This window comes from Oryx dammah, unplaced genomic scaffold (assembly GCF_014754425.2).
Source record: "Oryx dammah isolate SB20612 unplaced genomic scaffold, SCBI_Odam_1.1 HiC_scaffold_3, whole genome shotgun sequence".
Taxonomy (NCBI): Eukaryota; Metazoa; Chordata; class Mammalia; order Artiodactyla; family Bovidae; genus Oryx; species Oryx dammah.
Window position 1 is genome coordinate 34070823 of NW_024070187.1, and position 72089 is coordinate 34142911.

Below are 72089 nucleotides of genomic sequence, written 5' to 3' on the forward strand. Positions count from 1 at the left end.
TAACAAGCCTTCTAGGTGATTCTAGTAGACACTGCATTGTAACAACAGATTGGAAAAAAGGTTGCTGCTGCTGCTGCTGCTAAGTTGCTTCAGTCGTGTCCAACTCTGTGCAACCCCAGAGACGGCAGCCCACCAGGCTCCCCCGTCCCTGGGATTCTCCAGGCAAGAACACTGGAGTGGGTTGCCATCTCCTTCTCCAATGCATCAAAGTGAAAAGTGAAAGTGAAGTCGCTCAGTCATCTCCGACCCTCAGCGACCCCATGGACTGCAGCCTTCCAGGCTCCTCCATCCATGGGATTTTCCAGGCAAGAGAAAAAATGTTAGGTCAGACCTAAGTGGATTTGCAGATTTGGTAATGGAAAGTTGACATTTTCCTTTCATTATACTTCTTGACTCTCAGGCATCTTCCACCTTAAGGATTTTCTCTTTCTCAGCCTTCCGCACCAAAAAGGTAAGGATTTTCAGTTGATTCTTGTTTGAGAACAAACATTGAGAAGAGTATGAGAGCCAGTCGTCATGGTCACTGGTAAAGCATTCAATAACAGGTTAGATAGGCACCAGGTAGATGGACAGAGCAGTAGATCCCAGATACCAAAGCAGGTGTGAGCACCACTTTTCCTGTAAAGTGATGCTGTTTTAGAGAGATAGAGAAGGTCCCTTGATTGACTGGAATTCTGAGAAGTTTTGTTTAAAGAGAATAAATATTACATCTCTCTTTAGCAAACATTACATCTCTCTTTAAATTTAAATAAAAACATTACATAAATATCCTGTTAAGTTTTGCTCAAATTAAAGTTAAAACCAGCTGGACAAGGTTTTCCGTGATTACCCCCAAAATAAGGACTTTTCGGTTCAGACTGCAAGTGGGCAAAATAAAGGGACTGTGTTTTGCCTTATTTTTAAATTGTAGTGTAGGTACATTAAAGTGTAGTACACTTTATTTATTTATTTATTATAGTATAGGTACATTAAAGTGTAGTGTGATACCACTTCATATATTTAAGCAAGTAACTTCTTACTAAGTTAGAGGGTAATAAAAGAAACACAATGTTCAAGTTTATGCCCATTTTCACCATGATATTCTTAGCAAAATTATGAACATGAATTAAAGTTTATTGTGTATTATTACATACCTAATGAACACAAAAATCTTGTAGACAGTGAAAATAAATTTATTATTTTATTCTGTGACAGAAAGATAGGCATTAAAATAAAGCAGAGAATAGAAATTGCCTGACTCAATGGAAGACATTTAACTTAGGTTAAATGATTAAATATTTTTTAACTTAAAAGGTTAAATACTCTGGGATTCCTTTATCTTGTTGCAATTATATAAAACATAAATACTATGATATGCTTAACAAATATGCTTGTAACTAAAAAGCATCCATTCCAGTATTTTTGCCTGCAGACTTCCATGGGCAGAGGAGCCTGGTGGGCTACATTCCATGGGGTCGCAAAGATTCCACCATGGCTGAGAAACTAACACTTTCACTTTTCATATTATTTGAAACCGTAAGAGTAAGAGAGAAGGCAACATTTCATATATAACTTGACCATCACTTATTTTCTAAACCCTTCTTTCCCTTCAAGTTAATTTGCTATATTTGATTTTTTTTATCAACTTGGATGGATTTATAATTCATTTATAATTGCATTTGTGATGTAATGGGTTGGGGAAATTCTGATAACAGAAAAATTACACTATCTAAAAGAGACAATAAAATTATATGTTGTTAATACCCTGCTGCAATCTTATATCAAGCCCCTTTGAGCTACACATGCAACTCCTATTACCACTAATTGCAGTTTCACTACACAGGAACATCAAAAGAAAAGACACAGACCTTCTTTGTGCTGTGGATTTTGTAATTCTTTTATATTATATTAAGATCCCAAACTACTCTCACAGTTTGGATACTGGATGCTTTTTTCCTAATATTTACCCATTTCCAGTTTTCCCCTTCATTCTTTGAAACTCCTAGGAGTGTTCAGATAGGTGTATTAACATGAAAAGAGCTAATTATATTTTTCAAGATATTATTCTTGATTCTAAAATGAAAAGAAAAATTCTTGCAAGGTTATATGTCTTTTTTATCTTTAGGATTAGTATAGTTAGTATAGTGGGAAAAAAAAACTAGCTGGAACTTGAGATTTATGAAGGAATTTATTTAACACCATAAACACTTTCAGAAATTAGTTCAAGATTTGTAGTTATAGGGATATAGCCTTTTCTATTAAAACAAATACTTATTTAAAATGAGCAATATAATGGTTCCTATGCAGAGTGGACTGAAGTGAAAGCACCTAGACTCTGTTGGGGCTCTGCCCTAACCAAACCTGTCAAGACCAAGGAGATATCCCAGTACACAGGGGAGGCAGAGATCCAGGCCACCCCCTTCTCTGCTCCTCTGCCGTGATCCCTGTCAGAGATAGCACCAACATCCATTCTACTGCACAGTCTAGGACCCTCAGAGGGCTCCCCACCATCACGTCCTCCGTCCTGTGAAAAAGTGAAAGTGTTAGTTGCTCAGTCATGTCCAACTCTTTGCGACTCTACAGACTGTAGCCTGCCAGGCTCCTCTGTCCCTGGAATTTTCCAAGCAAGAACAGTGGAGCAGGTAGCATTCTCTTCTCCAAGGGGATCTTCCCAACCCAGGGATCAAACCTAGATCTCCAGCATTGCCGGCAGATTCTTTACCATCTAAGCCACCAGGAAAGCCCCATATTTCCTCTCTGTCACAAACTCTGGATAGTTTTCTCCTGTAAAGAGCTCATGAGTTCAACAAATTTTCTTACTGCTATCACCCAAGGTCATCCAACATCTTTGGCCTCATTTCGAGATTATCTCAGAGACCTTTAACCAGCATCTCTGCATATACTCTGTTCCTTTCCTCTCTTCTCTGCATATGAAGAAAGATCTTGCTAAAAATGCAAACATCATTATACTTCCTTCCTGGTTGAAATATTTCAGTGGCTTCTCATGGCTCACCAGATAAAGTCAAAACTGCTACAAGGTTCTGGCCCAACCTACCTTTCTTGCCACACCTTGCACTTAAATCACCCTTGGCCTTCTTTCGCTTCTTTATTTGGCAAGTTATGTTGGACCACAAAGCTTTGTACACACTCCTTACTCTTTGTAAAACTCCCTGTTTCCCCCTTCCTACACAAGCACACACTCTCCCTCTCCTTTAAGATCTCATTCATCAGATTTGCAGTTCAGGTAAGACTTCCTCAAATATCTCTGATTTTGCCTATCAGGTAAATAAAATACATTTTCACTGCACTCTGAACTTTCCCTCAGAAGCCCTTCTTCCTTCCTCTCTTCTTTCAACAAACATTTAATGAATAATTAAATTATAGGATAAGCAGGCATAATTCTAGGCATTTGGGAATAACAGTCAATTAGTCAGATAAGATCCCTGCTCTCAAGAGCTTCTATTCTAGTGGGATACAGGCAAAAAAAAAAAAAAAAAAAAAGCAAGTCAACAAACAAATAATTGCTATGTGGAAATTCTAATAGGGTGGTGTGCAAGAGACTGCTGAAGGGAGGAGGCCGTGCCTTTAGGGAAGATGCAGAGGGGTTTTCCAGGGAGACATTTTGCTGATAAGTCAGTTACATTTTCTCGTTTGATTACTAGATTAGTTTCTATATTTCCCACTCAGCTGAAAACTCCACGATAGCAACAACTACAGCAATTTTGCTCAGAAATTCTATATCTTAGAAGATCCTCTAGAAATATTTTGAATAAATAAGTAAATATAAATATCACAATTTTATTTTATTTTAAATTTCTATTTTTACTTTACTCTGCTTTACAATACTGTATCGATATTAAATATCACAATTTTAAACTCAAACCTATTTGAATTCAAATCTTTGTTCTCAACTTCAAATTGGGCACATTATTAAAACTTCTAACCTTCAATTTCTTCATCTCCTGGTGGAGAAAATAACACCTATTGATCAGACAAAATCTTATACGTCTATCAACAGTCAACGTGTGGTTTTAACTGCCGCAAATCCAAAGGTGTGCACCCTTCACGTAGTGTTACTCCTCTTAGGTCTGAATCCAGAATATGATTATTCAAAATTTACTGAAAAGTTCTGGCATTTACTTCTCTCCCTCGTTAATTAAAATAATGATACCTATGTCTCATGGTTCTTTTGAGAAATAAATGAGGCATTAACCTAGGAACGACCTTAGTTCAGTTTCTGGAGTGTTACATTTTCATTTATATTACTCTAAAAACTTTTCAGACTACACAAGAGGAAAGACATCACACAAGTTCACAGAACTGAATTATGTTCAGACAAGAGTTTTTTAAAAATGATTTTGCTGTGAAGAGAAGAAATTGGTTGATATTCTTACAGTGTGTATATATATATATATATATATATATGCATGCATAAGTGTGTGTGTATGCTAAGTATGCTAAGTCGCTTCAGTCACGTCCAACTCTGTGCGACCCCATAGACGGCAGCCCACCAGGCTCCCCCATCCCTGGGATTCTCCAGGCAAGAACACTGGAGTGGGTTGCCATTTCCTTCTCCAAAGCATGCATGCATGGTAAGTCGCTTCAGTTGCGTCCGACTCTGTGTGACCCCATGGACAGCAGCCCACCAAGCTCCTTTGTGCACCGGATTTTCCAGGCAAGAATACTGGAATGGGTTGCCATTTCCTTCTCCAAGTGTATGTGTAGTATACATATACTTAATACACATACATCTGTATGTCTGTGTTGTTATACATAATTAACACATACATAAATTACTGTTTACAAAACACCTCTGTGAATATTCTCTTGTTAAACTCAACAACAAACCTGTGAGGTAGGCAGTACAAGTTATAAAGAAACTTCACGTGGAAAGAGCTAACAGGGAGTGGCCAGGCTCTCAGGTTACGCACCTTATCCTGTTACTAACAGAATTTGGTGCCCTGATATGTCGGCAGGTGTTGGTAGAGAGGGCTCCAACTCTGAGCTGCTGAAGAGGCAGAGGAAAGCAGAGGTAACCTCATTGCTAACGCCAGAGTATGGCATTGGCAACACGATCAGTTGGTGGTGGAAGATGGATTATTTTACCCTTACATTCTTTTAGTCTTTTACAGTTCACTGCCTAAGCCTGCTTGGAACTCTACATGTATTTAGTCCTTCCAGCAGAGAATAATCACTGTGAGTTTCCCCACTGACATACTTTTATTTGCTGAAAGTTCATTCTTTGCAGGTTGAGCACATAAAAATTTAAAGAGATAGTGTTAAAACTAACATAAATCACCTGTCCTACCCATGGAAAAATAAAGTACCCCACCTTAAAGAATATTCTCTTTAATAACTGAACACTTCAAAGGAAATAAAATCAAGAAAAAAGCTAACCTTGCATTTTCACTTATCAAAATGTTCATTCAAGTAGTAGTTGCAGAAAAATAGCTGAGTGTCTATGACCCAAATGATGCTACATTCATCATGTTCTCCTCAGATCTACAATAGAAGGTTGTGATGAGAGTAAAATTGTCTGGTTGACCTCATTTTGAGTTTCTGTGATAATGTCAATAAGATTCAATGTCTAGTTTTAAGCACTTCTAAATAATACCATTTAATACTGAATGCTTACATATCTGAAAAAATTGGGGGTAATGGAGAACAAATTGCATTTGTAGGTAGAAGGAATTGCACTAATGCATTTTTCTACTTTTTCTCTAATATTTCAATGATTTTATGATACCTGGTCATGTGATTAAATTTTACAAACTTTAATGGTTTTGATATATCAGTTTAGATAGAGTATTAGCAATGACAATAACTACCGGGGTCCAGCCCCGGTGGATCCAGGGAATTCGAAGGTGGGGACGGCGTCGGCATCTTTGGAAAAATACATATTTAATTACAGATATAGAGATTAGAAACGGATAGTGTAGTAAGAGAATTAGTGGAGAAAAGGAGGCTGAATCCAGATGGGAATTCAGCCAGAGAAACGGGAGCAAGAAAGAAGCGACATGGTGGAATCAGTCTTTTCGGAAACTGATCCGATTTCTTTATTTTGGGGTTTGCTTATATACCTTTTGTTACACACAGGGATGAATACAGAGTCACGCGGGGGTCTTAGGGATATTACATCATCTTCTGGCCATGAGTGAGACCTGCTGACATTCTATGACCCTTTCTTTCTGATAACCAAAAACCTTATTTCCTCCAAGGGTGTTTTTTCTTAAACCAGGCACCACCCTCCAGATAAAGCTGCATTCCTATAGGGTGAGGGTGTAGTGAGTTACAATCAAGAAAGGAATTTATTTAACCCAAGGTTAACAGGATTAATCTTAAAGGTTAATACCTATCTCTCCTATATGCTTAAAGGTTAATATTTATTTCTCCTATATGTTAGTTATATTCATTATAAGGGCAGGGAATATGGAGATTTAGCAGCAAACAGCCCAACAAATGAAAAACACTTCCCCAATATAATTCCTAACCAACTCACTATACTAATAATTTCTAACTCCCCAAAAGAATTTGCCTTTTGTAAGTCTAAAACATCTCGTGCCTCTCAGATTGGGAGGCTGTAAACAATCACATGTGGCCGGATGAACCTATACAGGCGGGCTAGATAACCTTCAGAGGAGTTCTAAGCTGAAACACTCTTGTCACGCCCAGGAATTTTTATTGCCTTGGAGCTGTCATTTACTCCTTCTCCAAGAGAAACGGTTATGGGGGAGAGCCCCCCCTCCCCCGTAAAGTCAGAGGTGTAGGCGAAAGCATAAAACAGACTCTGGTTTTGGGGTAGATGCTTGGGAACAGGGGATTTCCTGAGGCTTGATCACGCCTTTGCGTATGCCAAGCCTCCTTCCTCATGACCTTTGCCATGGGCGGAGTTCCTCACGCTGGCCCCCAACAAATAACATTGTAACATTTTCTACAGGTTGACATCAGAGGGGAACTTTGGACAATTTTCCCTTGGTTTAGGCTGAATTTAAAATTCCATGATGAGAATATGGCAAAGGTGAATGGATTTTATGGGTGTAACTAAGGTCCCAAATTAATTTTGAGTTAATCAAAAGGGAGATTATTGTAGGTGGGCATGGGTTAATCAAACGCCTTAAAGAAAAGCTATTCTGACAGCCTTGAAGAAGCAAGTTGCCATGTAAGGTCCTGCTGGCAGTCTTTAGCAGATTGAGAGGGGGTCCCCAAGAGACCAAAGCAAGAACCTCAGTCCTACAACTGCCAGCAACTGAATTCCGCCAGCAGTCACTTGGAACAGCTTGGAAGTGGTCCCTGAACTCTTAAAAAGAATGCAGCCCACTCACACTTTGTCACCTGATGAAACCCATAGCAGGAGATCTATGTAAGCAGTGCCTGGACTCTGACCCACAGGAACTATCAGAAAATAAACATAGGTTGTTTCGTCTTAAAAAAAAAAAAAATCAAGGAACTGGGATTTTTCCATGAGTTATGTCCACATTAAAATCTTATATTTATTTACCTGATATTTACTAAGTAGTTATTGTGTTTCAGGCAGTGTGCTAGGAATAGACAGGGTGGTAGATACTGAAGACTCCCTTTCTGGATGTAAGTGAAGCTAGAAAACAATAAGCATTCCTTTCTGACTCAGACGAACACAACACAAACATATGTGATGTAATAAGAAATATATATTTGGCTTCTGCCCCTGATTCCTGGCTCAGAGTTCCTAAAACCCTTGTAATTTCCTGTTTGACAAGGGTGCTGGGAGCATCTTTGTTTTAATATTTGGTCATTGGCCCCAGTTTGAATCCTGATACAGAACTCCTAAATCTCTTGGAATTTCCTGGATGATAGGAGAACGTTTTGTTCTAATGAGGAAATGCTTGATGGGCCTATGGATGAAGTCTGGGCACCAGAAAGAGTAAGCCATGATTAGAAGTTTGGAAATTTCAGCCTCACTCCCATATCGTCCTTGGGGAAGGGAAGAAGGACTGGAATTTGAGTTAATCCTCCATCACACCTGCGAAATAAAAGTCTGTATTGCCCTGAAGGACAAGGTTTGGAGAGATTACAGGTTGGAGAGCACATCCATCTGCTAGAAGGATTCACATTCCAACTCTGAGGGGACAAAAACTCCCACACTCAGAACCACTCTGGACCTTACCCTATGTACTTCATCTGGCTATTCATCTGCATTCTCTATAGTAGCCTTTGCAACAAACCAGTAAATACAAGTGAGTGTGTCCCTGAGTCATTTAAGGAGCAAATTATCAAACCACAGGAGGGGATCTTGAGAACACCCAATTGAAGCCAAGTTCAAGAGTGTGTTGGTAATCTGGGGATTTACTACTTGCAGTTGTCTGAAATGGGGGATTCTGGTAGACTTGAGTCCTTAATTATGAGGCATCTGTGCTAACCTGAGGTAGTGTCAGAATGAATTAAATTGTGGGACACACAGTTGGTGTTCACAAAGAACTGGAGAATTGTTTGAGGTAGAAAAACCCTTTAATTAGCCTCTGTCTAATCTCTGCTCATCTATCCCTACTTCACGCCCAGCACATCTGAGTTCTCTGCCCTGGCATCATGAATGCCTACCTTTGGGACTCTTTTACTTTGCTTCAATTACAAACAACAGGAAATATTTTTATTAAGGGGCAGAGCTTGTGTCCTGGATCACAACACAGACTTTCTACTATCTTTTCAATTTTTTAGAGGTTTACATGTTACAAAATGCTCACAGGAATCTAGGATACCTACCTTTTTTCTTTTATCCTAATGTAATCTACTTCCTTGATTTAAAGAGTTGCTTCTTGCACTAATGGCTCAAGGCTTCCCTGTGAAATTCAATCTCTTTCCTTGGACAGAAAATCTTAGTGGTCGAATCCCCCTGAAGCTGACTTCCTGTCCTGGGGCCCCTTGTTAACCTGGCCTTTTGCCTCTTATGCTGCCTCCTCGTTAAAGTCTATTAACGTGAGTCATTCATTCCCCAGTCCTTTGTGGCTTGTCATTAGAAATTGCTTTCAGCCTTTATAGGAGATGGGAACCAGATATATCTTAGTTACATCAGACATTTCTGCTTATGAAACTAATTTTGAAGCAACTTCAGCATAGTATTTGAGTCTGGTCATTTCTCTAATAAGATGGGGTTTTTGAGATACTAACTTAAGTTTTGTGGTTTTTTTTTTTTTTCTTCCTTATATTTCCCCTTTCTTCCTCTTGTCCTAATCACCCCAAACAGGAGACCCCTGTACTTCTTTGCCCTAGCGGGCATTTGAAGCAGACTAGGGAAAGAAAAAAAGAGAGAGGCATGTACTTCCCTTTTAACCATTTTCTCTGAAAGCTTAAGGCAATACTGGAATTGCTGCACAATAGTATTAGGAAGATAAAAAGGCTTTGTCTACACTAGGAGGAGATTTTTTTCAGGGTTGAAGTGAGGAAAGCTAAGAAGGGAAAAACTGTTAGTCTTGGGAACAGAGGGAACACTTCTGCAGTGCCACCAGGAAACTGGTCTGTTCTCAGTGAGGACTGTGTGAGCAAAGGCATTTGGTAGACTCGACCAAAAGCAGCCACACAAACTTCCTGTGCTCCGAGAGCAGCCTAGAGGCACAGGATTCAACCCGCCTCCACCCAGTCTTGACCAAGCTCTTCCACCTACCTTGAATGTCCTGCCTTCTATTAGACAGTGCATATCCCTCTCCTCTTCAAGCCCCTCCTAATCCACTAAGCCTTTCTCTTAACCTCATGCCCTTGTGTGCGATCCTCCATTGAACACTCCCCAATTTTATCAGTGTCACTCATTCAGCGCTTAATCCTGCTGCTTTCTAGCCTGCCATCTGATGCCTTGTATTAGTTCAATTTTCATCCATTCATTTATTAATCTGAAATAAATTGCAAATACTTTGAGTTATGAATGAGGTTTTTAAAATCTCTCTTTTTTACAGTAGTACCCACAAACAATTTATGGACATAATGTACAATGAAAAAATATTAAAGATGTTCTAAGATGGGAAATCACACTATTCTAGCTCCTAAATCAATTTTATACTATCTATAAAATAGAATTTTAAGGTCAAGATATAATTATATTAGGGTTTCAGACATAACAATACAATATTACAGAATTTTATCTAGTGGCATGAAGTGGAGAAGAGGGGAATTTGGGGACAGTGAAAACATTCTGTTTGATATATGGCAGATATATGACATTATGCATTTCTCAAAATCCATAAAATTGTACAACACAAAGTGTGAACCCTAATGTAAACTATGGACTTTACTTGAGGATAGTATATATTGATATTGTTTTGACAAATGTACCACACTAATGCAAGATATTAATGATGGGGAAACTGGTTTTTTTGTGTGTGTCTGTAGGTGCATGGGTGCATGGAACTCTCTGTACTCTCTGCTCAATTTTTCTGTAAAGTTAAAACTACTCTATAAAATAAAAGTCTGTTAAGATAAAAAATACACTACAGAAATCACTGTTCTCTAGAGGAACACTATTCCAAGAATGTATAAAATCCAATCACATAATCTTTTAAAAGCAGCAAAATCTGAAAATTGTGTATCCTGATTTTTTTTCCATTTTAGATGGCCCCTTTTCTCTTGGTGTTGAAATGGATCTTTTTATTAAAACAGCAAGATAGCAGCAGTTGTTCACCCATGGTCAACCAGATGTGGACTACAGTGGGATCACTGTATCTTATTTCTACTTAAAAATCATGCCTATTACCTGCTAATTGCCATGTATTGATTTACTTAAGCATCCATGGTTGCTGTATGAGAAAGATAACACTTGGCTCTAGGGGGCCTGGAAATTCTTTACACTGCCAGTGACCTTGACAGAAAAGGGTAATTAATCTGAACCTCTGGATGGAATTAAGAGACTTAAACCTTTCATTGTTTATGAAAAGCTTCATCTTTAGTGATGTGAGCACACAGTTCTATTTACTAAGAAAACATCTTATATTGATTTATCTCCTTCTCTTTTATGATCAGCTACCAGATTGCAGGTTTTCTATATCTAAGGAAGAGAAGAGGAGACAAAAAGGATTTGTTTATACAACAAAGAATTTGAATTTTCTCTCAGGCTGTGTCCACTCATCCACTGAGTAGTCCCATGGCAATGAACAGGCCATTTTATTTTCCTGCCTAGCTTTTATATTTGCACAATGAAATAATAAAAGTTAGTACTTTTATGAGACTAAAATGAAATAATAAATATTAATTTTTAAAACTGTTATAGATCCAGGGTGGTTTTTTTTGTTTGTTTTGTTTTCACAGGTACAGAGCCTGAAGGTTAAAATATATCTAGGATATAGATATAATCCCTCAGTTTTTAGTCCTCGTTTGTCTCTTGGTTTCTTTCAAGAGATATCAGACTGTGATGTCAGTATGAAAAAAAAAAATTTCACACTGATAACAAATCAAACAACATACCTATACTTTTTTAAAAAGGGAGAAATGTTTTGAGATAACAACTGTTCTTTAATGTGTTCTAGTGATTACTGATGCTAAGTAGGAAAATGCAAATATAATTTTTCTTTTGATAAGTATTATGTATATACATTTAGTTCAAATGATAGTTGTAATTTGTTAAATGACGATTGTCTTTCAATATAGAATTACTGATTGAATTGCTTCTAGTCAGGCAAAGGAGGCATAGGGGACATTGCAATGTGATACCTAGCAGGAAATGTCTTGACTTCCAGATCTTCTCAGGCAATTTACTTTAGTCAAACTCAAGTGCATTCCTACTCATTTTCTTTACTGATCGGCAAGCTACCAAGCTAAATGAGGACTCCATAGCTATAAAAATTCTGAAATAAGACATCTTCCTCTCTATTGTCTATTTTACTTTGTAGAGCTGACATTTCTGTTTCTTTATCAAGTGTCACTTCTAGAACTGCTCTCATATCTTTTCGCTTTTTATTTCCCTCTGGGCTTCCACAAGAGTGCATTTTTGCTCACGTATGTGTACATGTATAATTTTTCTCTTCCATAATAAGAGTAAATAGCTACCAGTGGATAGTGGGACTAATTTCCTACAGAACAGCCTGATATATTCTGTACCTGCAGAAAGCACACTGACATTTGTGTTGCATTGCGTGACTGCAACATCAGAGAATAAGGTTATGGGAAATGGGAGCATAAGCAGTAGGCTACCAACAGTCTCAGTTTTAAAATTCAGCACATTGTTAGCAGGGTAGAACTGGGTCCCTTTAAATGTTCCATACATGAGTTGATGACTGCCAGACATCAGTGAGCCCTTCCTTTTCCATCTGTGGTTCTTTGGAGTGAGGGGAGTCATGGAGGAAGGAAAGGGTGGAGGTGCCAGACGAGGCAATCACTGTAACAAAAGTCAAGATGCAGGATGCAGTATGTTGGGCAGTCCTCAAAGCAGACCTCTGCTCTCAGTCTCTGTCTTACATGTCTCAGTTTGCATAGCCTTTGATTAGCTTCCTCTGTAGAGATTGCTAATGTAATAAAAAAGAGTAAATGCCTGTGTGGAGAAGCACAAATGGGATAAGAATAACCCTGCTTCTCCCCAATACCTAGAGTTTTCATATCATTCAAAGATAGTAATTATCAAATTTACTTTATTATATCATGTTACAGGGGTATACTCATTCATTTTAACAGAATTTTTAAATGAGTTTGAAAATCATAAATTCATGGATCCTTTTTTAGTTCTGCATCACCCTATACTTGCATCTTAGTTAGAAATATATACATATGTATTACCAAAAGTTTTGCAAAATTCTTTTGTTTTTAGTCAATACATAGCTCAGTTGGGTGAGATTAGAGGATATGAGATTATCCCTTAGAACAGATGATCTAGGCCAGAGTAAAGTACCTCAAATGTGCTAGCAGACAACTCCTACTAAATTTTTTTTTGGTCCCTATAATATAGTTATCAATACATATAGGAATTGTAACAGCCACATGTATTGATAAAAGAATGAAATTATAATATTCTCTAGTACCATACTGGAGAAGGCACTGGCAACCCACTCCCGTACTCTTGCCTGGAGAATCCCATGGATGGAGGAGCCTGGTGGGCTGCAGTCCGTGGGGTTGCTAAGAGTCGGACACGACTGAGTGACTTCACTTTCACTTTTCACTTTCATGCATTGGAGAAGGAAATGGCAACCCACTCCAGTATTCTCCCTGGAGAATCCCAGGGATGGAGGAGCCTGGTGGGCTGCTGTCTATGGGGTCGCACAGAGTCGGACACTACTGAAGCGACTTAGCAGCAGCAGCAGCAGCTAGTACCATACACAAAAATAAAATCAAAATTGATCAAAGACCTAAGTATAAAACCAGGTACTATAAAACTCTTAGAGGAAAACATAGGCACAACACTATTTGACAAAAATCATGATCTTTTTCAATCCACTTCCTAGAGTAATGGCAACTCACTCCAGTATTCTTACCTGGAAAATTCCATGGATGGAGGAGCTTGGCAGGCTACAGTTCATGGGGTAGCAAAGAATCAGAGATGACTGAGCAATTAACACTTTCACTTTCCTAGATTAATGAAAATAAAAGCAAAAATAAGTAAAGCCTAGTCAAACCTAGAAGCTTTTGCTCAGCAAAGGAAACCATAATCAAAACAGAAAGACAGCCCTCAGAATGGAAGAAAATATTTGCAAATGAAGCAACTGACAAAGGATTAGTCTTCAAAATATACAAACAGCTCATGTAGATCAATATCAAAAAAACCAAACAACCCAATCAAAAAAATGAGCAGAATATATAGATAGACATTTCTTCAAGGCAGACATACAGGTGGCCCCAAAAGCAAATGAAAAGATGCTGACATCACTAATTATCAGAGAAATATAAATCAAAACTACAATGAGGTATCACTTCACACTGACCAAAATGGCCATCTGAAAAAGTCAAAGTGTCTACAAGAAATACTGGGAAGGACGTGGAGAAAAGACAACCCTCCTGCACTGCTGATGAGAATGTAAACTAGTACCGCTTCTACGGAGAACTCTGCAGGAGGAGATGCAACCCATTCCAGTATCCTTGCCTGAAAAATTCAATGGACAGAGGGACCTGGCAGGCTACAGCCCATGGGGTCACAAGAGTTGAAAATGACTGAGTGTCTAAGCACTATGGAGAACAACGTGGAAGTCCCTTAAAAAACTAAAAATTGATCTACCATATGAACCATCAATCCCACTCCTGGGCATATATCTGCAGAAAGCCATAATTCAAAAAGTACATGTACCCTAGTGTTCAATGCAGCACTATTTATAATAGCCAAGACACGGAAACAACATAAATGTCTATCTACAGAAAAATGGATAAAGAAAATGAGGTACATATATACAATGGAATGTTCTTCAGCCATAAAAAAAGAATTATACTATGCCATTTGCAGCAACATGAATGGACCTAGAAATTAGCATCCTGAGTGAAGTCAGACAGAGAAAGACAAATATCATACCATTCATAAGTGGAATCTAACTTTTTAAAAAATGATATAAATGAATTTATTTATGAAACAGAAACATACCCACAGATTTTGAAAACAAATTCATGGTTACCAAAGGGAAAATATGGGTGGGGGGATAAATTAGGAATTTGGTATTAACATCAGTCAGTTCAATCAGTTCAGTCGCTCAGTCATGTCTGACTCTTTGCGACTCCATGAATCGCAGAACGCCAGGCCTCCCTGTCCATCACCATCTCCCGGAGTTCACTCAGACTCACGTCCATCGAGTCCGTGATGCCATCCAGCTATCTCATCCTCGGTCATCCCCTTCTTCTCCGGCCCTCAATCCCTCCCAGCATCAGAGTCTTTTCCAATGAGTCAACTCTTCGCATGAGGTGGCCAAAGTACTGGAGCTTCAGCTTTAGCATCATTCCTTCCAAAGAAATCCCAGGGTTGATCTCCTTCAGAATGGACTGGTTGGATCTTCTTGCAGTCCAAGGGACTCTCAAGAGTCTTCTCCAGCACGACAGTTCAAATGCATCAATTCTTCGGCGCTCAGCTTTCTTCACAGTCCAACTCTCACATCCATACATGACCACTGGAAAAACCATAGCCTTGACTAGACGGACCTTAGTCGGAAAAGTAATGTCTCTGCTTTTGAATGTGCTATTTAGGTTGGTTATAACTTTTCTTCCAAGGAGTAAGCGTCTTTTAATTTCATGGCTGCAGTCACCATCTGCAGTGATTTTGGAGCCCCCCAAAATAAAGTCTGACACTGTTTCCACTGTTTCCCCATCTATTTCCCATGAAGTGATGGGACCAGATGCCATGATGTTAGTTTTCTGAATGTTGAGCTTTAAGCCAACTTTTTTACTCTCCTCTTTCACTTTTATCAAGAGGCTTTTTAGTTCCTCTTCGCTTTCTGCAATAAGGGTGGTGTCATCTGCATATCTGAGGTTATTGATATTTCTCCCGGCAATCTTGGTTCCAGCTTGTGTTTCTTCCAGTCCAGCGTTTCTCATGATGTACTCTGCGTATAAGTTAAATAAGCAGGGTGACAATATACAGTCTTGACGTAGTCCTTTTCCTATTTGGAACCAGTCTGTTGTTCCATGTCCAGTTCTAACTGTTGCTTCCTACACACATTAATAAAATAGATAACCAGCAAGGATCTATAGTATAGCCTAGGGAGCTCTGCTCAGTATTCTGCAATAACCTATGGGAAAAGAATCTGAAAAAGAATGAATATATGTATATGTATAACAATCATTTTTCTGTTCACCTGAAACACAACATTATACATCAATTTATTCCAATAAAAAATACATATCGGAATTGTAAAAGTCTTTTTAAAAAATGTGAAAAACAAAATGAAAGGAGGGAAATAGGTGTCTGCTTGTTTGAGAAGTTCCCAGAAATTGGCCTTTACCAATTTGATTCATTATAGTCAGGCAGGGTTTGATCTGCATAACAAAGGAGAATTTCTCATCTTCTCTCTTTTGTAGAAATAGGCTCATATTAACCAGCACACATAAATTGATACATAAAAGGATATCAATACATTACTTTACAACCATTAATTTGACCAGAATACTTAAATTGGCCCACCACAGTAGTGAGATTGGCATCAGAACAAAACCCAGTTTCTCTTAAGTGAAGTTTATTAATAGCAAATGTAGCCTGAGTTCTTTAACCTACTAGAGGGATGCTCTTGCTCTTCATACTTGAGTCTGCTCAGCAAAGATCCATTCCATCCACAGCAGGGAATGGATGCTCTGCCAGTGTTTACTTCTGAGACTTTCCTTTTCTCATGCTTCCATGGCTCAGCACCTCTTCTGGTCACAGTCTTTGTCCAGAGAGGTTCAGCCAGTTCCATCTCCAAGTGGTAGACTGAAGATTCAAACAGTGGTAGACTGAAGATTGCCTCTGAAGTGATTCTCAGATCTCCTTTGTTCTTGACATTAACACACAACTGATGGACAGTATTTTGATTTTGTAATGCAGATGGCTAATCATAGTGGTTTTATTTCTACTTGATGAATTGTACTCTCTTGAGAGCAATCTTGTTTATAAATACTGGGAGTGTCTCACCATAACCCCAGTTATCCTAACAGCAGTATGAGTTGGCTGAAAGTTATTTTATAAAATTTGCAAATGTGAACATAAATGTAGGAAAAAGCATAAACACATATGTATGCTGTTAAAAAAATGACACTCAACCCCTAGAAGTCAGGTTAGTACTGAGAGAGAAGCATGGGCTTTGGCATCTGACGGAAATTTTTATCATACCTCCAGTACTTATTAACTCTGTGACCTCTGCCAGGCTATTTAAACTCTCCATTTCCTCATTCTAAATCAGGTGGCTAATTATGAATAAACTGGTAACAATCAACAAAAAGTTTGCTGTCTTAAAAAGTATTTTTATGGCTCTAGTCAGAAATTCTGGTTCTTTATTTCCTTCACCATTCTCAACAGTGTCTTGATCCCAAGATGTTTTTCAAAGATGTGATAATATATTAATAATAAACAGATAAGGATCTAAAATGATGACATTCTTTCTCATAAGAAAAAGGGTTTATCCAGAAGTAAGTGTTCTAGAGGAGTCTAACTATGTCATATTCTCCAAGCTTTTAGATCCAAATTATAACTTATTATTTTACTATCTATACTGGTTGGGATTATTACAAGAGGAAGATGAAGAGTACACATTACCGACATTACTCCCCACACTTTACATGAATCTTTTCTTGTCCTCCCACCAACAAATAAGAAGAATCACCAACTAAGTACTTTCTTGTCAAGCAAAGTGGCCTCTAAACTCATGTGTCCTAGGTTACAAGAATTCTATAGGAAATCTTAAGACCAAACCAATTGGTAAAATATGGACAAAGAAAGTTTTGTGTTCTTCTTCTCCTGATTCTAGATTCTGAATTACTTCCCAGAAGAAAGAATTGCTCTGTAACAGGGTGAACTTAAATGGTATCATACAATGTGCCTCATTTCCTCCACCACACCAGTCTTCAAACTCCAGAAGATACTGAATTGCTAGGAAACTGGATTTCAGAGACCTAAAGTTTCCATGATTTATTTCAAGAAAATGACACTGAAAATATATTAACAGGGCTAGGTTCAAATTCTGAATAAACAAATAAATGACTCCAGGAGATAGTGAAAGACAAGGGAAGCCTGAGGTGCTGCAGTCCATGGGGTCTCAAAGAATTCGACACAATTGAGCAACAACAATGGACAATTTTTAGATACATTTGTTCACCTACCTGGAATGTAACACATATTTAATGTCATTTTCTTAAGAATACCTCCTATTAACCTTACAGACTATTTTATCCATATTTACAGGGCCCATTATTCCTGCCATTTTTCTTCCATGGCATACATTATAATATTCATGATATGGCTAGCATCTTAGCTGTATGTATAATCTCTTTTAAAACTCAAGTTCTTCAACTGAAACTAAAATGGGAAAGTAGTAGTAAGATACCAGTATTTTCCAAGAATAAAGAGAAGAGCTAATCAAGTAATTTTCAGAATAGATGGATACAGGATAGTTGTGGAGATCACAACTGGAGCTTGCCTATCTTTTTGTAGGCATTAGTATGAGCAATTTAGCTTCCAATACCTTCTAAACAGGGCTTCTCGGGTGGCACTAGTGGTAAAGAACCTGCCTGTCAATGCAGCAGATGTAAACAAATATGGGTTTGATCCCTGGGTCCGGAAGATCCCTGTAGAAGAGTATGGCAATCCACTCTCGTATTCTTCCCTGGAGAAGCCTGGCAGGCCACAGTCCAGGGGGTCGCAGAGTTGAATGAAGTAACTTAGTACACACTCACGAACCTTCTAAACATCCTCAGAAAGGAAGTCATTGGTCCATTGCCTTCTCTACCTCTCTTTAGAAAATGATAATGTCTGACCAGAATGTAAACAATTATGATTGGTTTATCCTAGGGTAAACTCATGTAGATAAATGAGGTAGAAAATGTACTGTCAGACCAATGCAATTACTTCATTATGAGTGAAGTCCATAAGAATAGCAATTGTGTGTTTGTGTGTGTGTGTGTGATCTCACCAGTAGAGCAGATACCTGTTATATAAAGCATGTTCAATAAGTGCTTGTGAAATGAATTTAAGAAACACTTATGCAGGAACCATGGCTATCATTATTCACAAGCAAGATAGGAACTCCTTTATATATTCTTCCTTCAAAAAATAGCTTCTCCTTGGATGCCTGAAAGTCTGCTATTAATAAGGTATTCATTAGGTTATGCATTGCCTTCCTCCATTTGCTTCTTAAAATTCACATTCACCTTTAGATGTATTTTAACCAATCCCCTGACATTTACTGTCAATTTATTCATCAGAACTTTTTTCTCTGAAACTGAATATTTATTTGAGGCACCAGAGTCTCAGAAAAGGATGAGAAAATGCTAAAAATTGAGCTTAGAGAGAATAGAAAAAACAAATAAACAAAACTAGCCTAGAATTTGGCCCAAAAGCTAATTGGTATAAATATCATATATTTATGGATTTGTATGGTCACAATTAAAGATAAATTCTTAGATAATAAAAAATTTTCCTTTAGACCTGAAACAGAATTATTCTGGACTTAATGATATTCCAATTAATTTTCCCTGGTATAATTATTCCTAAAAATATATAATTAATACTGACATATCAGGGAACATACATTTTCCAAAATTACAGTCTAGTTTTAGCTGTTGTTGAATCTCAGCAGCTGTGCCTTCTACCATGCCTTGTCAAGTCCATGGCCCACTTGTCTTTGGCAGTAATGTCTGGAAAGTATTCTCTACTCAGATCAGACTCCAAAAGTTATAGAACTTCGTAGCTCATAAAACAAGAACTTAGTCATAACATTATAGACAAGGAACTTTGATCCTACATTTCTGCCATGTCCTAGTTAAAGTGTAAGAGACAGAGAAAAACTGAGACTCAGATTTTCATCTTCCTTATCCAGAGCTCTTTGCTTCCCTCATGACCAAGATGCCATCTTATCTAGATGGATAGATTACACATAAATTTCATTTTCTGGGTGAGTGTTCTTGTTCACTGATATGGAACACTGAATGATTGATTTTTATTAAGAGAACGTTTATGGTAGCTTTGCCAGTGATGACCATAGTGAAGTTTGGGATGTTGGGTTTTTTTTTTTTTCTTTTATTGCTTCTAATGACTCTGTCAACCAAGAAAAAAGCTCACATATATTGTTAGAAGAAGAAAAACTGGACTTCATTTATTTCATTACTATCTTTAGGTGTCATCATTTCCTGGGAAGAAACCTACATTAGATATTGGAAAAACTTTTTGCTATTTCAGATTCAGTCTCTGAGCTGTTAGGATAACTTCAGAAACATGTGTTCAGATTTTAAAATTTTCTTTAACATTACCCCAATCCATTGGTAAACAATGGGAAAAAAGAAAAGCCTTAGAACTATTAAGGTGAATTAGAATATTTACAATACTTGAATCAAGCAGATCTTTTTTAACTTGTGAAGATATTTTCTCTTTACTCAGTGTTCTCACATTCACTCTGGGTCCCAAACCACAGCCTCCTCTCCAATCTCCTTAACTATTGACATTTATTAGAAAAGGCAGAGAAACCAGATCAAATTGCCAACATCGGTTGGATCATAGAAAAAGCAAGATAATTCCACAAAAGCATCTACTTCTGCTTCATTGACTATACTAAAGACTTTGACTGAGTAGATCACAACAAACTCTGGAAAATTCTTAAAGAGATGGGAATACCAGACCACCTGACCTGCCTCTTGAGAAATCTATATGCAGGTCAGGAAGCAACAGTTAGAACCAGACATGGAACAATGGACTGGTTCAAAATTGGGAAAGGAGTACGTCAAGGCTATATATGGTCACCCTGCTTATTTAACTTACACACAGAGTACATCATGCAAAATGCCAGGCTGGATGAAGCACAAGTCGGAATCAAGAGTTCTGGGAGAAAGACCAACAACCTGCGCGATATGCAGACTATACAACCTTTATGGCAGATGCTGAAGCTGAAGCTCCAATACTTTGGCCACCTGATGTGAAGAGCTGACTCATTGGAAAAGACCCTGATGCTAGGAAAGATTGAGGGCAGGAGGAGAAGGGGATGACAGAGGATGAAATGGTTGATGGCATCACCGACTCAAGGGACATGTATTTGAGTAAACCCCGGGAGTTGGTGATGGACAGGGAGGCCTGCCGTGCTGCAGTCCATGGAGTTGCAAAGAGTTGGACACGACTGAGCGACTGAACTGAACTGAATAGTTGCTTTACAATGTTGTGTTTGTTGCCATTAATGCACACTTATGTTCAATTCTTTAAAGATACTTGTACGGCATATGGGCTTGTACTCAGATACACTCTAGTCTCAGTAGTGTCCACCAATTGCTTTCGCAGGATATAATAAAATTCCTCTGCAGGCTGGCAGAAGCTTTAACCACAGTAGAGCCTTCAGAAATATCTTTTACAATCACTCAGGTATGCCTTTCACCCCTATTGATACGTGTACTCCAGAACTCATTCTGCTAATGGAAAATTTACATAAACCGTGCCCATTATAAAATAAGTGTGACTGCACCAAATCATCGAATTGTTCTCTGCCTCTCCTGCTCCTACCCTGGAGGATATCTTAACATTCTAAATATTTCAGGTCCATCAGCCTTAAGGGATGTATGATATCACAGGTGTAAACTGCCTGACTTGAAAAATAAAATGTAAGTAATTAACTATACTGAAGGAGACCTTAACAGCTGGGAAATGTGACATATGACTACTATCAGAAGTATATATTCTTACAGCTTATTCCTGCCGAGGTAAGAAAATCCTATTCTTTACCCCTTGAAACCTGAAAGTTTCAGCTGTCCTTTTCTGACCCTTAAAAACAGATGCAGGCACAGGTGCAGGTACTCTAAATCTGCAGTATAGATTTTAGTATTCATAAAATGTTTCTTAATCCTTTCAGATGGAAAAGCTTCACACTCTGTATATGCATATGCGGGTAATTGATGGCGTGGAACAATTAAATTGAAGAGACTTTTGAGTGACTTTTTCTGTGTGCAAGGATACACTCTGAAATCTGTGAGAAAACGACAATAAATCGTCCATGTGCATAAATCATATTTACTACAAAAACAGGATAAATGAGATACCACTTTATCTTGAATCTTAAGTTGATACTCAAGTTGATATATCCCATAAAATTGCCATTTTAAAAAATAAGCTTGGCTAGTAACAAAAACTATTGAAGAGAAGAACAAAAAGTTTCTCTCTTCATTTTTCTTGTTTCATGTAAGACAGTTTACATTTAATAATCTCATTTGTTCCTTATTGCCATTGTGATGGGAATCACACAGGCAGGCTTTGGGAGTCACACCTGGCTAGATGCAAAGACAGCGATAGGTTCGCCTGCAAAAGTGTCACAGTAGTTCTATAAACATTGAACAGATTCCCTCTTAAGACAAAAGACAGGTTTTTCTTCAAACCCTGGAAGCGTTTCCTATAAACAACAAATCTTAAGCATCCATTTAGGCAAAACCCATACAATTTTGATAGCATGACAGATGCTGAGGCATGCTCAAGGATTCATTAGATTTGTGGTTTTCTCTCTTTTTTTTTCTTCTTAATAATGGTACTTGGAGAATCCCAGGAACGGGGGAGCCTGGTAGGAGGCCATCTATGGGGTCGCACATAGTCAGAATTCCAAGAAAATAAATAATGCTACTTTTGGGGGGGACTGTATAACCAACATTCTTGGTGTGTTTTTCTTATTTTTTTAAATAAAGAGGTTATTCATAATATGGATTATTTGTTACTAGTCCCCTCTACAAAATCAATGACTATGTATCTTTACTAATGTAAGAATGCTGGCCCTGTAATTAAAGTCCTTAGTGGTCACGGACTCGATTTTAACGGAGGACATTTCTTTTTTAGTTTCTAAAACTTCCCATTATAAGATCCGGTCTATTAACTATCTGACATAACTTAGACCTTTGTGGTATTCACGATGCTGATGATGATTTTGGAAAAAGAAAGTGCAGCAGGGAGAGGAAGAACAAACTGTAATGAATCTGTGTATTTAAGTCTTGGCTTTGTGACTGAATATCAAATTATTCAACTATTTCTAACCTCTTAATTCATTAACAGTGGTAATAATAACTCTCATGTTTTCTGAGAGGACTATTTTACAAGATAAGTGAGATAATAAGTGAGATTTTTTAAATTGTTAAAGGATACACAGATATAAAATGGCTTCATGATTCCGTATTTCCATGAGAGACAAAGTACGTACAGTTTGACTAAACATTCACGTGTTCAGGAAAAGTTGGGTCTTAAATTATTGAAGTGCAGTCAAACAGGTTGGACTCTGTTAAGCTGCATAATAAACTCAAATCACAGAGACTGAAAACAAAAGGTTTATTTTTCTCTCAAGGTACATGTCTTTTGAGAACTGTCTGGGAGCCCCAGGGCAGTCAGCACAGCTACCTTTTGGAACACTATACGATCAGGTCAAAAGAAAAGAGGACAAAGAGAACCTTCTATACTCTGACTTAAAATTGGCACACACAATTGATATTCACATTTCTTGGCCAAAACTAGTCATATGATTCATTCAACTAGTATCATCACAGGACATACACTCCTATGAAGAGCCTAGAAACTAGACAGCAGGAAGTATTTATCTCTAGTAACTATCTTAGGGTCTTTCCTGGTGGCTCAGCACTAAAGAATCTGCCTGCAATGCAGGAGGGTTTGAGCCCTTGGTCAGGAAGATCCTCTGGAGAAGGAAATGGCACCCATTTCACCATTCTTACCTTGGAAATCCCATGGACAGAAGAGCCTGGTGGGATACAGTCCATGGGGTCACAAGGGTTGGACATGACTTATAATAATGTAAACACACAGGATGATAGAAATCTGTTAATGAATTCTTACTCTCTGCTCTTAGGAATCTGGGAAATTCTTGAAGGAGATATTTTTAAGCAAGTTAGTTTCCCCTTCACAGCTCAGTTCAGTTCAGTTCAGTTGCTCAGTTGTGTCCGACTCTTTGCAACCCCATGGCCTGCAGCACGCCAGGCTTCCCTGTTCATCACCAACTCCCAGAGCCTACTCAAATTCATGTCCATTGTATTAGTGATGCCATTCAACCATCTCATCCTCTGTCATCCCCTTCTCCTCCCGCCTTCAATCTTTCCTAGCATCAGGGTCTTTTCAAATAAGTCGGTTCTTTGCATCAGGTGGCCAAAGTATTGGATTTCAGCTTCAGCATCAGTCCCCCCAATGAATATTCAGGACTGATTTCCTTTAGGATGCACTGATTGGGTCTCCTTGTGGTCCAAGGGATTCAAGAATCTTCTCCAACTCCACAGTTCATAAGCATCAATTCTTTAGCACTCAGCTTTCTTTACAGTTCAACTTTCACATCCATACACGACTACTGGAAAAAACATAGCTTTGACTAGACGGACCTTTGTTGGCAAAGTAATGTCTTTGCTTTTGAATATGCCCCTTTATGAAACAGGATGTTGAAATAGATGTGTTCAATTTTCATCATTATTTAAAAAGTTGAACAGCACTACTCCACGGATTTGTGATGGGGTCCAGGGGTATTATTCTGACTGGGAGCTTGGAGGTTACCATTTCAGGGAGTCAGTTAAAATACTGACTTAATAGAATAAGAAGGTAAAATGAAACAAAGTTACTCTTTTCATTTATCTGCTATTGTTCCAGCTATTGTTTAGCCAGATGGTTCACATAAAGTTTTTTTTTCTTTTTCTTTTTTGGTGGGCGGTTTAAAATAGACTTTTTTCTTTTACTGTTTTATTTAAAAATATTGTACACTTGATAGTCTCTTCAAAAACATAAGCATGTAATAGCAATTTGTTTCATAATAAACATCCTCTTTCATACTTTACAAACTTTTGTGATTTTCGAAAGTTGAACATAAACAATCTAAGCACAAATAATATTTGTAGAAAATTGTTCAAGATGAAGAATGATTGTTTTTTATCCCAAGCAATATGTAATATGGCAAGTCTCCCTACTTCCTTGGAAGCAATGGCAATTGATTGGTATACAGGACGGTAGTCTCCAGTTCTCTAATAGCCTATCAGATAACAATTTAAGAGAACACACAGTTTTACAGGACTAGGCCAAGTGAAGGCAAAAGTTCACAAGTTAAACGTGATATGTAATATTTTTAGGTAATTTGGGAGTGTAGGGGTGGGACAAATATTATAACTCAATGAACATACATGACAGACACAATAGAAAATGTTTAAAATGAAGTCTTTCTGCTCCTAAATAGCAAATCAAACAAGGATAACAAGTGTTCACCTCTAGCTTCTATTTTCAAAGTCTAGCTTCTCCTTTCACATTAGTTTTGGTAGTTCAATATGTAAGTTTGCATTTAACAAAATGTGAAGATGTTAACTTTAAATTAAAAAAATTTTTTTTATTGAAGTATAGTTCATTTACAATGTTGTATTAGTTTCAGGTAAACAGTAAAGTGATTCAGATATCTATCTATCTATTCTTTTTTCAGGTTCTTTCCCATTATGGGTTATTTATTATAAGATATTGAGTAGGGTCCCCTACACAGTAGGTCCTTGCTATTTATCTATTTCATATATAGTAGCATGTATCTGTTAATCCCAAACTCCTAATTCATCCCTACTTCCCTCCCCTTTGGTAGCTAAGAATTTGTTTTCTACATCTGTGAGTCTATTTCTGCTTTGTAAATAAGTTCATTTGTATCTTTTTTTTAGATTCTATGTGTAAGTGATATCAAATGATATTTTTTCTCTATATGACATACTTCACTCAGCATGATAATCTCTAAATCCATCCAAGTTACTGCAAATGGCATTATTTCATTCTTTTTATAGCTGAGTAATAAACAATATGTTACTGGTACAAAAACAGATATATAAATCAATGGAGCAGGATAGAAATACCAGAAATAAACCCACTTATCACTAGTCAACCTATAACAAAAGAGGAAAGAATATACAATTGAGAAAAGACAGTCTCTTCTTCCAGTGGTGCTGGGAAAATTGGACAGCTATAGGCAGAACCCTCTCACATAAATCAAAGTGTTTAAAAATCAATAGGATTGCTTTTAATCAAGATACGTCTATGTTTAATTATTTATATACAATTTTCAAATTTCTTAAATGTCTAAGTTGAGCATAATGCCAAAAAGTTTGTAAAGAGAAGAGCTCTCATTTTTACAACAAATTATTTATTTTATTGTTATTAGTATTGAGTACTGCATTTCTCTTTCAGGTTTATAGATCCCTAGGAGCTCTGTGCCAACCTGATGTTTTATTTAAAGTACTTTTGTTTGCTTTATGGTGGATAATTTAAAAATTAATATAAGCATACTCTATCATATCAGAAGACACCTAATGACAAAGTTCATGTTTATGTTAAGTTCATGTTTATGTTCTTGAGAAGTTAAATTTAAATTATCACAACTTAGAAATGATTAGCTTTTATGACTAATGAGGTAGGCAGAGGTAAAGTCAAAGGATTCTTCCTTGGGAAAGAAAAAAAGAAGTGATAGCCAAAGGGGATAAAAAAACATGCTGTTTCTCATTCCAAACTCCAACGAATTAACTCACTACTTCTCCTGGGGGAAGAGTTAATGTGAAAATAGAGAAAAGCTCGTAGCATTATTACTCAGTATAGTTTCCTCCAAACGACAAAAAAAAAAAAAAAAAAAAAAGGAAAAATAACAGAGCGAAAAAGCATTAACCACCACCACATCCAAACTTCATATTAAAAATAAAAAAGAAAACACCAATTTGAACAATTTTTTCTGCATGAAAATATCTTACCAAGAGCTATGAATACAGGTAAGGGATTATACCACCTGAGTGAAGCATAGAAATAAGAGAAGATGTACTGATGAAGGTAGGAAAGGTAGTTTAGCCCCACCATCACTCCTCCGAGCCCAGGCAGCCCAGTGCAAAAGCAGACATTCTCCAGACGGGAGGAGAGTGAAATGGGCACCCAACTTCACCATACAGCCCAGCTCTGGCCAGGCGAGCCAGGGACTAGCAGAGGTGGACTGTTTTAGAAAACAGTATGAAGTTTCCTCAAGAAAGTAAAAATAAAATTATGATAGAATCCAGCAATCCTACTGCTGGGCATATAAAGTAAATAAAACTACTACCTTGAAGAGGTATGTGAACCCCCATGATCACTGTAACATTACTCACTGTAGCCAAGATATGGAAGGAACTTTAATGACATTCAACAGAACATGGATAAAAAGTATGGGGCATATATCCAACAGAATATTATTCAGTCATAAACATGAAGGAAACCCTGCCTTTTATGACAAAATGAATGGACCTTAAGGGCATTGTACTAAGTGAAAAAAGTCAGAGAAAGAAAGAAAAATATTTTATGATCTCATAGATATGTAAAATCTAACAAATCCAGACTCATAGAAAGAGGAACCAGAGGAGGGAGGTGTGTGGATGGGGAGAAGTTGGTCAAAAATTACAAACTTGTAATTCTAAGATAAATAAACTCTAGGGACTTAAAACACTTTGGGGACCTTAGTTAATAATATTGTACTACATACTTGAAAGTTGCTAAAAGAGTATATCTAAAATGTTATCACTAAAAAAAAATTGTAATTATATGAGGTGATAGAGGAGGTTTAACCGTATTAAAATAATAATTCTGCAATATACATATGAATGAAATCATCACACTGCATACCTTAAACTTATATGTATATGCTATATGTCCATCAGTTCAGCTCAGTCACTCAGTCATGTCTGACTCTTTTGTAACCCCATGGACTGCAGCACATCAGGCTTCCTTAACCATCACCAACTCCCAGAGCTCGCTCAAACTCATGTCCATTGAGTTGGTGATGCCATCCAACCATGCCGTCCTCTGTTGTCCCTGTCTTCTCCAGCCTTCGATCTTTCCCAGCATCAAGGTCTTTTCCAATGAGTCAGCTCTTCACATCAGGTGGCCAAAGTATTGGAGTTTCAGCTTCAGTATCCGTCATTCTAATGAATGTTCAGGACTGATTTCCTTTAAGATGGACTGGGTGGGTCTTCTTGCAATCCAAGGGACTCTCAAGAATCTTCTCCAACTCCACAGTCCATAAACATCAATTCTTTGGCACTCAACCTTCTTTATGGTCCAACTCGCACATCCATATATGACTACTGGAAAAAACATAGCTATGACTAGGCAGATCTTTGTTGGCAAAGTAATGTCTCTGTTTTTCAATATGCTGTCTAGGTTTTCTTCCAAGGAGCAAGTGTCTTTTAACTTCATGGCTGCAGTCGCCATCTGCAGTGATTTTGTTGAAGCCCAAAAGAATAAAGTCTGTCATTGTTTCCACTGTTTTCCCATCTATTTGCCATGAAGTGATGGGACCAGATGCCATGATCTTAGTTTTCTGAATGTTGAGTTTTAAGCCAACTTTTTTCACTCTCCTCTTTTACTTTCATCAAGAGGCTCTTTAGTTCTTCTTCGCTTTCTGCCATAAGGGTGGTATCACCTGCGTATCTGAGGTTATTGATATTTCTCCTAGCAATCGTGATTCCAGCTTGTGCTTCAGCCAGCCCAACATTTCTCATGATGTACTCTGCATAGAAGTTAAATAAGCAGGGTGACAATATACAGCATGGATATACTCCTTTCCCTATTTGGAACTAGTCTATTGTTCCATGTCCAGTTCTAACTGTTGCTTCTTGAACTGCATACAGATTTCTCAGGAAGCAGGTCAGGTGGTCTGGTATTCTCATCTCTTTCAGAATTTTCCACAGTTTGTTGTGATCCCCACAGTCAAAGGATTTGGCATAGGCAATAAAGCAGATATAGACGTTTTTCTGGAACTCTCTTGCTTTTTCAATGATCCATTGGATGTTGGCAATTTGATCTCTGGTTCCTCTGGCTTTTCTAAATCCAGCTGGAACATGTGGAAGCTCACAGTTCACATACTGTTGAAGCTTTTCTTGGAGAATTTTGAGCATTACTTTGCTAGCATGTGTGATGAGTGCAACTGTTCAGTAGTCTGAATATTCTTTAGCATTGCCTTTCTTTAGGATTGGAATGAAAACTGACCTTTTCCAGTCCTGTGGCCACTGCTGATTTTCCAAATTTGCTGGCATATTGAGTGCAGCACTTTCACAGCATCATCTTTCAGGATTTGAAAGAGCTCAACTGGAATTCCATCACCTCCACTAGCTTTGTTCGTAGTGATGCTTTCTAAGGCCCACTTGACTTCACATTCCAGGATGTCTGGCTCTATGTGGGTGATCACACATGGTGGTTATCTGGGTCATGAAGATCATTCTTGTATAGTTCTTCTGTGTTTCTTGCCATCTGTTCTTAATATCTTCTGCTTCTGTTAGGGCCATACAATTTCTGTCCTTTATTGTGCCCATCTTTGCAAGAAATGTTGCCTTGGTATCTCTAATTTTCTTGAAGAGATCTCTAGTCTTTCCCATTTTATTGTTTTCCTCTATTCCTTTACATTGGTCACTGAGTAAGGCTTTCTTATCTCTCCTTGCTATTCTTTGGAAGTCTGTATTCAAATCGGTCCAATCATTTCAAGTGCATTCAAAAGCAAATTTGAATTCAAGATTCAAAGAAAATCTTTCCTTTCTCCTTTGCCTTTCGCTTAGCTTCTTTTCTCAGCTATTTGTAATGCCTTCTCAGACAACCTTTTGCCTTTTCACATTTCTTTTTCTTGGGGATGGTCTTGAACACTGCCTCCTCTACAGTGTCTTCAACCTCTGTCCACAGCTCTTCAGGGACTCTGTCTGTCAGAACTAATCCCTTAAATCTATTTGTCACTTCCAGTGTATAATAGAAAGGGATTTGATTTAGTTCATACCTGAATGGTGTAGTGGTTTTCTGTTTCTTCATTTGAAGTCTGAATTCATGATCTGAGCCACAGTCAGCTCATGTTCTTGTTTTTGCTGACTGTATAGAGCTTCTCCATCTTTGGCTGGAAAAAATATAATCAATCTGATTTCAGTATTGATCATGTGGTGATGTCCATATGTAGAATCTTCTCTTGTGTTGTTGGAAGAGGGTGTTTGCAATGACCAGTGCATTCTCTTAGGGAAACTCTGTTAGCCTTTTCCCTCCTTCATTTTGTATGCCAAACCCAAATTTGAACGTTACTCAAGGTATCTCTTGACTTCCTACCTTTGAATTCCAGTCCCCTATAATGAAAAGGACATGTTTTTTGGTTGTTAGTTCTAGAAGGTCTTGTAGGTCTTCATAGAACCATAGAGCTTCTTCAGCATTACTGGTTGGGGCATAGATTTGGATTACTGTGATATTTAATGGTTCCTTGGAAACAAACCTCAGATATGCAGATAACACCACCCTTATGGCAGAAAGTAAAGAGGAACTAAAAAGCCTCTTGATGAAAGTGAAAGAGGAGAGTGAAAAAGTTGGCTTAAATCTCAATATTCAGAAAACTAAGATCATGGCATCTGGTCCCATCACTTCATGGCAAATAGATGGGGAAACAGTGTCAGACTTTATTTTTTGCGGCTCCAAAATCACTGCAGACGGTGATTGCAGCCATGAAATTAAAAGACACTTACTCCTTGGAAGAAAAGTTATGACCAACCTAGATAGCATATTAAAAAGCAGAGACATTACTTTGCCAACAAAGGTCCATCTAGTCAAGGCTATGGTTTTTCTAGTCATCATGTATGGATGTGAGAGTTGGACTGTGATGAAAGCTGAATGCCAAAGAATTGATGCTTTTGAAGTGTGGTGTTGGAGAAGACTCTTGAGAGTCCCTTGGACTGCAAGGAGATCCAACCAGTCCATTCTAAAGGAGATCGGTCCTGGGTGTTCTTTGGAAGGAACAATGCTGAAGCTGAAACTCCAGTACTTTGGCCACCAAATGCGAAGAGTTGACTCATCAGAAAAGACTCTGCTGCTGGGAGGGATTGGGGGCAAGAGGAGAAGGGGATGACAGAGGATGAGATGGCTGGATGGCATCACCGACTTGATGGACGTGAGTTTGAGTGAACTCCGGGAGTTGGTGATGGACAGGGAGGCATGGCATGCTGCAATTCATGGGGTCGCAAAGAGTCGGACATGACTGAGCGACTGAACTGACTGAACTAACTGACTGAAAACAAACAGAGATCATTTCATCATTTCTGAGATTGACCCTAAGAATTGCATTTGTTGACTATGATGGCTACTCCATTTCTTCTAAGGGACTCTTGCCCACAGAAGTAGATAAAATGGTCATCTGAGGTAAATTCCCCCATTCCAGTCCATTATAGTTCACTGATCCCTGAAATGTCGATGTTCACTCTTGTCATCTCCTATTTGACCACTTACAAGTTACCCTGATTCATGGATCTGATATTTCAGGTTCCTGCAAAAGCATCAGACTTCCATCACCAGTCACATCAACAACTGGGTACGTTGTTTTCACTTTTGCTATGTCTCTTTATCTTTTCTGGAGTTATTTCTCTACTCTTCTCCAGTAGTATATTGGGCACCTATGGATCTGGGGAGTTCATCTTTCAGTGTCCTATCTTTTTGCCTTTTCATACTGTTTATGGGGTTTTCATTAACAGTAGGAGACTGGAATACAAAAGCAGGAAGTCAAGAAACACCTGGAGTAACAGGCAAATTTAGCATTGGAGTACAGAATGAAGCAGGGCAAATGCTAATAGAGTTCTGCCAAGAGAAAGCACTGGTCATAGCAAATAACCTCTTCCAACAACACAAGAGAAGACTCTACATGTGAACATCAGGAGATAGTCAACACCAAAATATGATTGATTATATTCCTTGCAGCCAAAAATGGAGAAGCTCTATACAGACAGCAAAAAACAAGACCAGGATCTGACTGTGGCTCAGATCATGAACTCCTATTGCCAAATTCAGACTTAGATTGAAGAAAGTGGGGAAAACCACTAGACCATTCAGGTATGACCTAAATCAAATCCCAACAATTATACAGTGGAAGTGAGAAGTAGATTTCAGGGACCAGATCTGATAGACAGCGTGCCTGATGAACTATGATTGGAGGTTCATGACAGTGTACAGGAGACAGGGAGCAGGACCATCTCTTCAAAAGAGAAATGCAAAAAGGAAAATAGCTATCTGAGGAGGTCTTACAAATAGCTGTGAAATGAAGAGAAGTAAAAAGCAAAGGAGAAAAAGAAAGATATATCCATTTCAACACAGAGTTCCAAAGAATAGCAAGGAGAGATAAGAAAACCTTCCTCAGTGATCAATGCAAAGAAAGAGGAAAACAACAGAATGGGAAAGACTAGAGATCTTTTCAAGAAAATTAGAGCTACCAAGGCAACATTTCATGCAAAGATGGGCTCAATAAAGGACAGAAATGGTATAGACCTAACAGAAACAGAAGATATTAAGAACAGGTGGCAAGAATACACAGAACTGTACAAAAAAGATCTTCATGACCCGGATAATCACGATGGTGTGATCACTCACCTAGAGCCAGATATCCTGGAATGTGAAGTCAAGTGGGCCTTAGAAAGCATCACTACGAACAAAGCTAGTGGAGGTGATGAAATTCCAGTTGAGCTCTTTCAAATCCTGAAAGATGATGCTGTGAAAGTGCTGCACTTAATATGCCAGCAAATTTGGAAAAGCAGAGGCCACAGGATTGGAAAAGTTGTTCATTACAATCTCAAAGAAAGGCAATGCCAAAGAATGCTCAAACTACCACTCAATTGCACTCATCTTCAGTTCAGTTCAATTGCTCAGTCATGTCCAGCTCTTTGTGATCCCATGAATTGTAGCATGCCGAGCCTCCCTGTCCATCACCAACTCCCAGACTTCACGCAAACTCATGTCCATCAAGTCGGTGATGCCATTCAGCCATCTCATCCTCTGTCATCCCCTTCTCCTCCTGCCCCCAATCCATCCCAGCAGCAGAGTCTTTTCCAGTGAGTCAACACTTCACATGAGGTGGCCAAAGTACTGGAGTTTCAGCTTCAGCATCAGTCCTTCCAAAGAACACCTAGGACCGATCTCCTTTAGAATGGACTGGTTGGATCTTCTTGCAGTCCAAGGGACCCTCAAGAGTCTTCTCCAACACCACACTTCAAAAGCATCAATTCTTTGGCACTCAGCTTTCTTTACAGTCCAACTCTCACATCCATACATGACCACTGGAAAAACCATAGCCTTGAGTAGACGTACTTTTGTTGGCAAAGCAATGAATGTCTCTGCTTTTTAATATGCTATCTAGGTTGGCCATTACTTTCCTTCCAAGGAGTAAGCGTCTTTTAATTCATGGCTGCAGTCACCATCTGCAGTGATTTTGGATCCCCCCAAAATAAAGTCTGACACTGTTTCCACTGTTTCCCCATCTATTTGCCATGAAGTGATGGGACCAGATGCCATGATCTTAGTTTTCTGAACGTTGAGCTTTAAGCCAACTTTTTCACTCTCCTCTTTCACCTTCATCAAGAGGCTTTTTAGTTCCTCTTCACTTTCTGCCATAAGGGTGGTGTCATCTGCATATCTGAGGTTATTGATATTTCTCCTGGCAATCTTGATTCAAGCTTGTGCTTCTTCCAGCCCAGCATTTCTCATGATGTACTCTGCATAAGTTAAATAAGCAGGGTGACAGTATACAGCCTTAACGTACTCCTTTTCCTTTTTGGAACCACTCATCTTACACGCTAGTAAAGTAATGGTCAAAATTCTCCAAGCCAGGCTTCAACAATATGTGAACTCTGCACTTCCAGATGTTCAGCTGGTTTTAGAAAGGGCAGAGGAACCAGAGATCAAATTGCCAACATCTCTGGATCATGGAAAAAGCAAGAGAGTTCCAGAAAAAACATCTACATCTGCTTTATTGCCTATGCCAAAGGTTTTGACTGTGTGGGTCACAACAAGCTGTGGAAAATTCTAAAAGAGATGGGAATACCAGACCACCTGACCTGCCTCTTGAGAAATCTGTATGCAACAATCAGAACTGGGCGTGGAACAACAGACTGGTTCCAAATAGGGAAAGGAGTATGTCAAGGCTGTATATTGTCACCCTGCTTATTTAACTTATATGCAGAGTACATTATGAGAAATGCTGGGCTGGATGAAGCACAAGCTGGAATCAAGATTGCCGGGAGAAATACCAATAAACTCAGATACACGGATGATACTACCCTTATGGCAGAAAGCAATAAAGAACTAAAGAGCCTGTTGATGAAAATGAAAGTGGAGAGTGAAAAAGTTGGCTTAAAGTTCAACATTCAAAAAACTAAGTTCATGGCATCCAGTCCCATCACTTCATGGCAAATAGATGGACAAACAGTGGAAACAGTGGCAGACTTTATTTTTCTGCACTCCAAAATCACTGCAGATGGTGACTGCAGCCATGAAATTAAAAGACGCTTGCTCCTTGAAAGAAAAGGTATGACCAACCTAGACAGCATATTAAAATGCAGAGACATTACTTTGCCACCAAAGTCCGTCTAATGAAGGCTATCTTTTTTCCAGTGGTCATGAATGGTTGTGAGAGTTGGAGTATAAAGAAAGCTGAGCGCCGAAGAATTGATGCTTTTGAACTGTGTTGTTGGAGAAGACTCTTGAGAGTCCCTTGGACTTCCTGGAGACCCAACCAGTCCATCCTAAAGGAAATCAGTCCCGAATTCATTGGAGGGACTGATGTTGAAGCTGAAACTCCAATACGTTCACCACCTGATTGAAAGAGCTGACTCATTGGAAATGACCCTGATACTGGGAAAGATTGAAGGCAGGAGGAGAAGGGGATGACAGAGATAGTTGGATGGCATCACTGTCTCAGTGGACATGAGTTTGAGTAAACTCCTGGTATTGGTGATAGACAGGAAGGCCTGGCGTGCTGCAGTCCATGGGGTTGCAAAGTGTTGGAGACGACTGAATGACTGAACTGAACCGATGGGGTTTTCAAGGCAAGAATACTGAAGTGGTTTGCCATTCCCTTCTCCAGTGGACCATATTTTGTCAGAACTTTCCACCATGACCTGTCTGTCTTGGCTAGCCCTACAGGGCATAGCTCATAGTTTCTTCCAGTTAGGCAATGCTGTGTTCCATGTGATCAGTTTGATTAGTTTTCTGTGATTTTGGCTTTCATTCTATCTGCTCTCTGAGATAAGAATAAAAAGCTTATGGAAGCTTCCTGATGGTAGAAACTGACTGTGAAGGACATTGGTTCTTGTTCTGATGGTCAGGCCTTGCTGAATAAATCTTTAATCCTGTTTTCTGTTGGGCGGGGCTTGACCAAACTATGGTGGAGGTAATGAAGATAATGGTGACCTCCTTCAAAATATCCCGTGGATGCACTGCAGCCCTCAGTGCCCCCAACCCTGCAGCAGGCTGATTGATGCCTGAGACTCCTGGATACTCACAGGCATTCTGGGTCACTGCTCCATTTTCTCCTGGGTCCCAGTGCACACAAGGTTTTGTTTGTGCCCTCCGAGGGTCTGTTTCCCCAGTCCTGAGTAAGTTCTGGGGGCTTTATGGTGGGGTTAATGGTGATCTCCTCCAAGAGGGCTTATGCCCCCTCCAGGTCTATTGCACCCAGAGCCTCTGCCCCTGCAGCAGTCCACTGCTGTCCACAGGAGACACTCAAACACACAAAGGGAGGTCTGACTCAGTCTCTCTGGCTCAGTCTGGATATATGTTCATTATTTGTCAATAAAGTTGGAGGAAAAGAATTTCCTGCACTTATGCGTTACATTCTAATGAGGTAATTTTTTTCAGTGACTAAAATATTTGTGTGTGTTGTTCTGTGCTTTTCCTTCCCAGTGCAAAGGTACTAGGAATTCTAAGTTGGTAATCAAAATGTTGCTTTGTGAATATTGTCTGAAAAAAACAAAGAGAGATGATGCTAAGATTCATTTCATTTAAGCCATGGGTATAGTCTAAGAAATTATGTATTCTCTAGAACAAGTGTACTACCTATAATGATTAGTTTAATGATGTCCTTTAGGTTTAAGATTTCACTATCTTGGTCATTGCTAGATAAAAAAGTGTGGCCAAATCCTTGCAGATCCCTCTTTTTGGGACCCAGCTGAACCGTTTCAATTTTAAGATCCTTTATATTTTCCTTTATAGCATTATAACAATTGTAATTATTTATTTGTGTTACAAATTGTTTAGTATCCAGCTCTTCCACTTAACTCTGTGGACCATGAGAATGAAGACTGTCTTTTTTGAATTGTATACTCAGCACCTGGCTCAGTTCTTGACACCTAGTAAGTTTATATTTAATTATTCTCAAAATAGTAATTGAGTGAATTTATCTCTCACCCAGCTTTAGGGAGAAAATATGTAGTAGGCAGTGCTCCTCCACAGACCTCCTTGTGTCAATCTCAAATTTCTAAAGAAAGATGAAAAAATATTTTTCATAGGTAAGTCAGATGTCATTTGTATATTTGAGGCAATATGTAAATTAGCCACAATAACTTTCCTAGAACTCGAATAGAAATTGCACATATTACCTGAATTATAGCTTTTACTTGTATCAAATATATGTCTTGTACACTCCTGATTTCAGTTACCAGAAAATTTCTTTTATTTCTAGAAAGTTGGAATAATATGTTCTCTTCTATACTGTCAGAAGGGGCTGATTTTGACAATGGAATGTATTTATTTGTGTTACAAATTATTTAGTATCCAGCTCTTCCACTTACCTCTGTGGACCATGAGAATGAAGACTGTCTTTTTTGAATTGTATACTCAGCACCTGGCTCAGTTGGAATGTCTTCTATACTGTCAGAAGGGGCTGAATAATATGTTCTCTTCTATACTGTCAGAAGGGGCTGATTTTGACAATGGAATGTAAAGAATCTATTTTTATTCTTCCAGAGCTTATTTCTAACCCCTGGCAATACAGCTAGCTTTAAAAAAAATGTTAAGCCTTGGTAAGAGTGTTTGTAAGGAGCACATCTAGACTGTTTAACAGAACAAAATCTAAAGATGTTATTAATAATTAATAAGTCATGATAAATGAGAAAGTGTATAAATCATTCCCTTTTATCTGTTAAGTTAGTGCTTCTCTGGACATTAGATATCATTTTGTTAACCTACTTTTTATATCTATGTGAGCACAATAAAACCATAATTCTTTATAATATTTTTTGTGATTCAAAATTCCATCAGTTTACTGTTATTCCTCTTTCACTAGTGCAAATTAGTAAAATTTTACTGTAATTTTGCTACTAATTAAGGGCAAAATAGTAATGATAATTTTATTTCTGTATTTATATATCATGGAATTATTAAAGACTAATAACTATGATTAGATTATTGAGAAACTGTTATACTAAACATAGGCTTCATAAAAATCAATAGATCAAATATACATATAGTTTAGAATTAAATTATTTAAATTGGATTTTAATTAATAAGCTGATATTTATTTTTCATAGCATTTGCTATTAGCCAACATTTTATTTTAATGTACATATATACATAAGTGCATATATATAATATACAGACTAAATATTAATTAAAACATCAACTGGTTATATGGCCCATTAAAAATTCTCTAGTAGGACTTTTGTGTCTTTCTATGTCAGATAATCAAAACAGACATTTTCAATTTTTCATGACTATATTAAATAAATGAGGTTCACACTAATTTGTTCCATGTAGTCAATTAGCCTAGTTAAATTTCTCATGGATAATAACATGAGATTTATTGGAATGTTCTAAAAGATGCATATAGGGTTGCACATAAGAACATTCTTAAGTTTTTGCCCTACTTGATCATGCTAGTGACAGATATAATAGTTTAGCAGTCAGGGCTTTGTGGCAAAAAACAACAAGACTATATATTATAATCCAGTTGAAATTGTAAAATTGCTAGTTTCCTCTGATTAAAAAATTGTAAGCTTGTTTCAGCTATGGGGAGGTAAATGCTGCTCAAGTCAAGAAGAGCAACCCATGAAAGTATAATTAATTTTCTAGACGCAAATAAATTATCCTTATAAGGAAACATTCTTTTCATTGTTTCTATTTATTATTTCACTTTGTAATGGGTACTATAGTCAATTTGCTTGCAATGTAATGAACAGTTTTATAATACCAGTGAAAAGGATGCAGGCACAGTTTTTAAAAATGTAGTTTTACATAAAATCTTTTATTGTCTAGAAATAAGAAACAATTTTTCAGCTCTAAAATTTATCACAAATCTCTAGAAATTTAGCCTTTTCCACCTTTCAAAATACATATGCAAGTCTGCATCTTGTTGGGTGTTATAGTATTAAAATGTTTGCAGTGTTTGCAAGGTACCACTGTCTCCTGCTAAAACATTAATGCTAAGTAAATATACAGAAGAGTAAAAGCACTGAGTCATTGAATTACAGTTGTAAATATGCCTTTCACAGGGGAGATATGGTCAAGAAAGCTGCTGAGATTGAATACGTTCTTATTAAATCTATATGGAGTAAAAAATGAATACTATGATTGGGTTACCTTGAACTGTGTCTTAGTCCTTTTGAGCTGCTATAACAGCCCAAAATATCTTAGACTGTGTGTCTAATTAACAAAAAACCATGTATTTCCACAGTTTTGAATGCTGGAAGACCACGATCAGGGTATCAGCATGGTCAAGTTATGTAAGAGCTCTCTTGCTGGTTAGCAGACTGCTGTCTTCTTGTGTTCTCAAGTGGCATAGAGAGACAGACAGACAAAAAGAGAGAGAGAGAGAACAAGCCCTCTAGTGTCTCTTCTCATAAGGGCACTAATCCCATCATGGGTGCCACAGCATCATGATCTGATTTAACTCTAGTTACCTCCCCAAAGACCATCTCCGAAAACCACCACAGGTGCCTTCAACATTAAATTTTGAAAGACATAAACATCCATCCCATAATAGTGATATAGTCCAAGGAAATTGTTTTAGCAAATGACATGTGTCATTTTGAGAAAGAAAGAGGGACTGAGAAATGGATCTTCGCCTTTTATAATGAAGGATGATTCTATTTGCAAGCAATTAATACCTCTCATCAATAACAATGCAATGGCAGGTGATGCTAGATTTATATGTTTCCTGCCTGAGAGAAAAGGTACTGATTTACTAAATAGGAAATTCACAAACTTGTATCAGCTGTACCATGTAAAGGGAAGTCATTAGTATTTTAAAATAACTAACTTTTTTTTTTACATTTTTAAAACAACATTTCTAAATTAATTACCTACTCTATGGATTACTAGCAGTAACACTCCTTAACAAGATCTTAAGACCTTTTTATCCTAGCCTTTAAAGTGACTGGAAATAAATATAACAACATTTTTAAATAGAATTTTGAACTAGAATGACTTTATTATCTAGCAGGAAGTTAAGACTTTCATATACACTTGAAGATGTTAATTATGCTTTCCAAGAGTCTTTTCTTGTTAAAGAAGTAGGGAAAATAGAGCAGTGAAAAACAGCCCATGGAAGAAAAGAGATCAATTGGTAACAAAGAGGAAAACAGGCAAATGCCAAGAGAAAGAACTTTCCCATAAATTATAATTTTTTTTTGGTCTGAAAACTAAATAAAATCAACTTTTGTCTTTGGATTCTTTGCTTTAATTTCTAAGAAAATATTAGAATTCTGAATAGGCATCTGGTCAAGTGTATTTGGCAAGATTATTATAAATCATGTTATTACTTAATGAAATTTAGTGTTCATTTAGTGTTCATTTAATTTAGTGTTTCAGTATGTAATTTTCTTATAAATCAAAAAGTAGCAAAGTTATGCAGTTTCATTAAATGTGCTTGTCTTATGTTGACCTGTGTTTGTTTTTCTCAGGTTCAGAATAAATTCTGTTCACATATGGATTTGCTATATTGGAGACAATATGTGGTAATCTATAGCTTTACTTTCCAACATTATTATATTCTGGTTTATAAAATGGTAGACTTTATGTGACTGGAGATCAACTAAATGAAATTCAACAAATTTAAAACAAAGATAGAATTCTCATAATTATATTTTAGAAGACATAGTAATTATTAGTAATAGCATGACTGTAATGTAACTTTTCAGTTTTCATTTAAAAGTGTAGAAAAATTAGGAATATTGGACAGCTTCCCTAAAGAATTAGTATGCTCATATTTCGAGAATTGAGTACTATATTTTAAGATAAAATATTTAGAATTAGACAAAGAAGAGAAGCATTCCAGCTGTGATTTTTATGTCTCATGTAGCTGTGGCCCACCTGCCCCAAGCAACAGTGGTTCTAACAATGGGCATTCTTGGCTCTGTAATATATTTGTTGGAAAAAGCTGAAGCAATTAGCAGAGGCAATTTCAAATAAGAAGACTCAAGAGAATTATATCAGCGAAGCTATTGAATAAAACATATCTTTGGTTATATTTTCTGTATAATATTAGCACAGTTAAAAGAACTTGTTCAGTTTTTCCTGGAGTGAGCTATCTTTAGTCCCTCAATCTCTATTCCAATAGTTAATTATCATTAGTTAATATTTCCATAACAATATATGCTTTTTAACATAAGTGCTTTCTTTTTTTTTTTTTTTTTTAATTTATTTATTTATTTTTAATTTTTACTTTACAATTCTGTATTGGTTTTGGCATAGATTGACATGAATCCACCAAACATAAGTGCTTTCTAACAAGTTTTTTAAGAAATTTCTCTTCTCTGTGGTTGATGAGGCAAAAGTTAATTCACATAAGATTCACAGGAAAACAACAAATTATATGGATCCTATGTCTCATGTGGAAACCACCTGCAGTTAGCTTTGACACAAGTCAACAGATTGCAGTTCATGCTGGAGGGAAAGGTAACTAATTTATGGAAGGTCACCTCTGCAGTGAGCCAAAAATCCAACACAAACCTCTGTCCTTATTCTCCATGGTCTTGTGCCCCCCAAGTAATATTATAAAGATTTAGAATCCAATGGCAATCAAACCGTAATGTGAACACATACAATGGAATGTAGCATGAAAACTGCCAGCTATCACTAATCTTTCTTAATGTGCAGCAACCAGGACACAATAAGTGAGATCTGATCCCCAAAGGTCCACCGACGCCAGAGCCTCAGCTCCAGGACTGAATAATGTCCTGTTGAGGATTGACTTTCTGTTACCTGAGTCAGGTTAGATTGTTAAATGCAACAGACTGCATCTCTGGTGGGATTTCTAATACAAAATTGAAACAGCAATAATTAACATACATACATGCCAATGGCTGTTTAAAAGTCTAGCTCATTCAATTAAAAAAAAAAGTCTCACAACTTAGAAATGTGACTTAAAAATCTCAAAGGCAATTCCTTCCTACGCTCACAACTATTTGCTCTCCCCTATCAACTTCTCTCTTTTATCTTTACTTCTCAGAAGCTTTCGGGGTGCTAAGTGTTTCCTGAATCATACGCTCTCCCAAAAGACCTACTTTGGCTCTCTTTTTTCTCTCACTTTACATCAGTAGGAAAGATTTGCCTATATACATAGGATAAATCTTTAATCTCTTTCCTTTGCTTTTCACTTTAATGAGAAACACTGGCAGACTAGGAATTATATAGTGATGTTCTAGCTGTTATTTTCTCACTGGAAAATATAATTTTGGAAATCATTTAATTTTTCTTTGTTTTCATACAAAATGCCCCATTTCTGGAGGAGAAATGCGCTCTATTTAGGAAGCAAAATGTGCTGAGTAGAGCAGAAAGTAAGGTATCTGGGCTTGATGTATACTAATATCACCCCCTGTTCTAGTCACTAAAAACTGAAAATATTTAAAGATTCCCACTCTCATAATTTTCTAATGGATTATTGTAAAAGACACGAATACAATCCATACTAAAGTGGGAAGAAAGGGAGGAAAGAAAGATGGAAGATAAGCTAATATAAAATATTCAAGCCCACAATCATCTTAAAAAGCTGAATTCAGCAAAGGGCTGTTGACCCATGAGACATGAATCTGTTTTCAAAGACATCTTTCTTGTCCCACACCTTAAATTCTCAGCTGCCATTACCACTTGGCCTATTGTTTTACCCATCTTTACATCTTTACACCTTTTATCTAAAATACAAAGAAAAGTTTCCAGTTTGACAGAGGATTGCCAAATGCACGTAGAAAGTAGTCAAGGACAGTGAAGTTCTTTGAGTTCAAGGCCTCCTGACAGAATCTCCAGGATCAGTCCTTCTGTGCTTCAGAACCCTGAGGCAGGTGTTTGCAGGCAAGCTTCTGTTGGTCCTAAGCATACCCCAGTAATGACCACTGTTCTCCTGAACTGCTTCCTTAATTCTCTTTAGTACCAATCAGACACAATACCCAGAACCACCAAGGAAAATTCTGTGTATGTTCATAGTTCTCCCAAATCCTAATGTCTTCTTCCTTTTCACAATGATAAGGTTGAGTTCCATCGCTGCGTTTCTACCTTGGTCTCTATTTCTAAGTTTTCACTAATTTCACTCATGATGCCTCCCTCACTTTGAAGGACTGGAACTCTGTTTAGGTCTAATGATTGAGAACTCCTGTTTCCTGCTTCTCACCAGGTCTGGAGAGTGAGGTGTTACCAAGTCCCCTACCTAGGACCTTGACAAATGGATAGACTTTCTAAATGGAAGTACCTGCCACTGAAGTTCTGCTGCCTGAGACTCTTGTTATTATTAATTATTATAGTATATCTATAGTATATTATAGTATATTTCAGAATAACTATTTCAGGTGAATTGTCTCATAAATAAGATAGCTCTCTGATTCCCTCATCTGATCTGACACAGTCTAGACTGTAAAATTCTTGAAATAGAGAATATAGCATTCATTCTTTTTTACACTCCAGAGCCTGGCATAGTTAATACTGTAGCTAGAGGCATGAATGAATTAATTCCCCTACACAGCAGGCTGAATCATGATTCTCCAAAGTTGCACCTGTTCTAATCCCTGGAACCTGTGAACATATGATGTAACATAGAAAAGGAAGAGTTTGCAGATGTCATGGAGGCTATGGACCTTAAAATAGGAGAGTAATTTAGATTATCCAGGTGGGCCCAGTCTAGCCACATGATCCCTTAAAAGCAGCAACAATGTCTGGCTGGAGTAGACAGATACAGTGAAATGAGGAAGGCAGGATAGGAGCCACAACAAGTCAGAGAAGGATTTGATAAAGTGGCTGTTTGCATGAACTAGATAGAGGCTTCTGGGAGCAACCTCCAGGGACTGAATTTGGCCAACAACATGAATGAACCTGGAGGGGGATTCCTCTGCAGAGTGTGCAATAAGAAATGCTACTCTTGTGAACTTCTTGATTTTAGCCTAAGAAGAGCCGTGTGAAAACTTTGATCTATAGAAGTTGTGAAATAATTAAGCTGTGACCTTAAGCTTATGGTTATTTTTTAATAGCATCCATAGAAAACTAATACACCTCTACATTCATAAGTTTCTCTGGTGTAGTTCCCTGGTGTGGGTCATGTCTCAGATCTATTCTCCTCCATATGTTCTTGAATACCATGCCTAGAAGGAATTGCTGTTAGAGCAATTAAAGATTTCCCCAATGCAGGCCAATTTAATGTAAAATGTTTCTTTCCTTTGAACATACTCATAGCAGATGAAACTCAGATTCTCTAAATACATCAAATTCTTATAGCGTTCACTCCTTGATGCTTCAATTCCAGCAGTTGTCAAAATTTTAAGTATACAAAAACCTCCTAGAGGGCTTGTTAATATACGAATTGCTGGGCCCCAATCCCAGCGTTTCTGATTCAGTAGGCCTGGAACCAGAGTTGTTTATTTCTAAGATAAGCGCCCAGGTGATGCTGTGCTGCTAGTTAGATGAATATCCTTTGAGGATCACCATTTACTAAAGTCAAGTGATTTCTTCTGTTCATAAGATATTAATTTATTTAATTTATGATCCTTTTTAAACCTATTTATATACATAGGAAATATTCATCTCATCTAGGTATGAATGTCTTATTCTCTTCCACAGGAGAGTAGAAAAAGTCAAATCAGCAAATTTTTCTGATGACAAAGTAGATTATTGAGGTCCCTGGCTAAAGTAGGGAGCAGGGACTTGATGGGTTAAAGTAGGTTAAGAAACTCATCTGCCAATGCAGGAGACGCTGGATCTGTCCCTGGCGGGGAAGATCCCACACGCCTTTGAGCAAGTAATCCCCAGTGACACAACTATTCAGCCTGTGCTCTAGAGCCCTGGAACCGCAGTTACTGAGCCCATGGACTACAACTACTGAAGCCTGTATGCCTAGAGTTGTTGCTTCACAGCAAGAGAAGGCACCATGAGAAACCCACACACGACATTTAGAGAGTAATCACTGCTTGCCACAACTAGGGAAAGCCTGTGCAGAGCAACAAAAACCTGTGCAGCCAAAAAATGGATTACTGAAATTTGAAGATTACTTATGCCAATGTTTCCGAAGAGAGAGGCTACTGGTATGTAAGTTAGGGTAATTCTCCACTCACTGTGTCAAATTTTATGGAAGTCCAATGTACTACTTCTGGTTCTTGTGCATCTATTGCCCGCAGCATTCCCCGGTCACTGTGATAAACAACGTTTCCACACATTTCCAAATGTCCCTGTAGAGGATGAACAGCACTAACTGAGAACTATAAATCTATGTTATTAAAGTTTACATGCTATTCTTCCCTAATACTAGTAAGGATTTTCAAATTTTATTCTGTTTTATTCATAAGTACTGGTTATTCTAGATATTTTAATTAATAGAATATATTATTATGTTAACTCCCTGAGGCCACAACCAAGAAAAATATGTGGCTGGTACCATGAATTGGCTCACACAAAAAACATATTCCTTTCACTTTTAAGGATGCAGAGGCCGGAAAGTACAGGCCACCATTTACCAGAGTTCCTGAAGTTTCCCTGTGTGATTGGAACTCTGGTAAATGGTGGCCTGAAAAAAAAAAATTAATTCCTCCAATCCTCTTGACCTGGAATCAGAAAAAATACATCTATGAAGAGGAACTAAGCAGGAAGCATCTATTTTAGTCATACACATTATAGTAATAGTGAGATATTTTGAAGTCAGAAACTGCAGCAATAGCTTCCAAATTTACTAGTCAACTTCCTGACTACAGATTCCCACCATTTTCAAGCTAGTAGACTCCTGAACTATCCAGTTCTACTGTTTAGCTTTAGGACACTTTTCTGGAAGCTATATGACTTTAGGACTCAAACCTCAAAGTTCAGCCTTAACTCAATTTCTTTAGCATTCCTCCAAATTCCGTAAGCCATATCATAGTCAGGAATAAATCCTCCTATATTCAAACTAGCTAGCAAGGAGGTCTTCTCTCTATCATAAAACACAGATAAAATCTCTACTCAATACACAATACAATTAGAAGTAAATAATAATCAGAATAAAATGGTTTTTTGTTTGCTTGTTTTAAAATCTAGAATAAAAGTAATTCAGAAGTAATTCTTCCCAGATGTATGAATGAAACACAAAAGTTATAATAGGTACATAATACTTTTGCTGGATGTAAATCTAGTGGCAGTTCAAGAAGGCAAAAACAGAAGATATCTGACTATTGATGGCGTTCGAATTACAGATAAACAAATTAGTTTTTATCCTGGTAACTTCTCTTTATTCTCTCTCTACTTCAAGCTGTCAAAGTGGAACATATTTTGTCATTTTATGATCTATTTGGCTTTTCTCAAATTTTTCATTCACAATGCAGTTCTATAGAATTTAAAGACTACCAGGTAGAATTTACCACTTTTTACCAGTGTCCCATATGGAAGAAAAGAGTTGCATGTCCGGATTAATAGAAGACAATGAACTGAATCACTGATAGTGAAAGTTTGGTGCAAATGTAACTATGAGAGCTTATCCAGCCCCACTTGCCTCAGCTTAAAACAGACACACATCCACAGCCACAACTGCTGGTCACAGAGGAGGCAGAGACATTCTGGTGACATTATTGAACATTTTAAATATTGTAAAACTGATTTATCTGCCAATCTATCTAGTGTTTAATGGCCAGGGTTATGCCATGGTGATGTCTGGTTTTCCTTTCTTAATCAAAACCCAAAATTTAATGCTGGTTTTCCCATAGGGAGCCGGCACCAGGGAAGCATTATATTATATATATATTTTTAATGTTTAACTTAGTTACTTTTTCAATTTTTCATTTGATGTTCCTCATATTTTACTAGTATTCTAAATCCATCATTTAAAATATACAAATCTATCCATGCTTAGCTATTCCTTTGTTTCCAATTTACACACTCAAACATATTGCACATAGGTAAACAACAGTTAGCTCACAGAAAGCCTTTCTGTGAATAAGGGATCACAAAAGATGTGGAACTTGAAAATTTTGTATAACATTATTGCAGTACAAACTAAATTGAATATTAAATATAATTTCTTAAAATCTCTATAAGTATTTCCAAAAAGCATGCCTTCAGATTAGTTCAGTTCAGTTGCTCAGTTATGTCCGATTCTTTGCGACCCCATGCATTACAGCACACCAGGCCTCCCTGTCCATCACCAACTCCCAGCGTTCACTCGAACTCATGTCCATCGAGTTGGTGATGCCATCCAGCCATCTCATCCTCTGTCGTCCCCTTCTTCTCCTGCCCCCAGTCCCTCCCAGTATCAGGGTCTTTTCCAATGAGTCAACTCTTCGCATCAGGTGGCCAGAGTATTGGAGTTTCAGCTTTAGCATCAGTCTGTCCAATGAACACCCAGGATTGATCACCTTTAGAATGGACTGGTTGGCTCTCCTTACAGTCCAAAGGACTCTCAAGAGTCTTCTCCAGCACAACAGTTCAAAAGCATCAATTCTTCGCCACTCAGCTTTCTTCACAGTCCAACTCACATCCATACATGACCACTGGAAAAACAATAGCCTTGACTAGATAGACCTTTGTTGGCAAAGTAATGTCTCTGCTTTTGAATATGCTATCTATGTTGATCATAACTTTCCTTCCAAGGAGTAAGTGTCTTTTAATTTCATGGCTGCCAATCACCATCTGCAGTGATTTTGGGCCCCCCCCAAAATAAAGTCTGACACTGATTCCACTGTTTTCCCATCTATTTCCCATGAAGTGATGGGACCAGATGCCATGATCTTCGTTTTCTGAATGTTGAGCTTTAAGCCAACTTTTTCACTCTCCTCTTTCAGTTTCATCAAGAGGCTTTTTAGTTCCTTTTCACTTTCTGCCATAAGGGTGGTGTCATCTGCATATCTGAGGTGATTGATATTTTTTCCCAGTAATCTTGATTCCAGCTTGTGCTTCTTCCAGCCCAGCGTTTCTCATGACATACTCTGCATATAAGTTAAGCAGGGTGACAATATACAGCCTTGACGTAGTCCTTTTCCTATTTGGAACCAGTCTGTTGTTCCATGTCCAGTTCTAACTGTTGCTTCCTGACCTGCCTATAGGTTTCTCAGGAGGCAGGTCAAGTAGTCTGGTATTCCCATCTCTTTCAGAATTTTCTATAGTTTATTGTGATCCACACAAAGACTTTGGCATAGTCAATAAAACAGAAATAAATGTTTTTCTGGAACTCTCTTGCTTTTTCCATGATCCAGCGGATGTTGGCAATTTGATCTCTGGTTGCTCTGCCTTTTCTAAAACCAGCTTGAACATCTCGAAGTTCACGGTTCACATATTGCTGAAGCCTGGCTTGGAGAATTTTGAGCATTACTTTACTAGCATGTGAGATGAGTGCAATTGTGCAGTAGTTCAAGCATTCTTTGGCATTGCCTTTCTTTGGGATTGGAATGAAAACTGACCTTTTCCAGTCCTGTGGCCACTGCTGAGTTTTCCAAATTTGCTGGCTTATTGAGTGCAGCACTTTCACAGCATCATCTTTTCAGATTTGAAATAGCTCCACTGGAATTCCATCACCTCCACTAGCTTTGTTCGTAGTGATGCTTTCTAAGGCCCACTTGACTTCACATTCCAGGATGTCCGGCTCTAGGTGAGTGATCACAGCATTGTGATCATCTTGGTCGTGAAGATCTTTTTTGTATAGTTCTTCTGTGTATTCTTGCCACCTCTTCTTAATATCTTCTGCTTCTGTTAGGTCCATACCATTTCTGTCCTTTATCGAGCCTCCCACCATTCTGTTTGATTTTCTTGTTGACTCTTTTGCTGTTCTGCTGTTGCTCTGGTTCTCCTTCCGTCTTTCTCTCTTTCTAGATCATTCTTCCTTTTTTTCCCTCCTTTTTTCTTCAATGTTCCTTCCCTTTCTTCTCTGCCTCACTCAGAGCCCTCTCCCCCTAAACCAAACACTAAACATAAATCCTTACTTTTCTAACTTATGCCGTTCACTTTGGTTCCTACTCTTAAATTCAGCAGGCTCTGCATATTTTAAGAGCGTATCTAAAGAATTCCAAGATCTTCATCTTCTATTCTTTGATAATTGGGGTTGGGAGGTTGGAGGGGTGAGGGCTGTGGATGGTGTAGAAAGATTCAAGGAACATGTCATATTTTCCAGTTACGTAAAGATTTATCTTTCAGTTATTGGTGTTGGAATAAAATAAATATTTGTAATTGCTTGATGAGATTAAAGTGAAAGTGAAAGTTGCTCAGTCGTGTCTGACTGTTTGCAAACCCATGGACTATAGAGTCCATAGAATTCTGCAGGCCAGAATACTGGACTGCGTAGTCGTTCCCTTCTCCAGGGGATCTTCCCAACCCAGGGATTAAACCCAGGTATCCTGCACTGCAGGCAGATTCTTTACCAGCTGAGCCACCAGGGAATAAATATTTCAAATTAGAGAATTAGGGGGAAGATATATAATTATAAACTTTATATTGCCAAGGCATCAAATTAATTTTAGCTGATATTGGTTGACTGATTTCTTCCATCATATATCTTTCCATTAGCAGCTCCAATTAAATCTTGATAATGATATGTATATGTTTTGAATATGTGTTTTTATATCAAGTAAATTCTAAAAGGATATTAAAATCTTAATTTATTATTCTAACACTCTATTGCTTTTACCTGCTTTATAAAATTTAGTTTTTTCTTTTTTCTAGCTTCTTGCTTCACTGTATCTATTGCTGTCCTGTAATTTCTCATGACTTACATTATTGCCAAAATCATTTTCTGTTTCCTAATCACACAGCTTGACAGTACTGTCACTCTTCCTCACTTCAATACTCCATTCCAGCTGCAGTTGGAATCCTCACAGATAATAAACATGAACTTAATAGACATGCTCCTCAAGACTGGTAATGAGAAGGAAAAATGAAACTATCTCATTCAGGAGCTGAAATTATTAACTCTGAGTTTCCTCATTTGTCTCATTTAATGTGGTAATTCATGTGCTAGCACATTTAAAACTATACAGTGTTATGCAAATATTGGTTATTATTTACAATAATAATAAAAACTAAATACTTTCTCTTCCCTACCTCCGTAGTCTTCAGAAGCTAATTCAAAGCATAAATGTTATGAACTGTGATTTCATTCACTAAAGGCTGGTCAGAAAAGAGGCTAACAAAAGCCTAGTTTTGACAGTAAAATGTAGTAGAAAATGTATCTATGGATGACAGCCATTTACAAGGATTTTTGAGATCCTGGAAGATACTTCCTAGATGAAGATGTAAACATAAACAAATCATAAGATGACTACTCAATGAGTAGATTTGCTTCAGGCTTACATGAAAGAACTAGTTGCCATAACTCATTTAGATGAAGTCATAACACAGAATTTACAGTAGCAGACACATTTGACTTTTATTGTATTTTCAGAGGAAAAAAAAACAAACTATTTTATCTGTGAAGTGAAGCAGGGAAAAAGTAAGTGGGTATGGAAAGCAAGCAAATATTTATCTGAAAATGTTCAAAGTTGCCCTGAAACCTAGAGGTATCTGGTAGGGCCATTGGCAAGGGGTTGATAGGAAGGGCAGAAGGTTTGGGAGAGGAAGTTTGCCAAGAAACTCACAAAAATATCAGGGAGAAGTGTCAAAGCATCATTTTCCATTTCCTGGGACTCACCAAAAGTCAAGATAGCGCACTGGCAAAGTATGGTGAAAACAAACAAATAATCAACCAAAAGTCTTCATAATACATTTATTTTCCCAAAATAGAACAGTTAATATCTATAAGATAACTTAAAGTGTTTCAGAAAGACCATAATATGTCTGATCATTCCTTAACTCATTAATTCTCTAGGCAGGGCTTTCACTCCATTTCTGGTACATGCATAAAAGTAGAGCCAGATACAAAGACTATGGGAAAAACAGCAATAAGAACAACAGCAATAACATAACATGGCTGAAAGGTAACAACCTGGCCAGTATTCTACCTAAAAGAGCTTTGTGACTCTGAATAGGCAGTGTATTGATAGTTGGATTTTTTTTCCCTCTCTTGGTGATTTTCCTCTCTACCATTTTGTCAATATGTTACTTCAGTTTCAATATGAATTTTAGGTACATGTTATATCCTGAAATCTACCATTTGACTCCCCTCAGTCCTTAAATTTCCTTTAGAATGTTATAAAAGCTATTTAATATGATTATTTCTGATCTAAACACCTACAGCATACAAGCTTTTTATGATCTACTCAGGTACGCCCTGGTCTTTTAAATATAAATTGACTTCAGTTGCATAAAAAGTTATAACATAAAAAGATTAAGGCAATAGAAATAAACATAGCTAGATCAAGGAAGAGAATCAAGAAAGGGGAGGCTCATAGATACATGCAGGAAGTAACAAATTAACAAGGATTTTTATAATGGCATAATTAATGAACTGCAATTTTACATTAGTCTTCAGCAAAAGAAATATGGAGAAGGAGTAAGGGTAATTATGCATTAATGAAGACTATGATAATAGAGTAGCAATATTAGAGAGCTGTAATGGAATTCAATTTTGTAAAGGAAAATTCCAGAAAGACAGTTGATAAAGCAACATATTGATATGAGCTAGTCAATTGTTCTCAGAAAATTACACTTTCTAACTTAACTACAGTATTAAAATTTCAATTTTGCTTATAAAAGTACAAAGAAAAAGAGAATGCTATCATGGTATAAATATATTAGTCATTTCTAGAAAGTGAAAGTGAAGTCGCTCAGTCGTGTCCAACTCTTTGCGACCCCATGGACAGTAGCCTGCACCAGGCTCCTCTGTCCATGGGATTTTCTAGGCAAGAGTACTGGAGTGGGTTGCTATTTCCTTCTCCAAGTCATTTCTATGTATAATTTAATTTTTATTATTCTTTTCAAGGCTTTTATTTTTATTTAAAAAAAAATAAGTATTTATTCCAAAACAACTATGAAAAGAGTTTCAAAGCTAGAGGCTCAGAGGAATTAAATAATTTTACAAATGTACACTCATCTATTAAATAGAACCAGAGCCACAGATAGCACCTGGAGTGCTTCTCTTGATGCTAACTTGCTCTCCTATATCACCACCTAACCTCAGCTCTGGGTGTTAATCTGAACAATATCTTTCTATTTGCACTTTCTTTTCAATTGTATTTAAGATGAATTTATTCCAGCATTGCCAGACTTTCTACTTTATGCCATGCTAAAAAAAAAATCACTTTTAAATACAATTTATTTGTCATTAGAAATGAAGTCAATAAAGATGATTTACTCTAGTACTGCCTTTGGGCATTTCTCCTTTTCTATTTCTAGAAGTAAATTAATCATCACTTTTTGAAGGAGGTAAATTGTAACTAGAAGGAAGTCAGTGATACGTGACTGGTTCTTTCAGTAATACAGTGGCCACTCTTCACATATATTCCTGCTTGTACTAACATAGTTTCTCTCTTTATAGGTAAGGATCATAATAATATGAAGTTTGTTGGCTTTTGGGAGTTTGCTCTGGTGAAATAAAAATATAGAATAGAAGAATAAAATTTAGAAAAATGAGATACAGTTAGCTAAGCAGACGAGGCCATTTGCTATTTTAATTATCAATTCAGTTCAGTTCAGTTGCTCAGTTGTGTCCAACTCTTTGCGACCCCATGGACTGCAGCATGCCAGGCTTCCATGTCCATCAACAATTCCAGGAGCTTGCTCAATTAATTATCAAAAGCTTTCAAAATAAAATTGCATTTTAAAATGAGCTAATGATACAACTTCTTTGTACAATTGTTTCCTTAAGATTTTATACTAAGTAATAAATGAGAAAATTCAAGAATACAATGTATTGTTGTTGAAACATACAGGAATTAGAATTTGAAGTGAGTCTTTAAGAAGTGATTATTTTTCATCATACAGGCTCCTTGAGGTAAATGGTTTATATATTAAACTAGAAAAGTAATGGAAAAGAAAAGCTATTGTTTTTCTCATGCAATACATTTACATCAAAAAGAAATAATATTTAACAATACGGACTTTTCTCTTAGGTACTTACAATAAAAGACCTTGACTGTCAAAATGTCATTATCATTGAAAGGAAGACATTAGTCAAAAGAAACAATAATATTTGAGCAAGTTATTTCTTAGCTTCTGTGACTACTTCTGTAAGCATTTTAATTTTTGGATTAGCTTTTCTCCAAAGACTTTAAGACAACATATATAAAAGTAAACAGACCTTAAGCATTATAAAATTTAAAACATTGAAACAAAAATGGGAAATGGGGAAGAAGGAAAGTGATAAAAAAAAGCAACCAGTATGAGACATAGTAGTCAAGAACCTACTAACCTGGTAAAGATCAGTAAGTAAAGCAATACTACTGTCTACTTCCTGAGTGAATATATTTTATGTGAATATTGCTTTCAGGTTCCTCTCAGCAAAAGGGCGGGTGAGAGACTCAAATTACACACTGTCCTGTGCCCAGTCGCTTCAGTCATGTCCGACTCTTTGCGACCTTGTGTACTGTAGCCTGCCAGTTTCCTCTGTCCATGGGATTCTCCAGGCAAGAATACTAGAGTGGGTTGCTATTTCCTCCTGCAGGGGACCTTCCTGACCCATGAATCAAACCCCCGGCTCCTGCATTGCAGGCAGACTCTTTACCACTAAGCCACTGGGGAAGCCCCACATTATACACTATGAGAGAATTATTGCTTAAAGCCTTTTAACTCTTTGAAAATGAATTGGTCAATACAATCCTCCTTTGTTTATTAGGAAGAAGGGAAGAGGTCAGGCCTTTGAGCAGAAACAAAAGCAGATGGTAGAGTCAACAATTCTCTTTTCCCCCATCCCCTTAAAGAAGATTTAGGAAAGGTGAGGAAGATATGAGTTCTCTTGATTTCAAATAGTTTCTATACCAGGAGAAACTGGTATAAAGACTCTTTATAAATGTTACAGGTGTTTGTATTCAAATGTGATCACACAGATGCTGGCTGTGTTGGGTTGCAAGTCATCCTCAGAAGTAATGTGTCACAGATTTTCCTTAAATCCCCAAGCCATCAGCTGTGGCTAAGCTTTTACATTTTTCTTCCTGGATATGAAGATCTCTCAGCTCATGCCCATGATTATCACTTTGTTACTTGAATCAATTTAAAGTAAAGCTGGAAAAAAATAAACATCATCAGAAACTGATTTACTGTGAATAAGGCTTGTCGTACTGTGGACAAAGAGATAACCACTTCCATCAGGCCTGTCTCCACTGGCTTAATCGCCTTAGAATTTGGGGACTCCAAGTCCACTCAAAACGGTTCGGCCAAGTGCAGCCTAAGGGAAGACCTATATCTGCCTTAATCCAGACAATTTTTATGCTAAGTATTTCTTCAGCATAAACACAGTGTGCAAGAGACTATTAATGCCCACTTCTTGCTGATCCCAAAATGGAAAGCTGACTACTCTCTGACCGCCCTGCATCTTCCTCTGGATTTTTCTCATATGTTTTATTTCTGGGACAACTGCTCCAAGAAAATGTAAATTTCAAAACATATAAAATCTAAATCAGTACACTCTAAATTCCATGTTGAAATATTTAGGTAGGCTTTACTAATATTTATCAAGTTAGGAGAATTCTTGAATATTGTGTCCTGTACTGGGTACTTTTTTTTCTCTGACACTTTTTGGGCTCCCTATGTGTGCATTCATATTAATTCTAATAGCAACTAGGTGGAGTACCTATTATTAGCTGTATTTTTTTTTTCCTGAGATGAGGGTTATTTTATTTACTTGAGGTCACAGAGTTAAGAAATGAGGAAACCAAGTTAAGACCACATTGTCTGACTCCAAGGCGAGGCTGTTTCCTATAATTAGGTTGCCATCCAGAAATTTGGGCTACAGTTTCCATAAGCACTGATTATAAAGAACCTAATATCTGGACAGAGATTGGGAAAATGAATTTGTTAGGGAAATATGGTTAGATGGTGTTTATGAATTTAAATTCAAATCAGTTGTCAGGACTGCATGTATCCAAGGAAACCATTTCACAAACAAAATTGTATGCACTTGATATCTTATAGCGTCTACTAGAAAAAAGGGTACTTAGTGCAGCTTAATAGATGTATAATCAGCATGACCTTAATATTTTAATTGTATAACTAGCATGCATGGTGCTATTCCTTTCAGTCCCATTCCCTACCTCAAAAAGACATGTTATCTGTCCATATTCACCACTTATGACACAACTGAGGAATTCCTCTCTATTCCCTCGTATCTTCATTACATGTAGGTCCACTCCATGCTAACTTATCTGTATCTAACTCTCTGAAGTAATTGTAAAACCTAAAATTTCTATCCCAATGTAAAAGTTGCTAAAAACAGATCCACTTCCTGGTTCAGAGCAGATACTCTGAGGAGTGGCTTGGGGGCCAGAGGTGACCTGGCCCAACCAGACTGCTAGGAAAGGGAAGATAAATTTAATCCAATACTTAAAGGTATCTTTTTTTATCCTAGTCAGTCAGATAATTGTGTTCAGGAAAAGTTATTTGGGTACACTATTCAAATTATTTCACCAGTGTTTAAAAGGAAGAGAAAAAAATATGGCAAAGGAGAAGACGTAATAAAACCGCCTCAGTAAAAACTGAGATATTACAGTGTGTGACAACTGACCCAAATAATATAAATTGGTTAGTGACAGAGGCAACTGAAAATCATTTTCTCAGAACGACAAAACGATATTTGCAATTTTAAGGCAAATATTTATATATATATATTTATATGGCTATATAATCGCTATTGCTATTTCTCTAAAATAGACTTGCAGTTGATCATGTTTGGGTAATATTTATAAACTCTAAAATTATTAGTTTAAGCTAAGATTAGGTTTTCAAACTGTTCATTCCTCAGAGTCCTATGGTCCTGAGGAAAGGAACAACTAACTACAAGAGGGCAGTGTGGGGATGGACATCAAACTCTACAGTCATGTCTCAACAGCATCCCACATAGAAATCTATCCAAAAAAGGTTATAAAATATAGTCTTTCTGCTAGTATTTTAATCTAATTATGCAGGTTGTTTTTCCATTAAAATGTTACTCAAATATTCTTAAACACTTAGTGAACTGACATCCTCTTACAGATTTAAAGACCTTTTGAGTTGTTCAGTTAGTGGAATACTTAATAAAATATTTGGAGAAGGCAATGGTACCCCACTCCAGTACTCTTGCCTGGAAAATCCCATGGACGGAGGAGCCTGGTGGGCTGCAGTCCACGGGGTCGTTAAGAGTTGGACACGACTGAGCGACTTCACTTTCAATTTTCACTTTCCACTTTCATGCATTGGAGAAGGAAATGGCAACCCACTCCAGTGTTCTTGCCTGGAGAATCCCAGGGATGGGGGAACCTGATGGGCTGCTGTCTATGGGGTCGCACATAGTCGGACATGACTGAAGTGACTTAGCAGTAATAAAATATTTAATAACTTTGTAATAATATTTAGTGATATCAAATTGAGAATTATATTTATGAAAATATTACATAGTTCATGAATTATAAGTGTTTCTAAACTTGCGTATTCAACATTTTCTAAATCTTGTAGCTTGATAGATTGTAGCATTAATTCTGCATCAAGCTATATATTGCGTATGACAACAACAATTGAACATGATGGTTAACAGCTCAGACTCTGTAGAGTCAGTTACTTAGGGGACTTTGGTTGTGATGATTGATTTTATGTATCAACTTGATGGGCCAAGGAGTACTCAAGTTAAACATTATTTCTGGGTGTGCCTGTGAAAGTATTTTTGGATAAGATTAGCAGGTGAGTCAGTGGTCTCAGTAAATTGCCCTCTCCAATGTGGGTGGGCATCATCCAATCTGTTGAGGGCCTGAATAGAACAAAAAGTAAAGAAAGAAGAAAAATTACCCCTTACTTTTCTGCTTCACTGCATGACTCAGAACATCTCATCTTCTTTTGCCCTTGGACAGGGATTTGTACCATTGGCTCCCCTGGTTCTCAGGCCTTTGGACTTGGACTGAGTTGCATACCACCTTTCCTAGGTCTCCAGCTTGAAGACAACAGACTGTGAGACTTCTCAGCTTCCATAATCGTGTGAGCCAAATTCCTCATAATAAATCTCCATATATTCATGTTTCCTATTAGTTCGGTTTCCCTAGAGAACCTTGACTATTACCTTGGTCAAGTTATGTAACCTCTCTATGTCTTGGTTTAAGTAAGTAAGTGAGTAAAGTCGCTCAGTCGTGTGCAACTCTTTGCGACCCCGTGGACTGTAGCCCACCAGGCTCCTCCGTCCATGGGATTCTCCAGGCAAGAATACTGGAGTGGGTTGCCATTTCCTTCTCCAGGGGATCTTCCCAACCCAGGGATCGAACCCAGGCCTCCCGCATTGCAGGCAGACGCTTTAACCTCTGAGCCACCAGGGAAGCCCATGTCTTAGTTTATTCATCTATAAAATGGTACTCAAAAAAACACCTTCCATATAGAGTTATTGAAGGATTTCAATAAGAAAGTATATGTAAATCAATCTTATAAATTAATGGATGACTCAGAACAGTATCTTGCAAGTATAATAACAGTCACTTTGGGAGTGTTTGTTATGTGAAAGGAAGGTAAGTGTTAGCTGTTTATCATTACATATTTATTTATTCAAAAGAAAATGACACTGTGATCATTTCCTTGTCAATAATCATTGGCAGCAGTGTATCAAACAGTACTAGAGCAATCAGGCACACGGGAGATTACAAGTAGTAATGCAATAATGTCTTCTTGTGATAAGGAATGCTTAGCTGAAGGTTTGTAGTTAGCCGTTAAATAACTTTGCATGTGCTTTGGTTCTAATTTACTTTATCTTTTAAGGAAATTAAATATATTATAGAAGAAATTACTCTTCAAAATACAAGTCCACCTTTGTGTGAAATTGGAGGAAATTTTTAGATGATAGTTCAGTTGTCTTGCATTGAGTTGAACAAAGATGATCTTGCTTTATAGCACAACCATTTTACTTCCCATTATGGTAAGTAACATGGCATTTGTTGGACATCTATTTCAACCTTAGAATCACATTATTACCTCATTAATATTCATGGTCCCTTTGAGAAAGTCAATATTATTAACTTTTACAATAGGGAAATCATGTGACAAAAAGTCTTAGTGATTTATCCATTGTTTTGCATTGTTTTGAATCAAAGAGAAAGGCAGACACTTTAACTTCAGCAAAGTGGTTATACTCAGTATTATCACCTTACAAGGAGTACAAATTAATAGTTATCTTTCTTCTGGGAAACTAATATAGATATATGTGTAGGTCATCAATAAGAAACCTCTAAATTGTTTTCCTATTTTTATTGCAGGACATTTGGCTATGACTGACCATGCTATATTCTACCTACCCACCTGCCTATGTATCTGTTTATCTATTTTTCTATCCTTCTATTACCAATATTTTCATTTTTTACTTAAAATGAAAAATCTAAATATGTTAAAATTTTGATTTTAATTTATACTTGTCTGCAATATGTTAAAATTTCTGTCTTAATATGTCTTGTATAAAACTTCCTTCTATCAAGAAATAAGGGGTTTTCATCTTTCCCTTTACAAACTATATTTCTCCTTTCATATACAAAGATACGTTCTTAGGTAAATTTTTTGTTTGCATCCTCATCAGCAGAAGCTTCATTTAGTTGGATGGATATTAAGATGGGGATTATTTCTGAGGAGTCTCTAATTAAGGTTACCAGGAAGACTTAGTCTGTGGGTGTATATGAAGCCAAGGACAAAGATATAAATGCATTATCATGAACACCCTGAAGGACCAATGAGATGTGGACAATTAGGCCAATATATTTTTATACCTCTTTTGCCATCTTACCCTTTCCCCCACCCTTCTGAAGCTAAAAATGATTGAGTAAAAGATAAAGCAAAGCACAATGTTCTACTTAATTTAAACAGGATTTTCCCAAGATAATGAAATTACAGCTTTCTCATTATGTCACATGAACCATTAAGAGCTATCAGACACTTGAATTTGTGTTAAGAATTCCAGATCACTCATCAAGGATGTTTCTAAAGCACAACCTCTGTTATTTATTGCTCCATTACTAGAGAATAGGAACCCTGGCTGCTTTGCTCAGGTATTATAGACTCATGTCATTTCCATTCAAAGAGGTTTTTCATGATGGTGATGACACATTCTCTTCTTTATGTGTCTCATGCTTGTACTATCCAGTTTCGTGCCTTCCTCCCCTTCAAAGATATATGTGGTGCTGAAAAAATGTTACTGAAATACCTAAACACACCTGACCAGTCCTCTGAACACAAAAGAGTGTCTTTAAATGAAGACTATGTAGTTGATAATAAATAAAGATAGAAAACCTAAAACTGCTGCTTTATTGGCTGTGTGTATTGATGTGCATAACTATATATGAATGAAAGCAGGAAACACCATTGTTTTCTTTTTGATAAAACAAGAACAAATATCCTTAAATTTTCTGTCTCTTGCAAGCACTTTTTTCCTGGTTCACCCAATGGAGGGAAAGGTAACAGTGTAACATACCCTGTGTATGGTTTGCTTTGATTGACTAAATTTTATGTAATTCATAACTTTTTAGTTTTAAATTGAATATAAATTTATTATGTACTTATTATTTACTATAGTGTTTAATTCAGGCATGTATCCTGATAAATACTTATTAATTTTGTACTTCTAGGATTTTACATTTTAATATATATTCAAACAATTCCTTGCTGTTTTGCACATTTAACTGGAATCTGGGCATGAAATTAAAATGTTTGCTAAATTGTTGGGGAAAAGCTCAGAAATTATAGTCAGGTAAACATTTTAATAAAAATATTGAAAATTATCTTAATATGTTATAGAATCAACTAGAATTGTATATTTGATTATTTAGTTAAAGAAAGTCAATCAAAACAAATCTCATGAGGAAAATAACATTTTAGACTTTCATGCTGACATATGTATATATATATATGTTTACTTATTGACAGGATAAACCTGATAAAAGCAAATTAGAAAATGCAAATGACATTCAATGAAAGATGAGATCTCAAAACTTTGGAACTGGAGTGGCAATGAGATGTTTGGTTTTAAAATTTTGTTTTCAGACTTTTTTATCATAAAGTTTTGTCATAATAATCCCAGTTGATTTTTGACCAAGGAGAAAATCAATACAATGGATAAAATGTAGTCTTTTGACAAGTGGTGTTGGAGCAACTAGACATACACATCCAAAAAATAAAGAATCTCTTTGGAACACACTCGACGATCAGTTAAGTATTTGTATCTGCTTGGTAAAAATTATTAACAAAAAAACACTCTCTGTGACCATATGTCCTACACATTATGCTCAAGATTTTAAAAAGTCTGCTTGCAATGTAGAAGATACGAGTTCAATCTCTGGGTCAGGAAGATCCACAGGAGAAGGGAATGGCTACCCACTCCAGTATTCTTGCTTAGAGAATTCCATGGACAGAGGAGCTTGGTGGGCTACAATCCTTGGGGTCACAAAGAGTCAGACATGATTGAATGACCAAATTTCATTTTTCACACGTGTGTGTGTGTGCTCAGTCACGCCCTACTTTTGTGGTCCCATGTACTGTAGCCCAACAGGTTCCTCTATCCTTGGGACTGCCCAGGCAAGAATACTGAAGTGGGTTTCCAAGTCCTACTCCAGGGGATCTTCTCGACCCAGGGATTGAACCGCATCTCTCGTAGGCAGATTCTTACCACTAGCACCACATAGGACATAGATATACACACATGCATACATATATATATATATATATATATATATATATATACTCCTATGGTTTCTTGCCAAAGCCAGCATCATGGGCATATGACTTAGGCAGTCTCTTTTGGTTTAATACTTATCTGTATATATCTTAAATTTCTTAGTTTTTAAACAAGGAACTTCATAGTTTCATTTCTCACTGGGCACCACAAATTAATGTAGCTGACAGTATATGTTTGCCCTATATTATATTGTCCCAAAACAATGGAACATGTGTGTATGTGTGTGTGTATGTTGTTTTTTGAACAAGTAAATGTCTTTTAAAATCAGTTACCAAAGAAAACATAGCAAATAGTTAAATTATGCTAGCAGTGAATGTTTCAGTTTTTGTGTTTATTTTGGATTGGTTTATTCCAATTTCAGATCTTCTTTTAAAAAGCAGAAATAGGAAAAACTGAGTTTAGATAGATAATGGAAGAGGGTAGATTCATTTTCAAAAGTAAAAACAGTAAAGCTCTGGAGTTATATTACTTATGTCCAAAGACAGGATTAATTATTTATAATCTGTGTGACTTTGGGTAAATCCTCTGTGCCTCAATTTTCCCATCAATGAATAGAGATAATAGTAATACTTACTTTCTGAGGTTATTTAAGAAAAAATGAGATGTAAAACAGTTAGTGTAATGTTTGCCAAATAGTAAGGGCTTACTACTGAGATATTTTTATTCCCAAATGCCTAAATTCACTAGTACAGTGCTTTGTAGGTGCTAAAATAAATATTAATTGAATTGTCAAATAAAAAAAATCTTAAAAGACATGCAAGAAAAACTTTTTACTGACAGAATTAAATAATGCATTTTTTACTATGTTTCATTTGATACATTAGTCTTTCAATAGTGACTCAGTAAATAGGGAGGCTGAGATGATGAGATAGCATCACCAACTCAATGGACAAGAATTTGAGCAAACTCCAGGAGATGGTGAAGGACAGAGGAGGCTGACGTGCTGCAGTCCAAGGGTTTGCAAAGAATTGGACATAACTTAGTAATGAACACAATAGGAATCTTAGAATATTGACATTTTTATTACATATAAAGCTCTTGGATTTCCTTAAAGTATACATAAATTCTTAGACATCAGACAATATTATTTATCCCATTCAAGTAATTGTCATCCATTTTTAAAGCATATAAAATTAGGAGGATATTTAAAAAACCAACAATCTTGACCAAAGTGTTATTTTTAGATGTCAAATTTATAATGTCAATTCAGATGTACAATTAAAATTTAAATGTGTTTGTGTGTGGCCTGCATCTATTCCATATAGAATAAAAACAACTTAAAACCGTGCACTAGGAAATATTAAGAAGTTTCTTCAGGAGCCGCTTGATAAACAGTGCTGGAGAATTGGTGATCAGTGGACATCTCTGTGTGGGTATGTGATTTGCTATAAAGTCTTTGAAAGCACAAAGCCTCCAAAGCTAATGAGAATAATAATCATAATCCCAATCATAAGCCTAGTAACACAGGGGTGATTAAATGTCACTCTCTGGGGAAGAAATAGATTGATTCTGTTTCATATGTGGTGGGGGAAACCTACATCTTCCTCAACTATGGCATTAAATATATGGCTGAAGTTGGATTTCAAGCGGAGACTAGTAAACTGAAGAGAGAGAATTAACTGCTTCTGTGAGGTATAAGCACTTACCACATGCTGTCACAGTTACATTGACTAAGCATCTAATTTGGTATTAATACATTTTAGTTTCTGTAAGTGATCTTCGTTTTGTTTCCAACTTTCTAGCAACCACCTAATTAGATTCTATCATCACACCTCCCATCATTACTGCTAAAATGCCCTTCTATCAGCCTCAAGTTATACTTTCCATCTTTTAAATAACAGACCTCCATGAACCTGCAACCTTCCGCTGGCCAGGAGAAAGTTCACCTATAGCTGGGGACCTCCACAATGCTTTCTCTGCTTTCAGCCAGATCTATTTCTGTAACTCTAATAAACTGATTAAAAAAAAAATTGGCAGAGATGCAATACTTTCTCTTCCATGTATATGCAAAGTACTCTGGAATTCAGTATTTATTTACATATCTATCATAAACCAATTCTAACCTATATTTTCTCATTTGACCATTTTTAGAAAGGAAAGTATTAAACTAATTTTATTAATTCATGTTATCTCTTTAAAGATTTTATCACACTGTAACTATAACACATATATTGTACTGTTTAATCATTAACACAAAGTAATTCCCATAGAGGCAACTGAATACCCACTTCTGTATAACAGGTTTAGTTTTCATCAAGGCAGATTTGAGATAGGACAGAAATAGATATGTGTCCACAGTATTCACCCTCTTCTGAGAGGAACAATACCTCAAAATAATATGAATAATAAAAAGCTTTCCAGTTAACTAAAGACAATATTCTCTTTTTTTTAGCTCTTTCAGGTGAAGGTATTAATTAACTCGAGTTATCCACTTTGGATTGTTGTTGGTTCATACAACCTGAGAGGTTAAAAACGAAATGTGAACAATAATAATTTAAAAACAAATTTATTGGTTAGAATGATAAATGCATTTGTTTAATTGGGGCAGTATCAATGTTTATGTTCTAGTTCTCTTTCTTTATTTCACAGTGAATCATGTAATGGAAAACCCCAGTATGTTCATACCTTAAGGACTCACCACAAGTTTCTGTTTCTTCCCACTTCCTTATTGATAAAGGAGAAGTCAATTGCAGCACATTTGAAAATGGCTATATGAACTAGAGTAGTACAAATTTTAAATAATTTATTATTACAGTATCAATTTAAGCATGTTGTAGAAACATGAAGCATATTTTGTTGTTGTTCTGTTCTTTTGCTTCAGTAACAAAGTAAACAGACTTTTAAAAGAAAGATGATTGGTCCACCTGCATAGTGTAAATTACAAAAAACTAGGAGAATTGAGTTCTGGTCTGATACCTCTTCCCTTAGGCCTTGGTGCCTCATGCATGCCATTGTATTAGCATATTAATTTTCCATGATACAGTTCAGATTTTAAAGTAAAATGAACACTTAAGATATTAGCTGTAAATTTAGCAAACTATGATACTATAATCCAGTTTAGCAAAAGGAGAAAGAAAAAAAGACAGGAAAACGTAGAAAGAAATGAGGACAGAGAGAGAAAAAACAATGGTACTGGAGAAGCATTGCTTTGAACTTGATATTTGTTAGCTGTAGAGGAAGCAATGCATATGTACTCATGGTGTGTACAATCTGTTTCTTTGCGAGGCACTTAACCTTACTGATTATTCTGTGTTCTTACAGTTTATCTCTCTCTTTTATACTCAGCATTCCAGTTTCTGTATGTCAGACAGATTCAATGTTTTAAGACTGTGTAGAGTCTCTAATTTTATCAAAAACAGAGAGAGACTAAAATAATATGGGCTACAGACACCAGTTTTTCTTTAAAAATCATAATTAATCATTATTAATTACAATTGTAAAGAATACACCTGCCAATGTAAGAAACACAGGTTCGGTCCCTGGGTCGGGAAGATCCCCTGGAGGAGAAAATGGCAGCCCACTCCAATATTTGTGCCTGGGAAATCTGATGGCCAGAGGAGCCTGGTGGCTACAGTCCATGGCTTTGCAAAAGAGTCAGACAAGACTTACTCTCTAAACAGCAGCAACGACTTGTAATTATATATGTAGATGTTAACTAAAGCTATACATAAATATGTAAAATTTAAAACCATCCAGATTTTTAATTGCTTAAAAATTTTAGCCCTGGCAAAATGTTTACTATCATTAATAGTAGCCCCATCGGCCTTACAATTGGGGTTGCCATTGGTATTGGGTTCTACTGGAAGTCTTTATTTGGAGAAAGCCCTCCTTATAAATGGAAATAGCCTTATATTCTCAGAGTGCTTTTGCTTCCTTTGTCTGGCATGTTCCAGATAAACTCTTCTTCTACAACAATCACTTTTAATTATCTTTTGCTAGAAAAACTTAAAACAGCAGAATCTAAGGTTTGAACGAAACTCTTATGTTATCATTAGTATTTTTCTGTATTTAAGTTTCAAATAACTTATTTTTTTTAAATTAAATATAAAGTGTCCTGATACAGACATCTCAAAAAAAGAAAAAAAAATCACAGTTGGTTTTGGTCCACATAAACTAAAGTTTAGACTAGCCTGTAAAGGTTATTAATCATTTTGATCTAATGCATTAGAATTTTGTAAAAGTTAATGTAGCATTTGAACCTTCATTTCTGAGTTCTTGGATAGGTTTTGGTGCAAGTCAGGCTGTAGAGTGGCTTATACAAAATCCTTAAAATTTATGCTGCTGCAGATAAAAGTGAGCACGTGAGCCTCTGACTTCTGCTTTTCAATATTTCTTTTCCATTTTAAAAGCATAACCTTTTGCTGCAACATATCTGCAATTATATAATTACATGATGCATAGGCATAATGTTGAAATCACAGATGCTCCACTGTGCTCACATAGCTGACAGTGTAAAAATGCTACCATTTTATCCATTCATTGTAAGCAACCAGAAGATTAAAATGTTCCTGAGGGTTCTTAAGCCATTAACCAAAATGGTCAACAGACTGATTTTTATCACTCCTCCTGTCAGAAACATTTAAATAACTGTCCAATTAAATTCAATAGTCTGCATACATGTTTATTATAGCAACTTTAGGCTAAAACACAGATTATTGATTGTTTAAATTTCTGCTAATTCAACAAATAAATGAACACATAAATAAATATTAGTTGACTGCTTCTTTGTCAATTCTAAGGCCCAAATCAAATACTAAAAGCAAAAGGGCCAGATCAAAATATGACCCAAATAAAATGAGCAGTAAAATCACCAACCAAATTTCACAGGGTAAAACCAGACACTTAATTCAACTGATATTCTGTTTCAGTGGCAATAGTACTCCAGTGTCTTTTAGTTTTCATTGAGGCATCAAACTTTTAAGAGAAAATCTTAGTGTGCTGTTTTGTTTTTTCAATAAGACTCAGTTTGAATATGGTAATGTGTTATAGAGCCTTAAATGAGGCATCTTAAAAATTTCTTTTTTGTAGATTAGAAGAAACAAAGAAGGATATGTGTATGTGCCCTCTGCTGGTAAAACGAAGATCAGAATCTCTTGCTAGAGACAATAGAAACAAAATCCTGGAAGCAGAACACCACATTATACTCAAAGCCATTTTACAGAGGGAGCAAAACATACTTGAATTAATTAAGTAAATGTCTTGGAAGAACTACAAGCAATTTTGTTATTGCAGTTTATAGCAAGTGAAGTTATTGGAAAATAACATAATATTTTTTACTCTTCAAAATTTTATTAATATATTAATTTGTTGAAAAACAATGAAGCTTATGCACCTAATTCGGCTAATTCCATAAAAGTTCTAGGAGACAAAATAAAGCTAAATTATTTTATAAGATTAATTTAAGCTTTGTAAGCTTCTGAAACTAACTATAGTCCATTTGTCTCTCAATCTTAAAACTTGATAAATTTGGTATTTGTAGAATCAATAGAAAATTGATTTTTTTAAAATTGAACTGATCTAACATTTCCTTCTTTTAAAAGTCTTGAAAATAATGTAAAGAATAAATTTGTATAAGCTCATCCGTTTGAAGAAGGGAAAATTTTTTACAAAATGTAAAGATACAGAAAATAAAATTAATGTGCCTCAGGAATTTTGTAAACATTGACAGACAAATATCCCCCCCAAACTGAAAACACTTGCAAAGAATATAAATGAGTCATGGGGATGGGATCAATGCATTAGTGTCAACTCAGCAGAATGTGACAAATGTTGTCTTAGAAGAGTTGATTTGGGACCGGGGGTTGTCTTCTCATCAAGTATCTGGATGATAAACTACAGAACATATTTTTAAAATCTGAAAGTGACGTTAAGGAGTTGAAGATAGATTCAGTTCCAATTCGGAAAATTTGGTGTTTTGAAGGTAAATAGTATCTCAGGAGTTAATCCGTTCAAAGTCCTTTATTTTGCTAATGAAGAAATTGAGGCCCAGTAGATTATGTAAGATCATAAAGATTGGAAGAAACAATAGTTTAGTAGAGAAATAATCAGATACAGAATGTAGTTCAATAAAGACAATAGTGGAGCTGTGCATGAGCAGGGCAAACAAAATATCCCGTAAGTCTGGCAGAAAAATGGCTTATGATCATAGTTCATAACAAGTTGACCATGAAGCATTAGTCTGAGAGTACAGTATAACATTTTTTCTTTAAAAAATCCCAACCCAACAATATTAACAGCCTGGAGGGAATTCAGAATGGAGGGAAATGTGTAGCAAAAAATAGATAAAGGACTGAGCGACTTTCACTTTCAGGGTTAAAGGAGAAGAAACAGAAAAGGAGAAATGTGGAGTAGTCATGTCATCACAGGGTTGTATATCTAGAGTATCAAATACTACAATTCTTTCATTTTAATGTAAAGAAATAGGGAATGAGAAAGTTAAATGATATGATTATAGTTAAAAGTTAACAAATGACGGGAAGTATCAGTTCAGTTCAGTTGCTCGGTCGTGTCCGACTCTGCGACCCCATGAATCGCAGCACGCCAGGCCTCCCTGTCCATTTCCAACTCCCGGAGTTCACTCAGACTCACGTCCATCGAGTCCGTGATGCCATCCAGCCATCTCATCCTCTGTCGTCCCCTTCTCCTCCTGCCCCCAATCCCTCCCAGTATCAGAGTCTTTTCAAATGAGTCAACTCTTCGCATCAGGTGGCCAAAGTACTGGAACTTCAGCTTTAGCATCATTCCTTTCAAAGAAATCCCACAGCTGATCTCCTTCAGAATGGACTGGTTGGATCTCCTTGCAGTCCAAGGGACTCTCAAGAGTCTTCTCCAACACCACAGTTCAAAAGCATCAGTTCTTTGGCGCTCAGCCTTCTTCACAGTCCAACTCTCACATCCATACATGACCACTGGAAAAACCATAGCCTTGACTAGATGGACCTTTGTTGGCAAAGTAATGTCTCTGCTTTTGAATATGCTATCTAGGTTGGTCATAACTTTCCTTCCAAGGAGTAAGCGTTTTTTAATTTCATGGCTGCAGTCACCATCTGCAGTGATTTTGGAGCCCCCCAAAATAAAGTCTGACACTGTTTCCACTGTTTCCCCATCTATTTCCCATGAAGTGATGGGACCGGATGCCATGATCTTCGTTTTCTGAATGTTGAGCTTTAAGCCAACTTTTTCGCTCTCTTCTTTCACTTTCATCAAGAGGCTTTTTAGTTCCTCTTCACTTTCTGCCATAAGGGTGGTGTCATCTGCATATCTGAGGTTATTGATATTTCTCCCAGCAATCTTGATTCCAGCTTGTGTTTCTTCCAGTCCAGTGTTTCTCATGATGTGCTCTGCATATAAGTTAAATAAGCAAGGTGATAATATACAGCCTTGACGTACTCCTTTTCCTATTTGGAACCAGTGTGTTGTTCCATGTCCAGTTCTAACTGCTGCTTCCTGACCTGCATACAGATTTCTCAAGTCTGAGTCTAAATCATACATTGCCCCTAACAGAGTAACAAGCTGTACTCCTTTACTGTGGTTAGAATGATAAGGTTGAAGAATAAGGAACTTAATTCCAAAGCATTCTCTCTACCTATAAGTTAAAAACCTATAAGTTAATTTCTAGCATCTAACAGTCTGGATAATAGATGGAAATTGACAATCTATTTCTTATATTTTAATTATTTTTTTTCATTTTTACTTCACCTGCATATTTTCATAATGACATTGGGTATTTATTACTGGAAATTAAACTGTGAATATTAAATAAAATTTTCTGATAGCATACTAGATTCTATTTATCAATATGTGAACCGTGAACTTCCTGATGTTCAAGCTAGTTTTAGAAAAGGCAGAGGAACCAGAGATCAAATTGCCAACATCCGCTGGATCATCGAAAAAGCAAGAGAGTTTCAGGAAAACATCTATTTCTGCTTTAGTCCTATGCCAAAGCCTTTGACTGTGTGGATCACAATAAACTGTGGAAAATTCTGAAAGAGATGGGAATACCAGACCACCTGACCTGCCTCTTGAGAAATCTGTATGCAGGTCAGGAAGCAACAGCTAGAACTGGACATGGAACAACAGACTGGTTCCAAATAGGAAAAGGAGTGTGTCAGGCTGTATATTGTCACCCTGCATTTAACTTCTGTGCAGAGTACATCATGAGAAACGCTGGGCTGGAAGAAACACAAGCTGGAATCAAGATTGCCAGGAAACATATCAATCACCTCAGATATGCAGATGACACCACCCTTATGGCAGAAAGTGAAGAGGAACTAAAAAGCCTCTTGATGAGAGTGAAAGAGGAGAGTGAAAAAGTTGGCTTAAAGCTCAACATTCAGAAAACGAAGATCATGGCATCCGGTCCCATCACTTCATGGGAAATAGATGGGGAAACAGTGGAAACAGTGTCAGACTTTATTTTTTGGGGCTCCAAAATCACTGCAGATGGTGATTGCAGCCATGAAATTAAAAGACACTTACTCCTTGGAAGAAAAGTTACGACCAACCTAGATAGCATATTCAAAAGCAGAGACGCTACTTTGCTGACTAAGGTCCGTCTAGTCAAGGCTATGGTTTTTCCAGTGGTCATGTATGGATGTGAGAGTTGGACTGTGAAGAAGGCTGAGCGCTGAAGAATTGATGCTTTTGATCTGTGGTGTTCAAGAAGACTCTTGAGAGTCCCTTGGACTGCAAGGAGATCCACCCAGTCCATTCTAAAGGAGATTAGCCCTGGGATTTCTTTGGAAGGAATGATGCTAAAGCTGAAACTCCAGTACTTTGGCCACCTCATGCGAAGAATTGACTCATTGGAAAAGACCCTGATGCTGGGAGGGACTGGGGGCAGGAGGAGAAGGGGACGACAGAGGGTGAGATGGCTGGATGGCATCACAGACTCGATGGGCATGAGTCTGAGTGAACTCCGGGAGTTGGTGATGACAGGGAGGCCTGGTGAGCTGCGATTCATGGGGTCGCAAAGAGTCGGACACGACTGAGCGACTGAACCGAAACGAACTGATACTGAGTTTACCATATAGCCACAGGAGGCAATGGCAACCCACTCCAGTACTCTTGCCTGGAAAATCCCATGGACGGAGGAGCCTGGTAGGCTGCAGTCCATGGAGTCGCTAAGAGTCGTACTCGACTGAGCGACTTCACTTTTCACTTTCATGCATTGGAGAAGGAAATGGCAACGCACTCCAGTGTTCTTGCCTGGAGAATCTCAGGGATGGGGGAGCCTGGTAGGCTGCCATCTGTGGGGTCGCACAGAGTAGGACACGACTGAAGTGACTTAGCAACAGCAGCAGCAGTAGTGAATCAGAGTGCAGCAGACAGTAACACATATGTTCATCAGTGAATTTTCTTATTGGTCTAACATCTTTAACAGACAGCAAGCTTATTCAGGTTTCATGTTTATATTTCCTCAAAAACATGCTATCTACCAAAGAGTAATGTTGAAGGGACAGTCAATGATTTGAATACATATGGAAATATATATATATATATAATAAACAAAATCTTCTCAACAGAGGAGCATGCCTTTCTTGATAAGTAAAATAGCATAAAGGACCATTCGCCAGATGGAAGGGTAATACTGCAAGGTGTAAAAGTGTCATGAGACGAGGAATTACAGCAAGAGATATGACACAGTTGGATCAGAAAAAAGACCATGCAGATGGAGGCCAGGTTCTGATGAATATAACAAAAGACGGTCAAGCTGTGTACCATATAAAGGAAATAGAGCTTATGGAGTAACAACTTAGCATTAGATGGCAAAAAGCACAAGAAAGAAAATTACAAAAACCATTGGTATTCACATTCTTTGTGAAGATGTTGGAGAGGCTGAAAGCCAAATTTGAAGCAATGTTTACAATCTCCTGATGTGTACAATGTGTACAATCTGCCAGGTAGGCCGCGGAGAATGCCTAACTGAGGCATGATCCGATTTTCACACTTGTAAGTTATCCACTCCATTTGCAATGAAACATAAACTGTGGTAAAATCTAATAGGATGGAGATAAAGGGAAATAATGGCTGCTATGTGGGAATGAGAAACAAAAACAGTCTTCTACTTAATACTGTATACAGAGCTGAACTTTTAATATAGCTAGACTACTTCTTGGGACAGTCATTTCTTTAGGAGGGATATGGATGAAAGGCATGCTCTGGAGTAGTATATTTTTCAAAAAGAGGAAGCTGACAAGTCTTACTGCCAGTGTAAATGTCGCTAGTGGCCAGTTTTAGAGGATCTTTTCTAGTTTTCTGTGTTAAGACAATGTGACTGCTTTTTAATCTCTCTTCAAATATCCAAGAACCACTCTGGAGAGCCCCAGTTGGCCATCCACATCAGAATACTACAGGCAGTTCCATGCTTTATTAAGAGAAAGGATTCTGGGTTTTATTCCCCTCCCCACCTTTTTTGGTCTAGGTTATTTTGGTTTTCTATGAAATTCAATGGTATAGTATAGTTAGCTATCATAATATATATTGATAGTGATTTTCATATTTCTTTAAAAATAAATTATAATGTTCAAATAAGACAAGCATCTATAATCAGAAGTGATTTTTTTATCTTTAAAAATTAATTTTATCAAGCTTTTCTGGTGGTTCAGTGGTAAAGAATCTGCCTGCCAATGCAGGAGACATGGCTTCAATCCCTGATCGGGAAGATCCTACTTGCTGTGGGGCAACTAAGTCTGTGCACCACAGGCATTGAGCCTGTGCTTCACAGCCCAGGAGCCACAGCTACTGAAACCCACACACTTCAGAGCCCTTGCTCCACAAGATAAACCACGTCAATGAGAAACCGAAGCACCCACAGCTAGAGGGTAGCCCTTGCTCTCTGAAACTAGATAAAAGCATGTGCAGCACCAAAGACCCAGTGCAGTCAAAAATACATGTTATTTAAAAAGCTGATTCTATCAAACAGCCATTCATAATTGGAAAAAACCATGGCCTTGTGTATTTAAGCAACCTATCTTTATCATATAATTTTCCTTGAAAGATACATACTGGAGGTACAGGAAAACTTTAGAACTGAAGTTCTGTAAATTTTGATCATCAGCACTAGTTGTTTCAAAGATCTCTGATTTGTTCCTGCATTGCTGCTGCTGCTGCTGCTGCTAAGTCGCTTTAGTCGTGTCCGCCTCTGTACGATCCCATAGACGGCAGCCCACCAGGCTCCCCCGTCTCTGGGATTCTCCAGGCAAGAACACTGGAGTGGATTGCCGTTTCCTTCTCCAATGCATGAAAGTGAAAAGTGAAAGTGAAGTCCCTCAGTCGTGCCCGACTCTTAGCAACCCCATGGACTGCAGCCTACTAGGCTCCTCCGTCCATGGGATTTTCCAGGCAAGAGTGCTGGAGTGGGGTGCCAGCCTTATTCCCTACCATATTTCATTGACAGTTTCCATACAGCAACTTGATCACACTCTCCTCCGGGCTAAGCCCCGATTTGTCTTTGTTTTAGGAAGTCAACATATATATTTTGGAAAGTTCCCAATTTGGCCCATAGCAAATTTTATTTAGAATAGTACTGTAACAGAGCACAGTGAGCACAGCCCTTAACACACAGCCATCGCTGTGCCTCGTTACTCTGCACCCTGGTACCAGGCAACAGGTCCTGCTCAGCCATTGATTGGTGCCTCAGTTGGCCCTGCCCACAAGCAACCAGCTGTCACTGAGTGACCTTATTAGTACTGCTCTGTTACTGGTCAGTGCTGCAGCGTAATGAACTGTCAGTGAGGAAGGATTAGTGAAGCGATTCAGCCAACGGTTGTCAGGTGGAGAGTGAGGTAAGAGAGAGTCAGGCCTCTCCCAGAGGCCCTCCAGCTCACCTGGCCTTGGGCCAGTGGGTGAACTGGGGGGGGGGGGGGCAGGGAACAAGCTAGGGGCTGTGTCCCAGGCAGCTCCAGAGCCCTTGCCTTATCACTACCCTTGAGATAGAAGCAGCAATTGGCCTGGGTTGCAGTCTGCAGGACCTGCACCCCCGCCATCCTTTGGGAGGCCTGAGGAGCCTGAGGGTCAGTTGGGTGGGCACCTGGGTCCCTCAGGGATGATAGCTGGGCAGGTCTACGGACCTGGCCCTGAGGAAGCCACCAGCTAAGATCTGACTCCTCTTAGCACGGACCTCACGGGCTGGTACCTCAGAGGGGAAAGTTGTGCCTTGGGACCTTGCCCTTTCTCGTCAGAACAGAGTAACATTTGGTAGAGATCGACTTCCCTGGTGGCTCAGATGGTAAAACATCTGTCTACAATGCGGGAGACCCAGGTTCGAGCCCTGGGTTGGGAAGATCCCCTGGAGAAGGAAATGGCAATCCATTCCAGTACTATTGCCTGGAAAATCCCATGGACAGAGAAGCCTGGTAGGCTACAGTCTGTGGGGTCGCAAAGAGTCGGACACAACTGAGCAACTACACTTTACACACACTTTACAGTAACTTCATTACTTGACCATGACCTGACCTCAAGAACAAAGGATCTGACACCAAAAAGTTTGTAACAACTCACCATGCCCCTCCCTCACCTTTCCTAGCCAAGGACTTTGCTGCAAGCTTTCAGGGCATTGGATTTTTAAGGCATCTCCGT

At 37.5% G+C, this 72089-nt stretch overlaps 1 long non-coding RNA gene across 1 annotated transcript; it reads left to right on the top strand.

Annotated features, from left to right (window-relative positions):
* The first annotated feature begins 29126 nt into the window (after positions 1 to 29126).
* On the top strand, positions 29127 to 45634 carry LOC120861938. Its single transcript, XR_005720659.1, has 3 exons — positions 29127 to 29245; positions 37967 to 37973; positions 45624 to 45634. It is a non-coding gene; the product is annotated as an uncharacterized LOC120861938 (long non-coding RNA).
* The last annotated feature ends 26455 nt before the right edge of the window (positions 45635 to 72089 follow it).